This window comes from Eumetopias jubatus, unplaced genomic scaffold (genome assembly GCF_037043125.1).
Source record: "Eumetopias jubatus isolate StellerSeaLion01/CBP00866 unplaced genomic scaffold, mEumJub1_p1.0 scaffold_7, whole genome shotgun sequence".
Classification (NCBI taxonomy): Eukaryota; Metazoa; Chordata; class Mammalia; order Carnivora; family Otariidae; genus Eumetopias; species Eumetopias jubatus.
Window position 1 is genome coordinate 40,660,585 of NW_028274813.1, and position 72,089 is coordinate 40,732,673.

The 72,089-nt window shown below is 39.2% G+C and overlaps 1 pseudogene; it reads right to left on the reverse strand.

Annotated features, from left to right (window-relative positions):
* Positions 1–11,646: 11,646 nt before the first annotated feature.
* Positions 11,647–35,137, reverse strand: LOC148163877 (potassium channel, subfamily K, member 16-like; annotated as a pseudogene).
* Positions 35,138–72,089: the final 36,952 nt, after the last annotated feature.

Below are 72,089 nucleotides of genomic sequence, written 5' to 3' on the forward strand. Positions count from 1 at the left end.
CCCAAGGCAATGAATGAGTGCCTCACTCATATCATCCTAGGCCCAGCCCTCCTCTTGTACCACAGTGTGCACAACTCACTGATTTGTAGAATCATGTGCCCTAACTTGACCCAGATTCATAGATAGACCAGGTTTTCCCCAGCATCCAACTCACCTAAGTTCACTTTTCTTTAAGATAATACTCTATTCAGGTAAACCAGACTGATGAAGAAAAGGGGAGGGAGGCCAACAGCAGACAAGAGATTTCAACAAATTTGGGGAAGACAGAAAGTAAATAGAGGAATGATGTCAGACGGAGGAGCAAGAGAAAACCAAGAGCTAGCACATGTAGACAGTCATGGTGTTAGTCTCAAAGAGGCTCAAGGCTTGGAAACTCCAGGGTAAGAGTTGGTTGTGGAGCTAAAATCATGGGCACTAATTCAAAAGTCTATATGCAGAACTATTAATACCCCCTTGCTTTCTCCAACCCAACACTTCATAGTTGCTATATTTCCCAAGCCCCAAACTGGAGGATATTTCTCTAAAGAAAGTCTGTGCCCCAGAAGCAAAGACCTCTACATTCTGGCATTTAGCAGCCTCTTACTGTATCAACCAACCACCCCCCTGCTGGCCATCTAAAAGCAAATCTCACCAGTTGCTATGGCTTTATGCCTGCGCATTCTCAAATATTTATGACCATCTTAAGACCACTACTTAAACACTACTGAGGTTAGTCTCCAAAATAAGAGACCAAAATAAACAAGCAGGAAATAAATGGGCCTGAAGAAAATAGAGATGGCCCGTGGAACAGAAGAGAGCCTAATGAGTCTCTTTGGGGATCTTATGAAAATATTTTATTCTGACAACAAGAACTGGATAATAGGAAAAACAAACAGCACTTTTTTTTTTCTTAATAAAAAGCGTTTGGACCTGAAAGCCATTATCTCCCAACAAAAAAATTAATAAAGGATTAGAAGATAAAGCCAAGAAAATATTCCATAAAGTAGAGCAAGGAGACAAAGACACATTTTTTTAAAGAAAATATGAGATCCAGGGGAATCTATGTAGGAAGCCAATCAACTCAGTAACGGGAACTCCAGTGTGAAAAATAGTAGAACAGAGTTTCCCAGAGATGAACATAACCACTTTTCATATAGAAAAGATCACCATGGGCCTGCCACAGTGAAAAATCAAAGTCCCATATGTTGGATCATTAGTATGAAATTTCAGGGGGAAAAATCTGGAAAAAAGGGGCATCTGGGCGGCTCGGCAGGTTAAGCATCTTCTTTAGCTCAGGTTATGGTCCCAGGGTCCTGGGATCGAGCCCTGCATCGGGCTCCCTGCCTCACTTCTCCCTCTGCCTCTGCCCTGCTGCTCCCCCTGCTTGTACTCTCTCTCTCAGTCTGTCAAATAAATAAATAAAATCTTTTTAAAAAATGGGAAAATGGAGACAGAGGGAGAGCTAGTTGAGGGTGGATTAAAACAATGAGAATCAAACAGTGAGATGCACACTGGCACTTGATTTCTTATCAAACTAGGTGCTAGAAAAATATGAAATAATATCATCAAAGCTATGAGGAAAAAACCATCTTCAACTTCAACCCCAAGATTTAAGTCCTCACCATTTATAGCCTGCCCAGTAAGAGCACTTGATCCCTGAGTAGATTTATGTGTATTTATAATTTTAAAAGTAGCCACCTTTTGATAACATAAGTAGAAAATGACCGTCGGGGGCACCTGAGTGTCTCAGTGGGTTAAGCATCCAATTCTTGGTTTGGCTCAGGTCATGGTCTCAGGGTCATGAGATCGAGCCCTGCATCAGGCTTGGGATTCTCTCTTCTTCTCCCTCTGCCCCTCCCCCCTGCTCTTTCTCTCTAATAAAAAAAAAAAGAGAGAGAGAGAGAAAGAAGTGACCAACAAACAGTGCCAAATCCACAAATCTAAGCTTAGTGAGTTTAATTTACGTTAAAAGGATGGGCAGTTAGGGAAAATTACTGGAGAGTAACATTAGCAACTGCTATATAAGTATTTATTTTTAAGGCTAGTTCTTCAGGCACAATTCTTTCTTTTTAGATATTACCATTTAAGTAGCTGTTGGTGCTATTCTAAATGTTGGTTTTTTTGTGACTAACCAGCAAGGATTTCACCCAGCATGGGAAAATAAAAGCCCAGATTTACACAATTCAGTTAACTGGAAATTCTTTTAGTAAAATAACAGAATTTTAAAAATTAAAATAGCAAGCACAAAATATACATCTACCCAAACACACCGCTTGAGAAGGAACTGGGCATCCGTTTTGTATATCTTCTGGGATCAAGAAGAAAAGGTGGCTAGAACCACATCCAGAGGTTTCTCTCTGAAGGTTTACAATATGCCCACCTTCATGGCCCCGTGAGCTCTTGCAGTGAGTTTGGGCAAACCGTCCAAACAGGAAGTCTGTGAAGCTTTGGTACCTGACATGCTCAAAGGAACCCATCTGCTCCCAGGTCGGTGGGGGCACAGGAGATAAGTCCCAACATCTGTATTTCAGCTTTATTTTATTGCTTACTAACATCCTCAACCTCTTCTGTGTTTCATACTTTCTATTTCTCTTCTGGTTTTAGTTATCCCCTATTACTTATTATTAACTTTATTGTCATTTTATATGCTTTTTATTATGTTTACTTGGACATTTTCAGTTGAAGTATGTTCTCTTAGCTATTTTAGTCTGTAGTTTTATAACCTGTATGTCCTATTTGCCACCTAAAAGTACAAAGTAATATCTCTTCTGCCAATATTCTTTATTTTTTAAGATTTTATTTATTTATTTGACAGAGAGAGACACAGTGAGAGAGGGAACACAAGCAGGGGGCGTGGGAGAGGGAGAAGCAGGCTTTCCACTGAGCTAAGAGCCCAATGCAGGGCTCGATCCCAGGACCCTAGGATCATGACCTGAGCCGAACGCAGATGCCCAACGACTGAGACACCCAGGCGCACCTCTTCTGCCAATGTTCTGATCAAACTGCTGGATGCCCTGTTTCACTAATGGTTAAAATAGCTTTCTTTCCTCCCAGGGATCCTCCTTCTGCAGATAATCCCCAGAAGTCTTTGTGAAGCATTTCCTGTCCAAAGGACTAACAATGGTTCTTCCTGCTTTGCCCCTAGATCTAGAACTTAGGCACAGCCCCCTAAGGCTATGGAACATCCCTACTAAAAGCTGATTTCTTGAGATTATTCTGAAGCTATGCTCAGAGAGGCTGAGCAGACCTTTTTGGCCACAACAGAAGCACTTGTCCCCAGTTGGTCCAAAGTGACTCCTCAGTTGAGCTTCTGCTTTCTTTACTGCCACAGGCACCTGTGTGAATTCCTGCCTGAGCTGCAGTGGTGGATGAACCTCATGCCCTCTACCTCTACACACTCAGGACTGTGAGGTGGTCCAGGGTGAATCGGGCCTGAGCTCTAATATTGCAGCTCTTCATGTTCACTTATCCTGATTCTTTCTCTCAGGAAGATGGCATCAGGACAAGATCCTCTGTCTATTGCATGTGGTAGAAAAGATAAAAGAGGAAACAGTACGGGTGATATTTGGCCACGCGCACCATGAAGAATTTTGCAAATATACAATGAAGAGCTCTGAACTTGAATTAAAATTTGAATGGCCTCATTTACTTTCCATGATAAGAGTGCATGGTTCATTCAGAAAAAAATTCTGACTAAAGAAAAACAAACATTGGTTAAGACAGAAATATCCATATATATTTTTGTTTTACAGAATCAGAGGGATCCAGGGGTACCTGCGTGGCTCAGTAAGTTAAGCAACCAACTCTTGATTTTGGCTCAGGTCATGAGCTCAGGGTCGTGAGATCAAGTCCCTTTGTCAGGGGACTTAAGATTTTCTCCCTCTTCCTCTGTCCCTCCCCCATCTCTAAAAAAAAATTTTTTTAGCCGATACTACATTGAGAAGTTATCAAGTTGGCATTGTTTATTACCAGGACACCTTTATTTTTTCCTTTTTTAAATTTAAAATCAATTTAATTAACATATGCTGTATTATTAGTTTTAGAGGTAGAATTTAGTGATTCATCAGTTGCATATAATACCTAGTACTCACTACATCAAGAGCCCTCCTTAATGCCCATCACCCTGTTACCCTATTCCCCACCCACCACCCCTCCAGCAACTCTCAGTTTGTTTCCTAGAGTTAAGAGTCTCTTATGGTTTGTCTCCCTCTCTGATTTCATTGTATTTTTCATTTCCTTCTCCTATGTTCATCTGTTTTGTTTCTTAAATTCCACATATGAGTGAAATTATGTGATATTTGTCTTTCTCTGACTGACTCATTTTGCGTAGCATAATACCCTCTAGTTCCATCCACATCATTGCAAATGGTAAGAGTTCATTCTTTTTGATGGCTGAGTAATATTCCATTACACACACACACACACACACACACACACACACACACACACACACACCCCACATCTTCTTTATCCATTCATCTGTCGATGGACACCTGTGCTCTTTCCATAGTTTGGCTATTGTGGACATTACTGCTATAAACATTGGGGTGCATGTGCCCCTTCAAATAATTATATTTGTATCCTTTGGATAAATACCTAGTAGTGCAATTGCTGGGTCATAGGATAGCTCTATTTTTAATTTTTTGAGGAACCTCCATACTGTTTTCCAGAGTGGCTGCACCAGCTTGCATTCCCACCAACAGTGTAAGAGGGTTCCCCTTTCTCCACATCTTCACCAACATTTGTTGTTTTTTCCTGGCTTGTTAATTTTAGCCATTCTGACTGGTGTGAGGTGGTGTCTCATTGTGGTTTTGATTTGTATTTCCCTGATGCCAAGTGATGTGGAACATTTCTTCATGTATCTATTGGCCATTTGTGTGTCTTCTTTGGAGAAATATCTGTTCATGTCTCCTGCCGGTTTCTTGATTGGATTATTTGTTCTTTGGGTGTTGAGTTTGATAAGTTCTTTATAGATTTTGTATACTAGCCCTTTATTTGATAAGACATTAGCAAATATCTTCTCCCATTCCATAGGCTGTCTTTTAGTTTTGTTGACTGTTTCCTTTGCTGTGCAAAAGATTTTATCTTGACGAAGTCGCAATAGTTCAGTTTTGCTTTTGTTTTCCTTGCCTTTGAAGACGTGTCTAGCAAGAAGTTGCTGTGGCCAAGATCAAAGAGGTTCCTGCCTGTGCTCTCCTCCAGCATTTTGATGGATTCCTATCTCACATGTAGGTCTTTCATCCATTTTGAGTTTATTTTTGTGTGTGGTGTAAGAAAATGGTCCAGTTTCATTCTTCTACATGTGGCTGTCCAATTTTCCCAACACCATTTGTTGAAGAGACTGTCTTTTTTCCATCGGACATTCTTTCCTGCTTTGTTGAAGATTAGTTGACCAGATTTGAGGGTCCATTTCTGGTTCTCTATTCTGTTCCATTGATACATGTGTCTGTTTCTGTATCAGTACCATACTTTTGCATCAGTACCATACTTTGTAATACAGCTTTAAGTCCAGAATTGCGATGCCACCAGCTTTGGTTTTCTTTTTCAACATTCCTTTTGCTGTTTGAGGCCTTTTCTGGTTCCATGCAAATTTTAGGAATGTTTGTTCCAGCTCTGTGAAAAATGTTGATAGTATTTTGATAGGGATTGCAATGAATGTGTAGATTGCTTTGGGTAGTACAGATATTTTACCAATATTTATTCTTCCAACCCATGAGCATGGAATGTTTTTCCATTTCTTTGTGTCTTCCTCAATTTCTTGCATAAGTGTTCTATAGTTTTTAGGGTACAGATCATTTATCTCTTTGGTTAGGTTTATTCCTAGGTATCTTATGGTTTTTGGTGCAACTGTAAATGGGATTGATTCTTTGATTTCTCTTTCTTCTGCTTCATTGTTAGTGTATAGAAATGCAACTGACTTCTGTGCATTAATTTAATGTCCTGCCACTTTGCTGAATTTCTGTATGAGTTCTAGAAATTTTGGGGTGGAGTCTTTTGGGTTTTCAACATAGAGTATCATGTCATCTGCGAAGAGTGGAAGTTTGACTTCTTCTTTGCCAATTTGGATGCCTTTTATTTCTTTCTGTTGTCTGATATCTGCGGCTAGGACTACCAGGACTATGTTGAACAACAGTGGTGAGAGTGGACATCCCTGTCGTGTTTCTGACCTTAGGGGAAAAGCTCTGTTTTTCCCCACTGAGGGTGATATTCACTGTACCACCAGGACACCTTTAATGATGTCCTTGAACAGAAGACCCTAACCACTTTGTGAATTGTTTTACTCCACATCAGGCTCCATGCTTAGCAGAGAGTCTGCTTCTCTCTCTCTTCCTCTGCCCCTCTCACCACTTGTGTGCTCTCTCTCAAATAAATAAATAAATAAATAAATAAATAAATATTTAAATATTTAAAAAAAAATCAGAGGGGATCCATTTTAGGTCAACCCACTGACTAACCCTGGACAGAGAGTCTTGGTATTACCAAACACTGAAAGGTTTAAAGCAAAGTAGAAAGTCCTTGAGGCCCAATAGAAGAATGTTTTGGGTTAGCTATATAGTATCAAAGGCTTTGGGAATGAAACTGAACACACAGCTTAACAGGGACTAAGAAATGATCACACAGCAGTTACTTAAAAGTTGCTAGTTGAGGGGCACCTGGGTGGCTCAGTTGTTAAGTGTCTGCCTTCGGCTCAGGTCATGATCCTAGAATCCTGGGATCGAGCCCCACATGGGGCTCCCTGCTCAGCGGGAAGCCTGCTTCTCCCTCTCCCTCTGCCCCTGTTTGTGTTCCCTCTCTTGCTGTGTCTCTCTCTGTCAAATAAATAAATAAAAATAAAATCTTTTTAAGAAATAAAAAATAAATAAAAGCTGCTAATTGATTTTTTCTTTTTCCAATATGGTTCCCTCGATCCTGTTGATTCTAATAATGTCCAGTACTGTTCATAGGTGGAGGTATAACTTCACTTCCTGCAAGACCATTTCCACTTCAGGAAATAAGGCAATTTCTAGCTATATGGCATCACCAGGACAAGTCTTTGCCTTCCATGACAAGAGGGACCATATGCAGACACTAACTACAGACTTATTAATAACACCCAGATCATGTACTCAAGTATTTATGGGTGAAGTCTGGGCCATATGGGATTATAGTCAGAAATGTAAGGGATCAAGTCATTCTATATACACGGCAATGCGAGAAGTACTATCTGTTATGTACAATCCCTAAACTAGCTTCTAGGGGAAGTATGTGTACCCATTATCAAAAAGATCCCTAGAGAATCTTTATCAATATGAGTATAAACTGTTTCCATTAAGGAGGCAAATAGCTCAGTGAGGATTCATTGGTACCTGAGTGAAGAAGGCCTCAAAGAAATTCTTTTTATCCTCCCTGAAGTCTAGAGTAATGCACTTGCATGATATATTTGGATTGTTCAGGGAGGCTGGCTTGGCACCTTAAACCTTTTGTGAGAAGAACCATGAAGCAGAAAAAGAGATCACCTGAACACTCAGCCTAGAGCTGAATAACTTATTCATAACATATATCTTTAAGGGCTCAGCAATTAAAATTTTGGGGAACTCTGATAAAGCTGGAATACGACAGTTTTCATTTAATGTCCTCGTCTATTGCATCCCTGGGAACACTGCTGAGATGGAGGGAGGGTCCCATCGTGCTGCTGTCATGCAAGAATAAAGGTGAATTCCACAACACTGAACAGTATGGGTATATTCCACTTTCTAGCCTAGTTGTTTTTACTTACCATTAAATTATGTATCATTTTCCATGTCACTGAATATTATGCAAGGAAATATTTTTAAGGGTACCTAATATTCCATTGGGTGGATGGACCAAAATTCATTCCCCCATCGTTGTTTAGGTGGTTGCCAATTTTTCTGATTTGTAAGTAAACCTGTAATACAATTCATCAAAAATTTTTTTGTAGCTTTTTCTATCCTTAGGATATATACTTAGAGAAATTGCCTATTATTGTTGAACATTTTATTGTATCTTTATATAGGGATAATAAAGGTAAATTCCATAGCACCCCACAGTGTATGTTGGGATTTGGCACTACTGACATTTGGGCCAGATAATGGCTTATTGTGTGGGACTGTCACATGTGTATTAGAGGATATTTAGCCACATCCCTGGCATCTACCCCTTAGATGCCAGTGGCATACCCCAGTTGTGATAACCAAAAATATCTCCAGACATTGCCAAACATCCCCTGTGGGGATAAAATTACCTCCTGAGTTTAAGAAACACTGGTTAAAGAACAGGCTTTTCTGAGAGAGTTTAGCTCAGGAGAAGGCATACGTCCATCCTTCAGTCTTAGCCTATTCCCAAAAGAAGAGTGCTGGGGCTGGGTACTGCTGAACAGTCATAGATCTCTGAATCTTTGTAGCTCTGGAGACTCCCACCCACCATTGCTCTCCATTCTGAGAGTCTGAATATACAGACAATGGCCAGATCATATATGATAATAGAACCCAGACTCACCACCTCTGCAGCAACCGGTCTGGGAAGCCAAACCACCACATTTGCAGGAATCTGCCCAGAGTGGTCAGGCCTTGCTCAACGACTGCCAGCTTCCCTTTATCACCCCTGCTTCCAACTCAGGACCAATCAGAGTAAGTCAAAGGTGTTCCCCCATGGTAACCACATGAGATACTCTGCTTCTAGTTAGCCCTTTCCAGCTTCCCCGTACCAACTGTCTCTGATGAGAGCACACCTGAAGCTTTCCCTTTTTCTCCCCATAAAGCTTTTCCACTTCCCTTGCCTGACTTTGAGTCTCTGCCAAATGCAAGTCATTGTGGGTGACTCTCTTGCTATAGCCAGCTCTGAATAAACAACCCTTGTTTATTCAGAGCTAGTCTTCATTTATTTCTGCAATTCTTATTGGTTAGGCATGAGATTGACTTCATTAGAAACAAACAAGAATGTTTGGGTGCCAGGCATTCTGGCTTTAGATGCAGCCATTTAGGGATTTGTCCAGGAAACACAGCTGCTCAGCATCTGGAGATGTTGGGACCTGTGGAAAGTTGTAGCCCCTCCTGGGGATGGTGTCGGGGACAGGGGTGGGAAACTCTGGCACAAGGGGAGGTTCCCCTAGTCCCTGCCATCTTAACATCCATGCTACCTGGAATGAGTTCCCAGGGTCACTACTGGACAAATTAACTTGTTGCACCTTAATTACATTCTTGTCACCATGAGGTAGGCAGGGGGAATAACAGGGTTTTATTAAACAATTCTGAGACCAGAAAATGGAGAGAAGCTACTTGTTGCATCTGCTCACCCTATACCTGTAAATACATCCCAAAGCAAAAAAAAAAGGGGGGAGGGCGCTACAGTGTTCTTCCTTGTCCCCTCTCTCCCCCTGATCCTAGGGTCTGCTTGGGCAAACAGGCCATTCAGATCAGATTTGACCCAAGTGTCTCAGTCTATTCAGGCTGTTATAACAAAATACCATAGACTGGCTGGCTTTTAAACAACAGAAATTTATTTCCTTCAGTTCTGGAGGCTGGAAGATCTGAGATCAGAGTGCCAGCATGATTGGGTGAGGCTCTCTTCCTGGTTTATAGTCAGCACCTTCTTGCTATGTCCTCACATGGTGGAAGGGGGGGGGGCGCAGTTAGGGACCTCTGTGGAGTCTCTTTTACAAGCTCTTCCCGAACTAACTAGCTCCTAGTTGGCAACCCAGTCATGAGGATAAACAGTAGATGCATGGACAACCACTCTGTCCTCATACAATCATTCTGTTTTTCGCTTTCAGCACAATATTCAATATATTGCACGAGACATTCAACCTTTCGTTATAAATAGGCTTTGTGTTAGATGATTTTGGCCAAAGTAGGCTAATGCAAGTGTTTGGGGCATATTTAAGGTAGGCTAGGCTAAGCTATGATGTTTGGTAGGTGTACTAAGTGTATTTTCATCTTACGATATTTTCAGTATATGATGGGTTTATCCAGACATAACTCATTTTAAGTCAAGGAGGATCCATATTGTTAAAAGATAAACTGAGATATATTAAAAATTTTAGGAGTTTATTTGAGCAAAAATAAATTTGAGTTGGGCAGTGCCAAAACAGAAGTGGTTAAGCACACTCTACCAACAGGAGCTAGGGGCAAGACTTAGAGAAAAGACCCAGAAGCAAAGCAAGGAAATTATTTGATTGGCTGTATCTTAGGCAGCTGCCTTATTTGGGAAGGTCTCATTAGCTGTTTATAATTGGTTTTCCTCAGGTTTTGATTTCTTAACCTTGAAGCTTAGGTCTTGGTTTGCTTACTTAGGCCGCCAAGGCATTAGACATCACCTCAGTCTAATGGGCTCCCTGTTTAACAATTTTTATATAAAGATTGGTTTTGCTTCTCTGGAAAACCCAGCCTAATACAGGGTTAAATGTCATGAGCAAGTGCCCCTAAACCTATGATTATTGCATGACAAGATTCTTGCATTACATCTTGTACACCTTGGTCATGGAACATTACAAATCAAATCCCAGGTACAGGTCAATGAATTCTTGCAATTCTTTGTTGTATAGTATCTTTCCTTCCTTATCAGACCATAATGTCCCCTGGAAGTTGATGCAGAGATTTAACTCTAGATGTTGACCTGGCAGACAGGAAAGGAGGTGGGGGTTGCTTCTGAGGGGAACATCTGACAGCTTGTCAGGGAGAGGCTCCTGCAGCTTTTTCCAGCACAGCAGGCCTCTCTTATCAAGGAAAGGTGAATCACCTCAGCTAGCACAGGGGGTCCGGGGTAAAGGATGTAGAGTCAGCAGATTTCCCTGTCCCAAGCTTCAGGATGCACACTAGGGCCCTAGCTTTTGCATAATAGATCTGCTTCGACTGAGTATTCAAAGGTCTCTAGAGCACTGTGACTCTAAGAACTAGGTTTTCAGCTTCTTGTTCAGCTATAACCTTCCACTGCAAGAGATAAAGGTCTTTTCGTAAGCTACAGAAAAGCTCTCTGGCTCTCACATTTATCCAGGAACTGCAGACACAAACATGCCTTTGTCTATGTCCATACCCATACCTGTGTCTATAGAGAGAGAATTCACACCTTGGTTTTTAAAAAAGAACACAGTGAACAATATTTCATAGTGTTGAAGACAAAATTTCCTCACTTTCCCAAAAAGGATAATGCTATAATTTATGGATCATACCTTCTGAAATAAATCTCTCAAGCCATACTTTTGGGGTTAATATACTTTTTTGTTTGATAGGGCTTTAAAAAACACAAAAAATTTTAAGAAACAATGGATTGATGACTAGAAATAATGTGTAAAGAAACAGATCCCAATGAAAATAGCTCTATACAGTTTTGTAAGTATTTCTACCTTTATTAAAATACATGATGGGAAAAGAATTGCGAGCACAGCTTTCAGAATGAGCTTCTATCGTATATAAATGCCAGTGTGAGTCCAAATGTAGGGTGAGGCTGATATGGGGAAAGTTGACAAGTAAAGTTGAGATTTGCATTATATTCTTAAAGTATTTTTCTTAATGACAACACAAAATTAAAATAAATGAATAAATTTCAACATGGAAATATAATGCACACAAGAGGTTTAGGAGAAATAGCTGGTTGTTTTTCTTCTCCTCCTTCCTGTTCTGACACTTTCGGACATGCTCTATAGAAACCCTTTGCAGTTTGGGTGGAGGAAACCTACTGAACATTGTTATCTAGCACTGGGTTTCTTTTTTCTTCTCCAACTTCTATTTCAGATGTGTCTTTATGTAGCTTCGATTCCATTTCTTGAAAAAAGTTGGTTATTAAGTTAAATAGATGTGCAATCCAGGCAAGACCATGGAGATTCCAAATTAATAATAAGATTGAATAAGTGAGACGAACCAGGAGAGATGATGGACTCTGAAAAACAAACTGAGGTTTCTAGAGGGGAGGAGGGTAGGGGGATGGGTTAGCCTGGTGATGGGTATTAAAGAGGGCACATTCTGCATGGAGCACTGGGTGTTATGAACAAACAATGAATCATGGAACACTACACCAAAACAAATGATGTAATATATGGTGATTAACATAACAATAAAAAATTAAAAAAAAGATTGAATAAGTGATGTCCTTATTCTCTGTTAGAGGATTTGAAACTAAAGATAAGAGGCAACCCAGATGGTGACTTTTCTCCATAGTATTTTCTTTCTATTCATTACTACCTAGAAAAATGCCTCCTTTTAGGATCTGATCCTGAGAACAAGTTAATATAAAGCATATCTAAAATTATCACTGATTTCAAGGAAAGAATATAAATTACACATATTCAGATTCTATTCATTTTTAGAGTACATCTAGGGGGTAAAAATTCTCTTTCCCTTTGAAAAGTATCCTTCTAAATACCATAATAAGTATAATATTTTACAATGAGTAATTTATTTACCTTTGCTACTGCTAGGAAACCTTTAAAATGAGGGAAAGAAAAGATAAATATATATCAAAATCATTTAAAATGGGATTCAGATTTTGTTAACAAAAATATACTTCATTTCATTGTGCTACTTATCTGTATTTCTGAGTTTAAAATTCTATAAATTCATTGCCTTCATCATTCTTTCAAAGATTTTATTTATTTATTCATGAGAGACAGAGAGAGATTGGCAGAGGGAGAAGCAGGCTATCTGCTCTGTGGGGAGCCTGATGCAGGCCTCAATCCCAGGACCCCAGAATCATGACCTGAGCCAAAGGCAGACACTTAACTGACTGAGCCACCCAGGCACCCCATTGCCTTCATCATTAGAAATCTTGGGGAACTCTTTGAAGAAGGAAAAGAAAATCACTCATAATACAATCATTCTAATACTTCAATATTAGAACTTTTACATTCCCTTCAGGTCTATCATTTATTTTTCACAATTGCAATATACATGTATGAAGAGGTGCAGTTGAAAGAGCATGAGTTATGAAGGCAAAGAGAAGTAACCAGTGACACATAACACAATAAACATTGTGATTTATCACAAGAATACAGTTTAACTGTGCTTATCAGAGCATGACATAACAGGAAATATTTTAAATTATCAGACATTAAGTTATTCAATATTTATCTGTAATTTCATAAATCCACCAGCTAAGATTAATGCAGTGTAATTATCAGAGAGCAAATTGAATAAGTATAATTGGAAGGCTACACACACTTTTGACTTAAAATGATATTTGGTTAACTGTCTCTGATGCGGCTTCTTCCAAATACTGCCTCCCAAATCACATGGGTGGGTGTACATGAGCAGACATATACTAATAAAAGCAAAATATACCTAAAACTGAGAGTCCATAATCTGACATAATCCGAGTGCATATTTTGCTAACTAAAAACCAAGTATAAGGAATTTCTGCCTTAGTACGTAGAAAAAAAAACACAAGAGATTATCATCCCCAGCTAATCTAACAATGACAACAACAACAAAAAACTAGATAAGTTACAAGATTATAGTTTTACTTAAATAAACTCAGATAGCTGAGGACATGGGGGAAAAAAGTCTTAAATGAGCTAAATTTTAGAAAGTGACAAGCCCTTCCTAGGAGGGGAGATATGCATGGTTGCTTGCTTTCCTGTAGAGTGATTTCCACTGTGGGTTTTCCAAGTGCAAGAGAGGTTGTGCACTGAAGCCTGGAAGCAGGGCAGGAGAACGCAGGGAATCTACCTGAAGCAAACCAGATTTCACTGAGTGAAGGCAGGGGCTGGCAAAGAGAAGCTGGCCCCTGGAGAACAACCCAGAACCCAAATGGCTGTAGCCAGGCTGTAAACTAAAAACTAGCAATTATACCTAGCTGTGCTTTCTTAATTTTCTTCAATGAACATGGGAAACTTTCATGTCTTTGCAAATGTCTTCATCTTTTAAATTATCATTCTTTTTACTGATAAGAGAATGTGATTAGAAAAAAAGATGAGTAGTAAGCTATACAATATAAGATGAGAAGTTCTAGAATAAAATTAGGAGAAAATTTCTATCTGAATGCCAAGGAAGTACCAACTATCTCTGCTCTGGGAAAAATGTAACAGAGACTTTTCTGAGTGATAGTTAAAAATAGTTCTTAGAGTTTTAGGTGTGTATTCTCAAAATATGTTTATTTTTATAAAATCATCAATCTAGATGCTAAATATTCATGACTTAATTTTTAGTCTTATATAGATTAAAAAGAAATATTATAGGGACACTTCCATTCTGGGTAGGATGGAGTAGCTAGTGATGGAACAATGCTCCAGCTGAGAACTAGAAAAATCAGATACATTTTTAAAAATCATATCTTTAAAGGCACCTAGAGAGTTGCTAAAGCAATGAAGACTAGAGGATTAAGATACCAGGTAGGGAAAATAAGGCAGAAAATCTGTAACTGCTTTTATCCTTGGCTCTTGTGCAGATTCTGGGCACAAGCAAGAGGCTATGGATGTGGGCTTTATCTGAGTAGAAGAATATTACTGAGGAACAGAGAGATCAGCAGAACTTTTGGTAGTCCTACATGGCTACACTGACAAAGTTGCCGATCTGAAGGGTTTAGAACCTACAGTCTTGTTTTCCCCTCCAATATATTGCCACATTTTGAAGCTGCATGAAGTTGAAGGCTAAAAAGCCAAAATCCTTTAAAAGCAGAACAGAATTTCCAGTATATGCAAGTACCAGGAAACAAAAAATTGGCTTCAAGATCAACCTAAGGGAGTGACCTTGTGAATGTACCAGGCTTTCCTTTGAAGGTCATGAATAACTACAATTTGGGAACAAGGAGAAACCAAAAGGAGACCAAATCTTACCAAACCTGCAATCTGGTCTCAGATCATTCTTTGACTGAATGAAGGTGTTCAGTTATCCTCCCCACACTTCTATAACTCCATATGTCTAACAGAGAAAACAGTAAAACCTCTCTGGAGGAAGATAGCATTACTGAAGCAGCTATAATTTCTAAAATACACAATGCTCAGCATCCAACAAAAATTACTGGGCATGCTAAGAAACAGAACCATATGGCCAAAAATCAGAAGAAAAAAGACCATAAAATAGACCTATAAGTGTTCCAGATATTGAAATCAGTAGATAAGAACTATAGACTATGATTATGTTTTATTAAATATAAGAGAATATGGAAAAATAGATGAAAAGATGAAGAATTTCACCAGAGAATTCAAATCTACCAAAAAGGGTGGGACGATAAAAGGACATTTTAGAACTAAAAAAATATTATGTTAAGAACTCATTAAATGGATTTAAAAGCACATTACATATAGAAGTTAGAATTAGTAAACTAGAAGACAGGTTAACAAAAAATATCCTGAGAAGACAAAGGAAAATACAGAAAATACATTAGAACATGTGAAACCCAGTGAGGAGGTCTTATATTCATGTAATTGGAGTCCCAGAAATAGAAAACAAGGAATACTCGATATTCAAACAGATAGTAGTTGAGAATTTTTCAAAACAGATGAAAAATATCAATTCCTCAATTCAACAATCTTTTTTAAGATTTTATTTATTTGACAGAGAGAGACACAGCGAGAGAGGGAACACAAGCAGGAGGAGTGAGAGAGGGAGAAGCAGGCTTCCCACTGAGCAGGGAGCCCGATGTGGGACTCGATCCCAGGACCCTGGAATCATGACCTGAGCTGAAGGCAGATGCTTAATGACTGAGCCACCCACGCACCCCTGAAACGGCATCTTCAAAGTGCTGAACAAAATAACTGCCCATTATCAGGGAAATACAAATCAAAACCTCAATGAGATACCACCTCACACCAGTCAGAATGGCTAAAATTAACAAGTCAGGAAATGACAGATGTTGGCGAGGATGCGGAGAAAGGGGAACCCTCCTGCACTGTTGGTGGGAATGCAAGCTGGTGCAACCACTCTGGAAAACAGTATGGAGGCTCCTCAGAAAGTTGAAAATAGAGCTACCGTACAACCCAGCAATTGCTCTAGTGGGTATTTACCCCAAAGATACAAATGTAGTGATCCGAAGGGGTACGTGCACCCCGATGTTTATAGCAGCAGTGTCCACAATAGCCAAACTATGGAAAGAGCCCAGATGTCCATCAACAGATGAATGGATAAAGAAGATGTGGTATACATATACAATGGAATATTATACAGCCATCAAAAAAATCTTGCCATTTGCAACGACATGGATGGAACTAGAGGGTATTATGTTAAGTGAAATAAGTCAATCAGAGAAAGACAAGTATCATATGATCTCACTGATATGAGGAATTTGAGAAACAAGACAGAGGATCATAGGGGAAGGGAGGGAAAAATGAAACAAAATGAAACCAGACAGGGAGACAAACCATAAGAATCTCTTAATCTCAGGAAACAAACTGAGGGTTGCTGGGGTGGAGGGGGGTGGGAGGGATGGGGTGGCTGGGTGATGGACACTGGGGAGGGTATGGGCTATGGTGAGCACTGTGAATTGTGTACGACTGATGAATCACAGACCTGTACCCCTGAAACAAATAATACATTATATATTATATGTTAATTTAAAAAAAAAGAAAGAAAATAACTGCCCATTTAGAAATCTAGATCCAAAATGACTAATGGGCTATTTTAATCTGACTCAGATATTTGTGAAAACATTTAGTGTCTGTATGGCTCTAACCTTCTCCTTTTCCCACCTTTATTTTAGGAAGGAATTTGAAATACTTTCTGGAAAAGTTATATAACGTACATGGTATAAGTGTTTTGATTATATGTGCCTTTTGTTCATCGTACGTGATCAAGCAGAGACATTTAGTTTAAGAGGAAGTACTCTGCATCTTCTTCCCACAGTCAGTGATCACTGTGGAGGAGAGAGGGAGGACAGGGTGAGTTTGTTCATACAATGGAGATTTATTTAAAAGGGCTTGACCTTCATCTTATCTCTCAAAGAAATCTGTTAAAATTTCCATTTGATCCTTTATTTTTCAACCTGTTGCTGTGATAGCTAATCTTATTTCAAGATTATTAAGACTCACTATTGTATAGTCTCTGAAACCAGTTGCAGTTATGGTGGTGAATGAAAAATAAATTCCTTCAATGTAAGTCCAAATCTCTAACGCCATGAAAACAAATGGTGGTAATACCAGAAATAAAAGTGATCCAATTACAATGAAAAATAACTTCTTCCAAAGATAAATACTTTTCTAGACTATATTAGAAAAAGAGATAAAATGTTAGCAGGTACATCATAAACCAGCAGCATTAAAAAACTGTTGTTTGCTCCACTAACTTAAGAGTTCTTATTTACTCCTTCATTGCTCAAAGGCTTGGGGCCCTTATTATCCAGGGATCATTCCTTTGAGTAATTCTGCCCCTGGGAGTTTCTCCAGGCTCTACCAGTCTACCTCCCATCATCTTTTGTTCTGTCATCTCATGTCTTCTCTTCTGTTCTTTCCTATTCTCTGCGTCTAGACCATGATTTAAAATTAATTTCCATGTGACACTTTAACATGAACCCCTTCCTTCTAAGACTGTTCTTGCCTAGGTATCTGACTACAGGTCTCCATCGCTCTGGGTTTTGCCCACATACCCCCAACCTAGCCCGGGACACCTGATCTGGACTAAGCCCTCCACCCTCCTGTGTGCTGGCATTATAAGGTAAGTTAGACAACTGTCAGCTAGAAGATCAGGGCACTAATTGGCATCACTGAATATATCATTTACTGTTTGAGAGTCCCACAGAACAAACTATATTACGTTTACAAACAAAATCAAGACATTCATCTTGTAATTTAATTTCTTATTTATCAGTTTCTTTTTAACATGATTCAAGTCTAGACTCATTTATTATAGATTTTTTTTTAATTTATTCATTTCAGACACAGAGATACAGAGAGAGAGAGAGCATGAGCAGGGAGTCATCATTTATCCAGCATCTTTCGCCCTTACTGCCAGCCAGCATTATATGAAATGCAGGGCAAAAAAGGAAAAAAAAGACATATTTTAGGCCTTCACCAAGCTTTGATAAATAAACATTTAGAAAATTTGTTTTTTATTTACATATTTAAATATCATTTGCTTATATTTACATATAATTTGAGTCATAACACCAGGGACTGAATTCTAAGTACCACAATGACAGGACTGATTTTTAAAAAAATACTATTGCATAAGAAGATTTATGTTTTGATTATAATTAGTTATAGTGGTCACATTAGATCCTGATACGTACTGTACTTTCTTTTGTGGCAGTACAATATTCTAATCTACCTGTAGATTATTCTGAACACTAGAAAGGGCGGATACATGAGGAACTTGGTTTTGGAATCAACCACTGTTGGGGGAGTCCTGACTGGGAAGCCCCCCCAAAGCTCTCCTGGATGGAACAGAGAAAAATTAGGAAAAAAGAGCAGCAGACATTTGGAATACATTTTGTGAATTTTATTTCTCTGTGGAATCAAGGAGTGTTGAAGCCTTCATTTCTCTGTGAGCTTAATGAGAATGTTCTTGTTTTACTAAATTAAATCACATTCAGACAGAATGTTGAGCATTTAAAATGGCTGGGAATGTCTTATGTGAATTCTGATAATATCTGGTATAGTTATTATAAGGCTTATAGTTATTATAAGGAATGTGGATGGGTAAGATTGCAGAGCTTTGAGAGTGGGAATAGAATGAGTAGGATTTGGCCCTGTTGTGATATAGTCTTGTCATTGATTATGGGCCATCTTAATCCGTTTTCCAAAGCTTCTGAAGACCACACCAGTGAGGGTTTGAGGTGAGGATCTGACCATTTGTCACTGAGTGGATTTGTGGGAGGAGAGAGAAAGGTTGGTGAAGAGGTCCTTGAAGCCATATGCTGATTTCCCTGAGAGGCACATCAGCAACCGTGGCTGATCACACCTTGTGTCTTCACGTCCGCTGGGTTGACAGAAGAAACAAAAGTGTCTGAGCAAAGCTGGCTTGTAGTGAGGCCAAGGGCTTCCCATTTGACTTCTTCCCTACCATCGAGTCGAGGTAGGGAACATTCCAGGACCAAGGGCTTGCTTGGTATGTATAGTGTTTCTACCTCCTCAAAGTTTTCCTTTCTTTGAACTCTTTTATGGGATCAATTGTATCTTCTCAAAATTCACGTTGAAGCCCTAACCCCTGGTATCTCAGAATGTGATTGAATTTGAAGATAGGGCCTTTAAAGCCAGAACGAAGTTAAAAGGAGGCCAGTAGAGTGAGCCCTAATCTAATCTGAGTGGTTTCCTCATAGCAGCAGGTTAGGAGAGACACCAGGGGCTGACATGCACAGGAGACAACCTTGTGGAGAGGCAACATGAGTTCAGTCATTGGCAAGACAAGGAGAGAGGCCTGACGAGAAACCAAATCTGTCTGCCCCTCACTCTTGGACTTCAAGCCTCCAGAATGTGAGCAGATAAGTTTCTCTTGTTTAAACCACCAAGTCTGGGGTATTGTGTTATGGCGGTCCTAGTTGACTAATACTCTTTTCTCCCACCGGCTGAAAGATCTGTATCAAGTTGGAGGCTACATTGCCTTGAGAAGTCTTAGTCTCCACTTAGTATTGAGGCAAACACTCTTCTTTTGGTGCTTGCACTTTGCTAACAGGCATCTGTCTGAACTTGCTGTTCTTTCCTTCTCCTCAGAGTTATACATGAATGTGGGCCCGGGGGAAAGGACAGCAAAGAAGCCATGTAAGTTTGACTAAAGTTCTTTTTATGATCCATCCTGAGTCACCACAGGACGACATCCATTTGGCCCAAATACTTCAAAGTTATATAAAGCATCATGGAGTGTTGGTTTTAGCAAAAATGAACAAGATCTTGCAGGCCTACTTATTTTATCTAAATTTTTTATTATATATCTTGCCCTAAGCTCAACACAATTCACATAGCACTTTTTCATTCTATTCATTTCATTTCAACTACTGCTGTATCTGAACATCCTGAACAGTCTACTGTACAGAGTAGTAGTATGGAGAGAAACAGGGGAGTTAGATTCAGGTTCTGATGTTAGAAATCTCAACCCTATCATGGTTTGTTTCTATTGTTTTAGACAGGAATAGCTTCCCCACCACAAATGGGGTTGTCTTGAGGACCAAATGTTAATATTGTAAAACTAAACTACATACTATAAATCTACAAATATTTATTCATGTATGTGACTTAAAAAAACTATTCAGATATTATAATATTTTCCCAAAAGAAAATATTTCCTGTAATTATCTGCTGAGGACTAATCACTTGGTCCCAAATATTTAAAATATTGTAGACTTAGTTTCCTGATCTCACTGCCTCCTTGTCTCTCCACTTATGAAACAAGATTACATAAATCATTTTTTACATATTTAACTTTTACAATGAATAAAGTAGTATTCTGTATGCCAGACAATTATTATAACTGGAGATGATGTAGTACACAAAATGTATACAACAAAATTTCTGGCCCCTCATTTAAAAATAAAACTTCTTTGTATAGTAACATATAACCAGCCATGAAAACAATTAACTGTTAAATGTTAAAGATGAAAATTCACATGTACCCATAATAACATTGAAGTTTGGCTAGATGTCTAAAAATGATAAAATGTTTAGAAGTTATCTGGAATATATATAGTTTTTTTCTTTTTAAAATGTTTCATTATCATGATAGCCCATTTTAATCACTATTAAAGTTCTGTTTAAAAGTTTGTGAATAGGGTGCACTTGGATGGCTCAGTCGGTTAAGTGTCTGCCTTCAGCTCAGGTCGTGATCCCAGGGTCCTGGGACGGAGCCCCGAGTTGGCTCCCTGCTCAGCAGGGAGTCCGCTTCTCCCTCTACTTCTGCCCCTCCCCACCGCTCATGCTCTTTCTCTTGCTTGTTGTCTCTCTCTCAAATAAATAAATAAATAAATAAACTAAAAAAAAAAAAGAAAAAAGGTTTGTGAATGCAAAAAAAAATAAAATAAAAATGAATAAAAGTTTGTGAATGGGCAAAATAGATTGAAAAGGTTTGTGAATAGTTTAAATTATTAATATAAGTATAATTTAACATGATATAATTGTGGATACACTTTAATAATTTAAATATAAGTAAATTATGAAAAAATAAAGGAATACAATTAAGTCATTAGACTTAATTAGGTAGCTCTTTAAAATATCATCACAGAGAGGTATCTATAATAATTTTGAAGTTAAAGAGGTAATTTTTTTTAAAAGAAACCTGTGGGGGCGCCTGTGTGGCTCATTCGTTAGGCGGCATCTGCTTTCAGCTCAGGTCATGATCCCAGGGTCCTGGGATCGAGCCCCGCATCGGGCTCCCTGCTCAGCGGGAAGCCTGCTTCTCCCTCTCCCACTCCCCCTGCTTGTGTTCCCTCTCTCGCTGTGTCTCTCTCTGTCAAATAAACAAAATCTTAAAAAAATAAATAAATAAAAGAATCCTGTGTAGGGAGTGACATCAGCATCATGGCAGCATAAGATATCCCTTACTTTTGTTCCTCTTACCCCAAGAACAAAAATTTGGCATCCATCCATGGATAAAAGTGCCCTTGAGGGAGCTGTGGGATCCAGCCCCAGATGCCAAGGGACGCGGGGGGCATCTTGCGCACCTGTGCGTCAGGTAATAGGCAGACAAGCGTTGGTCCCGGCTATGGACCCCACAGTGGCCTATGAACCATCTCCAATCACTCTTGGCTGCTGTGCCCTCTAAAGAACACTGACTTAGACAATCACTCACTGTTGAGAGAAATTTTGTGGACATCTAGGTGTCCAGAGGAAAAGTTCCAGCATTCCACTGGAGAAAAAAACAAAACAAAGCAAATTTGGACACATTTGAGTTGGTAAGAGGAACAATTTGACTTTGCCCGCATCACTCCTACTCCAGGGTGGGCCAGCTCAGGGTCAAAAAAGATCTTTCTCAACCTATGTTTACCTGTGGGAGAAAGAGAAAGCGTGGGAGTGAACACTCAGTCTCTCTAGCTGTGTGGGATGCTGCCAAAGGGGCTCCCTTCTCTCACCTCCTTCGGCGTACTGAATTGTGAGCTACGTGACTGGGGGAGGGTGGGGTGGGAGGAGGCTGGGAGAGCTCTTGGGGGTGACTATGTCATAGAGTCCATCAAGAAGCCCACCCCTGACCAGTGGGAATGCCAACTGGCCCATGGGCATCCCCAGGGCTCTGTGTCTCACCCACACATTCTCCCTCCCCTATGGCCAGCTCCCTGTGTACACTTCTGATGGCAGCATAAGTAGGCTGGCTACTGAACACGAGCAGAAAGTCAGCCAAATATGTGGGCCAGAGAGAGACCACAAATTTGAGCCTTAGTGTCAGCTTTGGAAAAACAGAAGAGAGGCTGTCAGCACTCGGCCTCAGATGTTCTCTGAAGCTCCAGAGAAGGCATACTAGCTTAAGAATTCTGCCACAGAGGGAGCCAAAAGCATGAACAGGTACACATCTACAAGGTCCGAGATAGCCTCAGCATCCCCAGCAGGGCTGACGGAAAGTATTCCTATCCTGAAGGCAGTTAGCAGGAGGAGATAACTGCTATTTTTGCAAAACTTCAAAGAACGTGAAAAATCAAAGGAACATGACACCACTAAAGGACCATAGTAATTTCCTGGGAACCAAACCCAAAGGCATAGAAATCTGCAATTTATAAGATAAGGAATTTAAAAAGTAAAAAAAAGACGAAAGAAAACAAATGCTGGTGAGGATTTGGAAAGAAAAAAGAGCCCTCACACGCTGTTGGTAGGAATGCAAACTGATGCAGCCACTCTGGAAAACAGTATGGAGGTTCCTCACAAAGTCACAAATAGCCACCCCATGATCCAGCAATCCCACTTCTGGGTATATGTCCAAAGGGAATTAAAACCATCTCAAAGAGATAGCTATACTACCATGTTCACTGCAGCATTATTCACAATAGCCAAGACATGGAAACAACCTAAGTGTCCAGTGATAGATGAATGGATAAAGATGCACAAACCCACACCCATACACAGACACACACACAATGAATTATTATTCAGCTGTGAGAAAGAAGTAAATACTAAAATTTGCAAAAACATGGGTGGACTTTGAGGGCATTATGCTAAGTGAAATAAGTCAGACAGAAAAATACAGTTGATCCTTGAATGACATAGGTTTGAACTGCACAGGGTCCACTTATATGTGGATTTTTTACAGTACAGTACCGTAGAGATTGATACTCACCTTAAACTTATATAATGTTATATGTCAATTATATCTCAATAGAGCTTGGAAAAAATCCTGTATACATATGTTTCTGTATACATAGGGAAAATTCTGGAAGGATATATAATGAACTTTTTTAGCTTAGTGATTTATGATAAGGTGTTAATACGAGTCAGAATCCCATTCATGGGCTCCATCCTTCCATTCTCCCAAAAGTAACCACTGTACGGACTTAAAGAGGAATCACTTCCTTGCATTTCTTCATGGCAGTGGTTCTTAAAGTGTGGTCTGCAATTTCCAGGAGCCCCTACACCTTTCTGCACAACTGCAAGATCAAAACCATGTTCAGAATAATCCTAAGACATAATTTGCCTTTTTGCTATGTTGACATTTGCACGGCTAGTGGCAGGTGGTGGGAAACCTGCTGACACCAGCAGCACTAGCAGTCCCGATATTCCTGAACACCAGGCATATGCAGTTTAAAAAAAAAAAAAAGCCAGCTTCACTTAAGAATGTCTTAATGTTAGTTTAAAAATTTTATTAAATTTTGAGCCTTGGGTACATGAATTTTTAATATTCTGTAAAATCAATTATTTTTTTCTGAATATTAATTTAATATTCTGGAGAAAATGAGAAAGTGTGCTTAAAGCACTTCTGAGGCTTACTGAGGTATTATGTTTTTCCCTAAAGAATAGTTCATCAACAAAAGCCCTTTAGGGTTCTTGATAATTTTTAAGAATGGAAAGGGGTCCTGAGACGAAAAAGTCATCATATGTGAATCTCTACACACTTTAATCTAGCTTTCCCATTTTCTAACTTGACGCACATTTTAAGCTTCCCCTCCTCCTTTTAAAAACAGGTATAACTGACAAAATGAACTTTGGATGGTTTCATAAGTTTTGACATATGTATCTACCTGTGAAACCACATTCACAATTAAGATCATGAATTTATCCCACAACACTAAAGTCTCCTCATGCCCCTTGATGGTCCATCCTCCCCAGCTCTCCACAATCCTATCCCTCCCTCTGACCTGAGAGACTCACAGGTCTGCCTTCTGTCACTGTACATTAGTTTACATTTCCTAGAATTTTCTGTAAATCTATCATATGGTATTGTAGTCTTTTTTTTTTTTTTGATCTGGCTTCTTTCAGTAAGAATAAATTTTGAGATTTATCCATGTTGTGAAGTGTTATTAATAGTTCGTCCCTTTTATTGATAAGTAGTATTCCAATGTGTGTGTGTGTGTGTGTGTGTGTGTGTGTGTGTGTATAACAGTTGTTTATTCATTCCCTTGTTAATGGACATTTGGGTTGTTTCCAGTTTTAAGCTATAACAAATAAGGCTTCAATGAATATTTATGTATTAGTCTTTGTAAGGACATACGCTTTCATTTCTTTTAAGTAAATACCTAGTAATGAAATGACTAGAAGACAAAGTAGATGTACATTTAATTTTTTAAGAAATTGCCAAAGTAGATGTACATTTAATTTTTTTAAGAAATTGCCTTGTTTCTCAAGGTGATTGTACCATTTTATGTTCTCACCAACAGTGTATGAGAGTTCCATTTCCTCCATATCCTTGCCAACACTTGGTGTGGTCAATCTTTTTACTTTGAACTGTTAGGTGTGTGTTGGTATCTCAGTGTGGTATTACCTTGCATTTTCCTAATGACTGATACTTAGCATTTTTTTTAATGTGCTTGTTTGTCTTGTATATATTTTTACTGGTAAAATTTGTGCTTAAACCTTTCTCCCCATTTAAAAATACTGAGCTATTTTCTTATTGAGTTTTAAGAGATCTTAAATATTCTAGATGCACGTCCTTCTACTAGGTATATAATTTGCAAATATTTTCTCCTAGTCTGTAGTCTTTCCATTGTTTTAACAGTTTCTTTTGAAAGGCAGACGTTTTTATTTTTTTTTAAGATTTTATTTATTTATTTGAGAGAGAGAGAATGAGAGAGAGAGAAAGTACATGGGGGGGAAAGGTCAGAGGGAGAAGCAGGCTTCCCGCCGAGCAGGGAGCCCGATGCGGGACTCGATCCCAGGACTCCAGGATCATGACCTGAGCTGAAGGCAGCCGCCCAACCAACTGAGCCACCCAGGCACCCAAAAGGCAGATATTTTTAAAGTTTTAATCTTGCTGAAGGATTAATTAGGCTTTAGGTCAGAGTTTCTTAAACTTCTGTGTACATCTTTATCACCTGCAGGGCTTGTTAAAACAGACTGATGGGCCTCATCCCCAGAGTTCCTGATTTTGTACTCTTGGATGGGGGCCAAGTGTCTGTATTCCTAACAATTCCCAGATAACATTGATGCTGCTATTCCTGGGACCATACTATTAGAACGAGTCATCTGGATCAGAGTTTCTCAACCTTGATACTAATGACATTTTGGACCCAATAATTCTTTGTTGTGAGGGCCTGTCTTACGTTTAGGAGCATCCTCAGCCTCTACCCTTTGGTAGAGATAGCACTCTCCTCCTGCCAGTAGCACTCTTCTCCTGAGCTGTGAGAATCTAATATGCTTCCAGACATTGCCAAATGTCCCTTTGGAAGGAAAAAAATCACTCCAGTTGAGAACCACTGGTCTAGATCCATGGTTCTCAACCTTGTTGCACGTTGAAATCACTTGGGGAGCTTTAAAAACCATTGAGGATGCCACCTTCAAAAATTGAAATCAAACTGGCCTGAAGTGGAAGCTAGGCATCAGAATTTCTTTAAAGCTCACAGGTGATTCTATTGTGCAACCAAGCTTGTGACCACTAGTCTAAACTCTAATCCTATAGTAATCATAGACCTTCAAAAAGAAGACAAAGAAGTATCAAAGAAAGTGACACCCCACATTCTGAGGGGCTCCCCCCAGAGTAAGGACTTTGATTACATCAACAATTAACGGGATTCTCACCTTGCCTACCTACTCCCCCTAGGCTCTCTGAAGAGGATCCCTTATGTTCCTTTATAGAAAATAAAAATACAGTTGACCCTTGAACAAGGTGGGGGTTACAGGCGCTGACCACATGCAGTGGGAAATCCATATAACCTTTGACTCCCCCTGCAAACTTAACTACTAATAGCCTACTGTTGAGCAGAGGCCTTACTGATAACAGTCAATTAACACATAATTTGTATGTTATATGCATTATATACTGTACTCTTACAATAAAGTATTTAGAGAAGAGAAACTGTTATGAAGAAAATCATAGGGAAGAGAAAATGCATTTACAGTACTGTACTGAAAACAATCCCCATGTAGGCAGTGCACCCAGGGGTCCCTCAGACTGCCTCTTGCTTCAACGATGTTTGGGCAGAACAGACCCGGGGACGCCCCTCTTCCAGCCTCGCACCACCCCGCAACCGCTTTTCCAGTCACAATCTTCAGAACCATCTTCTCAGCCACCCTGTGCTTACAGGACTAGCAACACCGTTTTCTGGGCTTAGCTTCTTATTGCCGATCAACCATGAGGCCCCAGATTCGTCAGAATTACTCCACCCAGGTGGAGGCCACCACCGCCAGCCGCCTGGTCAACACGCATCTGCCGGCCTCCCACACGTACCTCTCTCTGGGCTCCATTTCCACGGTGACGATGTGACTCTGGAGGGCGTGGGCCGCTTCTTCTGTGAGTTGGCTGAGGAGACACACGAGGGCGCCACGCCTCTCTTGACGCAAAACCAGCGCGGCCGCCACGCCCTGTCCCAGGACCGCAGTAGCTGGCCCAGGACAAGGGGGGCAAAACCCCAGATGCCATGGAAGCCGCCAAGGTCCTGGAGATGAACCTGAACCAGGCCCTTTTGGAGCTTCATGCCCTGGCTTCTGCCCCCGCGGACCCCCATCTCTGTGACTTCCTGGAAACCCACTTCCTGGGTGAGAAGGTGAAACTCATCAAGAAGATGGGCACCACCTGACTCACCTCCGCAGGCTGGCCGGCCCCCAGGCTGGGCTGGGCGAGGATCTCTTGGAAAGGCTCACCCTTCCACATGACTGGGAGCCTCCAGGGCCCAGCAACCCTTCAGGAGACCCTCTGGCATCCTCCTGGCATCGGAACTTCTGTCTGAGTCTCTCCCTGCAGCCACTAGGCAGCTTTTTAACCAACCTGGAGCCCTCTCCTAAGCCGTGGGCCAAATGGAAACAATAAAGCTTTCACAAGCAAGGGAAATAAGACCCTAGGGAATTAAAAAAAAAAAAAAATGTATAGGTGGACCTATGCAGTTCAAACAGGTGTTGTTCAAGGGTTAATTAGCTTCTTGAAGAATGTCTGTAACTTAGCAATTAGATAATAAATTATTCAATTTTCAAATAAACAACTGTATTCTAATTTTTTAGAAAGAGTAAAACTTGTGCTAATTAGTAGACCACAAATGATTCAACTTGGTATGTGGACAAAGCTTTGCATCTCTGGGGTAGGAGTCTGCACTTCCACTAATTCTTTGGGTAATCTTGGGTAAGTCATTAAGCCTTTATGAAATGTTTTCCTCTTCTGTAAAATAAAGGAGTTGACTGAATGACTTTGAGAACATTTAGGTCATACCAATTCACCACTGCTCATCTTTCTTCTTCTTCTTTTTTTTTTTTTTTTTTTGAAGGTGGGGAGGGGCAGAGGGAGAAGGAGAGAAGGAATCTTAAGCAGCTCCATGCCCAGCCCAGAGCCCGACATGGGGCTTGATCTCAAGACACTGAGATCATGACCTGAGTCGAAATCAAGAGTCAGAGACTTAACCATCTGAGCCACCCAGGGGCCCCTCACTACTGCTCATTTTATAAGTTAAATGATTAGAGGAAAATCACTTAAGGGGAAATAGATGGTTTTTTGAATGCTGGATTTTCCCTCTTCCGTTTTATAACACAGGGTGACTTGCTTTTTCTACTTCTACAAATTTCATTCAACATGAATCCAGTAAATATAAAGTGTCATGTGTCTGGTCAATCTAAGGTTATGAATCCACATCATATATATTTTTTAAAAACAAAACTTCTCTACCAGATGTGTGTGTGATTGTGCGGAAGGAGAGAAAACTTACCTCCTTTATTCCCTTTCCACGGTTTTCAAATGGCAGAGAAATTAATTTACCAATACGTTTAAAGTATATGATAGTTAGAGGGATTCCAGTTGCAGCAAAGACAACACAGAACATCTGTCCACCAGCAGTTCTAGGAAAAATTGTCCCATAACCTGATAAAAGAAAAAAAAATAAATGCAATGCCCCTCAAAATATGACAACTTGGTATAATTTGCACATTTGACATTGGGCATTGAGGACAAGTTTTTAGTCATTGGTATTCTAAGAGCCCTAGCATACATAGCACACATTAAAAAACAAGCAAACAAAAAAACCAATAACTCTTATTTCATCCTAAGAAACTAATCAAGAAATGTGAGTGAAAACAAAAAAGATTTTTCACAGTATCAGTATTTCAAATTTAAAAAAATTGGAATCAGTGTAAGTTCAGCAATAAAGGAGACTGATGGTGGGCAATCTGGTATATCAGTGTAATGAAATATTGTGATATCTTTCAGGATAATGAAGTATTTATGACTAGAAAGATACTCAGGAAATATTGCTCCGAGAAAGCAGTCTAAAACTGAATACTGTCATTTATAGATGAAGAACTTTCTATCACAAAAGGTTGATAGTTAATGTGTGTGGAACTGTGAGATTACACTTGTTTAAAATTGTGGTTTTCTATGTAGCACATTCTACTCTTGCAATTAAACAAGAAAGTGAAGAGCATTCACTCTAGGAATCAACTAATTTTTAAAATGCATGCTGCTGTTTATGAGCTTAGGCCTTCACCCAGATTCCTTTGACCCTTCTGGTACACTCATTCCCACGTGCCATAAGTATCAACTGGTAAGGCAGGACTTCCTTCTCTCGAGACTTGCCCTTAGCCCTGTGGAGCCGTGGCACCTGGGAGGTTTGACCACACCCCTTCTTGGGGGGCAGAGAGGTAATCATTTGAGCCACCCAGGGGCCCCTCAGCTGACTGACAGAGGGTTATAAAAAATCATTTGTGGGGGCGCCTGGGTGGTTCAGTCAGTTAAGCGGCTGCCTTCAGCTCAGGTCATGATCCCAGAGTCCTGGGATCGAGCCCCGCATCAGGGCCAAAAAGAAAATAAGGGAAGATATATCTTATTGTATTACTGAAAATATAGCAAAAAAGACAAAATAGTGGAGAATAAAAAAGAGGGGTTAAGAGATGACAGAGGAGAGAAATAATAAGCCAATCATATTCGTCATTTAAAAAAAGTTAATGAGTTTCTCAGAGTTGATAAGAGAAATGGCTATGAAGATTCAGGAGGCAAACCCCAAGCGAAATAAAAACAAAAGTCACATCTAGACTGTTGAATTAAAACAGTGAAATAGCAGAGATCAAGAGAAGTTCACAGAATCAGAGAAAGTCTCTGATGCCAGAGAGAAAAGATAAATTATCTACAAAGTATAGGCAATTAGATTGACAGAAAGCTTCAATTTGGCTACAATTTGTGGGCAGAGTTTCACAGAGGAGGAAGCTACACAGAGAAAGAGTTCTAGAAGTCTGCACTGAATCTTTGGCTGAAAAACACTGTGCACATGAAAAGGACGAAACTTTGTGAGGCTGGTCAAAAGCAATTTCCCAAGTATGGCAGACAGACTCTCAAAGTGGCCCCCATGGTCTGGTGTTCGTGCCCTGAGGGATTCCCCTCCCTTTGACAGTGGGTGGGACCTGCGATTTATTTCTAGTGACACAGAATATATCAAAGTGGCAGGACAGCCATGATTCCACTTATGTGATTAAATCATATGAGACTGTGTGCTGATTTTGCTAGTCTCTCTCTACCTTAATGGCTTTGAGGAAGGAAGCTGCCATGCTGTGAACTGCCTATGAAAGGGCCATGTGGAGGACCTAGTGGTAGCCCTGGCAGACAGCCAATGTGAAACTGGGGTCCTGGGGAGGACTGCCTGAAGGAACTAAATGCAGTTAAGAGCTACATAAGTTTGTAAGCAGGTTTTCCCTCATTTGAGCATCGGATGAGACCACACCCCTGTCTGGCACCTTGACTATAGTCTTGCAGAGGACCCAGCTAAGCTGTGCTCAGACCCCCGACCTACAGAGACAGATAATAAATGTGTTTTAAGCTACTAAGTTTGTCTTAATGTTGTTACTCAGCAACAGCTAACTGATGTATTGGGAAAAAACAATTACTGTGGCCTGTAAACTGGAATATTCCTAGAATTCATACCAGGTTAGGAACTGTTTGAGCTTTCTCAGCTGGGGTGAACAGACCTCACTGTATGTTCAGGACATTCAGGAGAGAACCCCAAAAGGCAGTGACTGAGCAGTGCAGCAAAATTCACTCCAGAAAAAGGGCTACTTTAAGCCTAAAAGAAGCCTAAGATAAATCTTGAAAGGATTAAAGTAATGTTTAAGTAACTTACTTAATTGCCTGTGAGAGAAAGTTAAGGAATTTAAAGGAATATAATAAAACCAAGCACCTCAAAACAATCCACAATGTCTATTATCTAATTTTTAAAAATTAGTAGACATACAAAGAAGCAGGAGAAGGTTACCCATTACCAAAAGAAAAATCACTCAAGAGAAACAAACCCATAAATAATAGTTCCATTAAAATGGTGGAATTAGCAAACAAGGACCTTAAAAGGGCTAAAATAAATATACTCAAAAATAAATCATTAACATAATGAGGAGAGAAATGGAATATTTAAGAAGTAATCAAATAGAAATTCTAGAAATGAAAAATACAATATTCAAAAAGGAATATTTCACTAGATGAGATTATCAGCAAAAGAAAAGATTAATAACATTAAAGGTACAGCAGTGGATTTTATCCAAACTTCTGGAACCCAGGAGACTATGGAACATTTTTAAAGTGCCAGACTAGAACTATATATCCAACGAAAATGTCCTTTTAAAAAAGGCAAAACAAAAACTCTTTCAGACAAAACCTGAGAGGATTTATCACCAGTTTTTGTGGTTCTTCATATGCTCAGTACTTCTGGATTGTATCCTTGACATTTTCAATCCTATGTTATGAGACTGAGTCTAATTCAAGTCCTATGGAGAATGTTGATATTTTCACGTTGGCAGGTAATCTACCTATTTAGATTCAGACTGCAAGTTCCAATTCACATTCTGTGGAATGTGTTCAGCTCTCATGGCCTCTACCATTTGGACCTGTCCCACACGTCCATCACTCTGGTCAGTCTGAGATCTAGATTCAGGCCTACCCACTAGTTCCATCCTCAAAGTCTTTGATGTGTGAATTAGGGTCAGATCCATGCATGTGCAGATCAGGGTGAGTCCAGAAGATCTTAAGCAATCTTAAACACTAATTGGAAAAGATACACGCATCCCTATGTTTCCTGGAGCATCATTTACAATAGCCAAGATATGGAAGTAACCTAAGTGTCCATCAATAGAGAAATGGACAAAGAAGATGTGGTATCTATCTATCTATCTATCTATCTATCTATCTATCTATCTATCTATCTACATAACCGAATATTATGTAGCCATAAAAAGGATGGGATCGTGTCATTTGAGACAACATGGATGGACCTAGAGGGTATCATGCCAAGTGAAATAAGTCAGCCTAAGACAAATACCATATGATTTCACTCATAAGTGAAATATATAAACAAAAACAAAAACAGAAAAAACAAGCAAAAGGCAGTATCAGACCTACGAATGCAGAGAATAAATTGATAGTTGCCAGAGGGGAGAGGAATGGGGTTTTGGGAAAAGTGGGTGAAGGGGAGCAGAAGATACAGGATTCCAGTTACAGAACAAATAAACCACAGGAATAAAAGGCACAACATGAGGAATACAGTCGATGATATTGTGATAGCAATGTATTGGCACAGATGGTAGCTCCTTGTGGTGAACATAATGTATAACTTGTCAAATCACTATGCTACACACGTGAAACTAATGTAATATTATGTGCCAACTACCAAAAAGAACCCCAACCTTCCCTGAAACCAAACCAAAATCATGCTAAGTGGAAGAAGCCAGCCACAAAAGATGACGCATTACATGATTCCTATATACTAAGAGATTCCATTTTGTGTTTAACAATACTCAATATCATCACATAATAATTCTCCCCAAATTCAAAGAAATCTCAATCAAACCCCCTAGCAGAGTACATTATGGAATGTGACAATCTGATCTTGAAATTCATACAAAAGAGTAGGAAAATTTATTCCAGGACTCATTGCAAGGCTATTGTAATTCAAACAGGAGGGAATAGAATTGAAAGCCCAGAAACAAATTTATGTACAAACGAGAACCTGGCATATGACAGAGATAACACTAAAAATTAATGAGAAATAATGAATTAATAAATTGTTCTGGAGCAATGGGATCTTCATATAGAAAAATATGTAAAGCTAGATTCTACTTTACATATACAGATACACACACAATCCAGATTAATAATCTAATTAAAAATTAAAGATTTAAATGTAAAACAAAATTTTAAAAATTTTTAGAAGAAAGTTGAAGAAAGCATCTTTATGACATTAAAGTTGGGAAAGACAAACTATACAAACGCTCAAGGAAAAGAGGAATCAGAATGCCTACATTAAAATTAAATTTACTCTACCACAAAAGGTAGCATAGGGAAAATTTTAAGGACAACGTGTCCAGAATTTAGAGCATGACAATCTCTGCAAAAAGTGGAAGGGAAATAAGCCAGATTTCCTGGCCAAATTCTTATCTCCTTTTCAGAACATCTGTCTGCACTTCATCTGAAATAATGAAAAGGATCATTTCAATCAGAATATTTTTAGTTTTTATCCTCATGTAGTGATTGGGTTGTAATCTGTTCCTTCTCTGACTTTCACCTCCTTCCACCTTCTTATCATCTGCTGCCTTCCTTCTTCTTTCCAGTCTGCATGATTTCTTATTCCCACTCTTCCCTGTCTGGCTTAGAGCTAAAATGAAGTTTCCTGTTCGGGTAAACTATTGGTAGTCTCAGTGAAGGAAGTTATTTCACAGAATTTCCCACTCAAAGCCTTCTCTGAGCATCTGAAAATAACCATATCTTCATCTCTTATCTGCACAAAGAGTTCCACATCTTCTTGAGTCAGATTAGAACAATTTTTCAGAAAAGCAATTTTTGTATTAACTGCCAATTGGCACCACTGTACCTCAAAGTCTTTCTCGAAGGCTTGAAATATCATTGCCCCAAGCACAAGGTACAATAGTAGGCAAGCAAGAGCGTGCCCTTCTGGACTTTGGTGTTTGTCTCCTCTTCATATAGTGGAATGAGGGTCAGAGAATTCACATCACTTCAATGTCCTCTAAAAAGAAACCCAATACAGCAAAGCAAAACAAAATTCTCAGATACAGAATGTGAACTCACTTTTATTTATGAACCTACCTTTAAACAGCTATGCAAAAGAGACCAATCCTAAATAGTCATGACAACAAAAAATAACTCCACTTTGCTCCTGACTTTAACTTCTTTACTTAAAAAAAAAAAAATAATGGGGACACCTGAGTGGCTCAGTCAGTTAAGTGGCTGCCTTCAACTCAGGTCATGATTCCAGGGTCGTGGGACTGAGACCCGCATTGGGCTCCTTGCTCAGTGGGGAGCCTGCTTCTCCCTCTGCCTGCTGCTCTCCCAACTTGTGCTCTCTCTCTGACAAAGAAAGAAAGAAAGAAAGAAAATTTTTTAAAAATTTAAAAAAAATGATGAATTGTGCTATTTGGGGAGATTGGGAAATATTGCAGGGTCAAAGTTCGTCAAATGACTCAGTCAATTTCCTTAGGGGAAATGTCATTATGGAGTTACATTTTGAAGTACATCCCAAGTGTACAATGTTGATGCTTTAATTGTCTGATAAACTGGATTAAGTCAGATCATTCACCCTCTACCCTGTTACTAGTGGTATGAATATAGGCCACTTCCATATCGTTGCTGTGTTTCAGATTCTTCCTCTGTAATTACTTCGGAGGGTTGTTACAGAGATTAAATGAGTTAATATATTTAAATCCTTAGAATGAGGCCTAGCAAATAGGAAATGCTGAAGACATCTTAGCAAGTGGTTGAAGAAGTGGTGGTGTTTGTACTAGCAGTAGTGGTATGAGGAGGAGTATCTACTCTGCATCCCGGTTTCTCTACCCCTTGGCTCTGCAAGCGGGAGGCAGAGAGGAAGAGCATGATTGCTGGCAAGATGAAGGAGACTCTTAACTGAATGAGATCAGATTCTAATATTAAGAAAGGGGAAATCCGTGTGTTTCCTATGACTCTGGGATCTGGCTTGGAGACAGCCTTCTCTACTTGGAAGGAACAGCACTCTCCACTCGAATCTGCCTCTTCACAGAATCTTCCACTTTAAAGAACAGGGAGAACCTTAGTGGCACTGACCCCCACCCCTTGGGTGAACTTTCTCTTCCAGTGGGATTTTTAAATACATTGTGTATTTTGTATGTGATATTCAAAACTATGAGAATTCATTACAATAATAAGCATGGCTAAAGTCCATATGCTTAGAATATCCAATATGTAGCCTAATACAATATTATACAATTAAATATATCATAGTCAGTTATTAATATACATTTCCAATGTCAAATGATAAATTTAATCATACTGCATGTAAATAATTCAGAGTAACAGTGAAACAGTATGGTCTTACCTAAGTAGCTCTTTTCCTTTCCATTTCCACCAGAATAATCATATGCTTTTATGACTTTCTATTTTCATGTTTAAACTAACAGTAAATACTGGGACTAAAACAGAAGACATCTGAGTTGAACCGAGTCTTCCTTAGGTCTCCCTGTCTTCAATAAAATACTGTGAAGGAGCAATCAAATAATTCTGGTGTACACCTAAAACTAAAACAATGTTATATGTCAGTTATATCTCAATTTAAAAAAAGAAAAAGAATACTTTCAGGAACCATTACGTAGGAGAGCATTTACAAATGTGTCTGATTTGGCCATGTTTCCTAAGTGGGCTTTCATTGATCTGTTGGGATAACACGCTGCACTGGAAGATTCTGAACTTTTGAACTTTTCATTAACACCCCAACATTTGGGGGTATCCTCGCCAGTCATACTACCGAGGCAAGGCTGCTCCCCACCATCCCCACCACCCAAGACTAGGCCCCCACTTTAGTGACGCAATTAAAGTAATCGTACCGCTAGATTGAAAGTTTTGCAATGCAAAAGTGTAAGTTAGATGGCTGAGAAGGAACATTTTGAGCCTCTCTAAATGAGCCTGTCACTCTCCAGTTCCATCCGGAACCTTGGGGATGTCTAGTTCTACACACTGTCGCCTACACACGTCCCTCCCATGGGCCGTGCCCAGCTCCTCTACCCTGTGATTCACATTCTACACCCACACTCCCCCCACCTGCTACATCTTTGCTGTGACCTCATTCAGCTCACCCTTCTTGTTCTATCATTCTCCTGCTGATCCCTTTCATGGCAATGACCACCCATCCTGTGGTCAGAGAAACTCTTTATATTCACTCCTTCAGACTGCTTGCTGCTTCAACTCCTGTCCCTTCAGACTCATGCTCAACACTGCCAGACCTCCACACCTTAACTATGCTCTTCCTACCCTTCTCCACTTGCTGAAATGCTCCTCAGCCTTCCAGATTTGGATACCTGACATCATCTGTGATACCCTCTCTGATCCTAAGTAGACAGAAGGTTCTCTGCTGTTATCTCAATTACAGCATTTATTTGTACTGTATTCATGCATAGTCCCCCACAGAAGGTATAGATAGACTTTACCTTATTCAAGTTAGACCTCTTTCAAACACCTAGCAGGGTTTCACATACTTAGAAATGCTTCTTGGACACAACTGAATAATTTCCATATAATGTGTATTACTGACAAACTTCTTATTTCCCCCTCTAGATTATAATATCCAGAGACAATATGAAGTACTGCAAAAATCACAGGCTTTGGAGTTTGGTGGCACTGGGTTTGAGTCCTGGCTCAGTCACTATGTAGTTTGTGACCTTGGATAGCTAACTTCTCTGTTTTCTCATCTGTAAAGTAGATTTCTGTTTTCTCATCTATAATGTAGATAGCATCATCCCCCTGGACTATCATTTTGGATTTGAGTTCCTGTGCAGACTGCCTGACACAAGATAACTTCTCCATAAATAGCTTTTATGACTTTATGACTACTTGTAATAATTGTCTTCAGGCAGAAAGAATCTGCATGGCACATTTTATGGTGACTTCCCTCTAGTGTTTATTTTTTTTAAAAAATGTTTGTTGAGTGAATGGAAAATGTGGTAATGAACAAACTTGGAGATGGAGTCTTGACCAGAAGTTTCTGGGAATTAGTGTGTGAGAAATATGAGTGGATCTTTTCTTCTTCTCTCTCTCTCTTTTTTTTAAGATTTTATTTTATTTATTTGAGACAGAGAGAGAGAGAGAGAGAGCACAAGAGGGGGTAGGGTGAGAGGGAGAAGAAGACTCCCTGATGAGCAGGGAGCCCGATGCGGGACTCAATCCCAGGACTGTGGGATCATGACCTGAGCTGAAGGAAGTCGCTTAACCAACTGAGCCATCCAGGTGCCCCTTTTCTTCTTCTCTTAAATCCCAAAGAACCAAATAGGAATCCTCTACTAATTTATCCCTGGTTGCTATGAACTAGGAATGAGACAGCCCCTTGAGTGTCTGAACCTAGAGTGTGGCTCCCAAACACTCAGGGAAACAGTGGAGGTGTTCAGGTCTTTGTGAACATGAGTGACTTTAAACTTGGACTAACCCAAACAGTGTAGAAGGAGGTCACAGTGTCCCTGTATTTAAATGTCCTAGTGCCAGATCACTGTTGAATTGGCAGTCTTACCTGCATTGTAATGCTAGGATACAATATACATTGTGTATATATATATTTTCATACTCTCTGGCTAAATACCCAATAGTAGAATTACTGTATCATATGGTAATTCTATGTTTAATTTTTTGAGTAATCTCCATACTGTTTTCCACAGTGGCTGTACCAGTTTGCATTCCCACCAACAGTGCAAGAGGGTTCTCTTTTCTCCACAAGAAACTTGTTATTTCTTGTGTTTTTTATTGTAGCCATTCTGACATGTGTGAGGTGATATTTCACTGTGGTTTTGATTTGCTTTTCCCTGATGATGAGTGATGTTGAGCATCTTTCCATGTGTCTCTTGGCCATGTTTATGTCTTCTTTGGAGAAATGTCTGTTTGTGTCTTCTGCCCATTTGTTAAATGGATTTTTTGTGGTTTTTGGTGTTGAGTTGTAGAAGTTCTTTATATATTTTGGATACTAACCCTTTATGGGATATGTCATTTGTAAATATCTTCTCCCATTCAGTGGGTTGTCTTTTTGTTTTGTTGATTGCGTCCTTTGCCGTACTGAAGCTTTTTAATTTTGATGTAGTCCCAATAGTTTATTTTTGCTTTTGTTTCCTTTGCCTCAGGACACGTATCTAGAAAAAATGTTGCTATGGTGGGGGCTACGATTTTAAATGGCACAATTAGGGAATACCTCACTGGCAAGATAGAATTTGGGCAAAGACCTAAAGGATTAAGGAGGAGAGCTGTGGGAATCTAAGGATAATCTTTCTAGGCAGTGGCATTGGCAAATGCAAAGGCCCTGAAACTGGAATATTTTTAATTCATTTTTATGTGTGTGAAGAACAACAAAGAGGCCAGAGCAGCTGAAGCAGATTTAGTGGGGGAAGAGTGGGTATTCCTAAAAATCAGGGTGTAGTTGCAAAAGAGAGAGCATGGATGCTCTATGATCAAAAACATCATTAGCACATACAGGATACGTGGAGGAAATTCATAAGAGAAATAAATGAATAGAGAATGTCTGTGATTTACCTCCAAGGAATTGAGCTGGACGTAGGAAGAAAAGCATAGGATGGAGTTTATACTTTTCATTTAATATGTTTCTGAGCCACCCAGGCATCCCTGCTTCTCTGATAATTTTTATAGCAAGGTTTATTTCAATTTTAAAGTTTAATTAAACAAGGGAATGAGTATTCTTATAAATGTGCTTAAGTGCATGCACGAGAATATTTATTTCTTCACGTTTTGTAATAATAATGAATAGGGAACTGCTTTTAGAAAATGGACTATCCATAGAAGGAAATATAAAGATAATGATAAAATGGATCTACATATTAATTTGGAAAGAGGCCTATAATCTAGAGCCTAAAACACTGGAGTAAGAAATTTATTTTATAGATGTAATTGAATAAGTGTGCCTGTTTATTTGTGTGCCAATGTACAAAATTCCTCCAAAGCGTTGTCCCTACAGCAATAGCAAAAGACAATGGAAACTATCTGTTTGTAATTATGGAATTGGATAAAAAATTTATGGAGCATTCAAATCCTAAACTGTTTTGTTGTTGTTGTTGTTGTTTTTAATTTTATTTTATTATGTTAATCACCATACATTACATCATTAGTTTTTGATGTAGTGTTCCATGATTCATTGTTTGCGTATAGCACCCAGTACTCCATGCAGTACGTGCCCTCTTTAATACCCATCACCAGGCTAACCCATCCCCCCACCCCCCTCCCCTCTTGAACTCTCAGTTTGTTTCTCAGAATCCATAGTCTTTCATGGTTTTTCTCCCCCTCCAGGCAGGATATAAAATCAATGCACAGAAATCAGTGGCATTCCTATACACCAACCACAAGACAGAAGAAAGAGAAATTAAGGAGTCGATCCCATTTACAGCTGCACCCAAAACCATAAGACACCTAGGAATAAATCTAACCAAAGAGGCAAAGAAATTGTACTCAGAAAACTATAGAATACTCATGAAAGAAATTGAGGAAGACACAAAGAAATGGAAAAACATTCCATGCTCATGGATTGGAAGAACAAATATTGTAAAGATGTCAATGCTACCTAGAGCAATTTATACATTTAATGCAATCCCTTCAAAATACCATACACTTTTTTCAAAGAAATGGAACAAATAATCCTAAAATTTGTATGGAACCAGAAAAGACCCCGAATAGCCAGAGGAATGTTGAAAAAGAAAAGCAAAGCTGGTGGCATCACAATTCTGGACGTCCAGCTCTATTACAAAGCTGTCATCATCAAGACAGTATGGTACTGGCACAAAAACAGACACATAGGTCAATGGAATAGAATAGAGAGCCCAGAAATGGACCCTCAACTCTATGGTCAACTAATCTTCATCAAATGCTAAACTGTTAAACAGACATTTAAAATTACTGCATAAAGGGGCGCCCGGGGGGCTCAGTCGGTTGGGTGACTGCCTTCAGTTCAGGTCATGGTCCTGGAGTCCTGGGATCGGGTCCCACGTCGGGCTCCCTGCTCAGCAGGGAGTCTGCTTCTCCCTCTGACCCTTACCCCTCTCATGTGATCTCTCTCTCAAATAAATAAATAAATGAAATCTTTAAAAAAAAATAAAATAAAATTACTGCATAGGGGTGTCTGGGTGGCTCAGTTGGTTAAGTGTCTGACTCTTGATTTCAGATCAGGTCATGACCTCAGCGTTGTGAGATTGAGCCCCACGTCCGGCTCTGCACTGGACAATGGAGCCTGCTTAAGATTTTCTCTTGCCTTCTCCCTCTGCCCCTCCCCACTTCTCTAAAAAAAGAATAATAAAAAAATAAAATTACTGCATAGAGCTCTATTTAGCATGAAATGATGTGCAAAGTATATTTTATTTATATTTTAGATTTTATTTATTTTGAGAGAGAGATTGAGAGAGAACAAGCGGAGACGGGGAGGTGGCAGGGTGGGGGGGAGTGGCAGAGCGTGGAGCCCAATGCAGGGCTTGATCTCACGACCCTGAGATCATGACCTGAGCCAAAATCAAGAGTTAGACACCTAACTGACTGAGCCACCCAGGTGCCCTGCAAAAATATTTTAAATTGATAAAAAGCAAGTTGTAAAATTGTAGAGGTGAAAGAATTCACTTTTTATAAAAGATACTAGAACATAAGCTCCATGAAAGGAAGGACTTTATTTTCAGCACTATATTCTCTATACCTAGTTCCTAGAGCATGGCCTACACACAATAAATACCTGTTGAGTGTTGAAAGAATGAATAAAAATGTGCACCCGCACACAAAAACACAAAACCAAAGGTCCTATCAAAATACGTTAACAGAATTTATCTTAAGGTAATAACATTTAAATGTTTTTTTTATTTTTCTTCATACTTAACTGTATTTTCTAACTTTAAAAATTAACATATATTTTGTAACAAAAATACCAGTTTTACTTAATATTTATTTGGAGGATTAGAAGTCTCAATACATTTCAAGGCTTAGAGTTTAGAAAACATCCAATATTGAGAATAACTATAATTCATCGTTTTCTAGCTCAGGACTCAAACAGAGGGTTGGTTGCAGTCAGCAGGACCATTGGCTTCTATTGGGTTGAAATGGCAGTTTTGCAAGTGGCTGAGAAGGGGAGACTGAACAAATAAAAAGTAAAATCAAAACAGAGTTTCGAAACCAAAAGAATATCATGGTGCTGCTGGATCCTAGAAGGCATGCAGGGTGCAGATAGTCCCAATCATTTGGGAACCTGGCAAGTACTGCTACTCTTGATTTACTTTTAGATGCTGCACTCACAAACATTTTCATTTTCAAGAACAAAATGTGGACTTGCCAGTCTGCCAGAGCAGGGATAAGGCAGAAGCTTTGCCTTTCCACTGGGGCCAGGAAAGAGCAGTTGGAGCTGGGCCAAAGTTAGTTAGCTGTTTCTTTAACAGAAGGTTAAAAAAAAAAAAAAGTCTGGAGATACCTTCAGCATGAGCCTATAGCAACACCTTTTCTTATGTTTCAGAATTCTGTAAGAAATTTAGGATATTTTCCGGTCTTCTATAACTTCCACAGCCTGAAGAGCTGTAAACTAAATCAGAGAAACCCCTGGCTTTCTGGAGACATTTCTTCTATTTTTTTTTTAATCTTGTTTTAAGTATGTGCACTTAATTGAATTTGGTATATACTATATTTGATCTTTTTGTTCTTCTGTTATTTCTCTTTAGTCTTTACCCATGTACCTGCTGGTATTGCTTTAACCTGCTTATTTTCTTCCTCCTTCTTCAAGTTTTTATTACAATATTTACTTATTATATTTATTCTTTATATTATCTTATTTTTAAAAATATTTTATCTTACCACATTATCTTAACAAATCCTTTTAGATAATTCTATCCCTCTACTTTATAAAAAGGTAACCACCATATCCCGTTTCACCAGAATGATGTGTGGTCACATTTATTTTAAATGTTCCCATTAAGCCACCTGAATCCCACCTGGATCTTCTCACCTGTGGTACCCAGAGTGTCAGGAATGCTTCGTCTCACCCAGGAGGTTGGCCCCGACCCTCACTCCGATTCATTGCTATGTTCATCCAGGGTGATTTATGCCACATCTGGTGGGGGCTCCAGATTTACAATGTTATAGTTCTTGGAATACACAGCTGTGTCATCTGAAGGACCAGGCCAAGTTCTACTATTTACTGTATCACCCAAAAGAATTTGTGCAGCAATGTTTGTTGCCTACTCAATGGCCATTTCCCTTTCCCTACGTTCTTGCTGGTATTTTCTTTCTTCCTTTCTTTCTTTCTTTTTTAAGATTTTATTTATTTATTTTAGAGAGTGTGTGTGTGTTCGTGCACGCACAAGCAGGGTGAGGGGCAGAGGGAGAGAGCGACTCTCAAGCTTGGCATGGAGTCCGACAGGGCTGGGGGTGGGGCTCAATCTCACCACCCTGAGATCATGATCTGAGCTGAAATCAAGAGTCTGGCACTTAACCAATTGAGCCACCCAGGCACTGCCCCCCTTCTTCTTTAAGTAGGCTCCACACCCAGTGTGGAGACCAACACGGAGCTTGAACTTACAACCCTGATATCAAGACCTGAGCTGAGATCAAGAGTCAGAGGCTTAACCAACTGAACCACCCACGTGTCCTGCTGGTGTGTTTTCTTGACCAATGGAGACTAATGGGAAGAATGGGGAAAAATAACTTTTCATATATGTCGAATGTGATTATGTCTATATGTGATGCCATAATGAGGCAATGGAGGGATATATTGTCAACAACATGAAGATGGCGAAGGGAAAGATGGAAAAGTACCAGAGTTCATCACTGCATTGCGTTGCTGAAACAAAACTGGAACCACTTTGCCTCTAGGCTTCTTTGAGAGATAATAAATGTCTTTGTAACTTAAGCCGATTGTAGTTAGGTATTGTGCTGCTTGTAGCCCGAAGTCTCCTAACTGGGACATGCTGTTCCCATGTGAAGATGCACAACATCAGGAGTCACCCCACTGACCTCCTCCCTTTTCTACCCTGGTGGTGATTTTTCTTTTACAGACCTCAATTGCATTTTACCACTCATTCTCCCCAACAGATTTCAGTAACTATGAATCACTGATAGAAGGAGTGAGATGTTTGTTCTTCACCTTACATCAAATATTTGGGCTGCATGCACATTTGCCTACAAACTTCTAAGCAACTGCCAAGTTCATCATGTCAAAATTTCTCACAGAATACAAATGTAAAGTTCCTCCTCACTACATACCTGCTACATAATAACTTTCTTCATAATTATAGAGGCAAAGTATATCCATATAAAGAACTGGAAAATGCCAGAAGATAAAAAAGAAGAAAATCTCAGTTTGCCATGCAGAAATCCGTTCAGCTAACATTGCAGTATACTTCTTTTGAATCTTATACCATTGACTTTATACTACATGTATAATTTTGTATCCTGGCTTGTTCATTTAACATATTGTTTTAAATCTTACATTACGATTCCTCAAAAGCATGATGTTTAAAGGCTGGAAACTATCCTATGGTGAGGATGTACCAAAGTGTATTTAATCATTCCATTGCATAAAAAGAAGCTATATAATACATAATAGAATGCTAAAATGATGGGTTCTAGGGTGCCTGGGTGGCTCAGTGGTTAAGCATCTGCCTTCGGCTCAGGTCAAGATCCCAGGGTCCTGGGATTGAGCCCCTCATTGGGCTCCCTGCTCCGCAGGAAGCATGCTTCTCCCTCTCCCACTCCCCCTGCTTGTGTTCTCTCTCTTGCTGTGTGTCTCTCTCTGTCAAATAAATAAATAAGATCTTTAAAAAATAAAAAAATAAAACGATGGGTTCTAGAGTAACAATTCCAACTCCACTTTTTAGATGTGTGGTCTTGGACCTCATGGAGCCTTAATTTCTTCATTTGTAAAATGGGTATAATAATAACACCTACCTCCTAGGTTTGTTGTGAAAAACAAATAACATGGAGGCTTAAAATGGGATCTGGCACAAAGTTAACACCCAACAAAGGCTTATTATAATGAAATTTTTGTGTTGTTTTCCATTTTCTCAAATATAAATAAAATACCCATGTCTTAAAACATCATTAGATATAAATCAGTTTTGGGGGGGCGGAGCAAGGTGGCAGAGGAGTAGGAGACCTGGATTTCATCTGGTCTCAGGAATTCAGCTGGATAGGGATCAAACCATTCTGAACACCTACGAACTCAACAGGAGATGGAAGAAGAGAGTAGCAACAACTCTCTGAACAGAGAAGCGACCACTTACTGGAAGGTAGGACGTACGGAGAAGTGAATCCGAGGCGATATTCGGGAGGATAGATGGCGGGGGAGGGCACCTCTGTCGGCCGCTTCTGGCAAGTGCTAGAGCTGCGGAGCACAAAATCGGAACTTTTAGAAGTCGGCTCCGCTGAGGGACGTCGCTCGCTCCAGTGGCTAAGCGGGGGGTGGAACCCTCGCGGGACAGTGTGGTCTCAGGACGCTCGGGATCACAGAAAGACCGGGGGTGCCTGAGTGCAGCAGAGCTCCCAGGTATCAGAGCAGGGAAGCCGGCTGCAGAGACGGAGCCAAGGCGCGGGCTCTCAGCTCGGGGTTGCCATAAGCTGTGATCCGCGGCCCAGTCAGGGCACTGCACCTCCAGCCGGGACCCAACAAGCGGCAGATCCGGGGAGACTCCCCTTCTTCCCCCTGGAGGAGCGGCGTGGGAGTGCACCGCAGGGATCTGCTGGGTTTGGAGACTCCACACGGGGTCGGGAGCCAGAGATAGAGACGCTCGGTCACAGGCTGGGTGAGCACGGAGTACGGCCGGAGACCGCTCGAGAGAGGGGAGTGACTGCTTTTCTCTGGGGGTGCACTGAGGAGCGGGGCCCCGAGTTCTCAGCTCCTCCGGGCGGAGATTGGGAGGCCACCATTTTCACTCTGGTCCTCCAAAGCTGTACCAAGAGCTTGCAGGGAAAAAAAGCTCTGAGAACAAACCCGAGAAGATTGCTTAGCCCTGACCAACAAGGGCAGGGCAATTCCGCCTCCGGCAAAGACATTTAGGAACCACGGCAACAGCCCCCCCGCCCCCAAAGATCAGCACGAACAGCCAGCAAGCCAAGACCAAGTTTACCGATCAAGGAGAATGGGAGAACTCCAGCGCTAGGGGAATACTGCACATAGAATTCATGGTTTTTTTTACCATGATTCATTAGTTTTTCAAAGTTAATTTTTTTAACTGTTTTTTTTTGAATTTTTCTTTTTCCCTTTTTCAACCAACATCTTGTCAATCCCTTTTTTAAAAAAACATTTTTCATTTTTCATTTTTAGAGTCATATTTTATCCCTTCATAGTAGTTACCCTTATTTTTGGCATATATATATAAGTTGTTCTCTCTTTAAAATTGTGAGATACAGTTTCTTCTAACAGATCAAAATATACACTAAATCACTAGTGTATGGCTTTGTTCTAGTCTCCTGCCTGATCACATTCTTTCCCTTTTTTCTTTTCTTTTTTTTAAAAATCTTCTTCTTTCTTTTTTCAAACAACTTCTTATCTTATCAATTCCTTTATAAAACCTTTTATAATTTTCATCTTTACAGTCATCTTCCATCCCTTCATTGTATCAACCCTTATTTTGTACATATATAAGTCTTTCTTCCTTTAAAATCTTAGGAGGCACTTTCTTCTAACAGACCAAAATACGCCCCAAATCTAGTGTGTGGCACTGATCTCTGCACTAGCCTGATCATATTTGATCATATTCTGTTTTTTTTTGTTTTGTTCTGTTTTTGTTTTTATCTTTTTTATTTTTCTCTTTCTTTTATCTTTCTTTCCCTTTCTTTTCCCCTGGTTTCAGGTCTTTTCCGATTTGTATAGAGTATATTTGCTGGGGATGTTGTTAACCTGTTAGCATTTTGTTCTCTCATTCATCTATTCTCCTCTGGACAAAATGACAAGATGAAAAAAATCACCTCAGCAAAAAGAACAAGAGGTAGTACCGTCTGCCAGGGACCTACTCAATACGGACATTAGTACAATGTCGGACATAGAGTTCAGAATCATGACTTTAAAGATACTAGCTGGGCTTGAAAAAAGCGTGGAAGTTATTAGAGAAACGCTTTCTGGAGAAATAAAAGAACTAAAATCTAACCAAGTCAAAATCAAAAAGGCTATTAATGAGGCACAATCAAAAATGGGGGGCACTAACTGCTAGGATAAATGAGGCAGAAGAGAGAATCAGCGATATAGAAGACCAAATGATGGAAAATAAAGAGGCTGAGAAAAAGAGAGATAAACAACTAGAGGATCACGAGGGCAGAATTCGAGAGATAAGCGATACGATAAGACGAAATTAGAATAATTGGGATCCCAGAAGAAGAAGAAAGAGAGAAAGGGGCAGAAGGTATATTGGAGCAAATTATAGCAGAGAACTTCCCTAATGTGGGGAAGGAAACAGGCATCAAAATCCAGGAGGCACAGAGAACCCCTCTCAAAATCAATAAAAATAGGTCAACTCCCCGACATCTAATAGTAAAACTTACGAGTCTCAGAGACAAAGAGAAAATCCTGAAAGCAGCTCGGGAGAAGAGATATGTAACCTACAATGGTAGAAACATTAGATTGGCAACAGACCTATCTACAGAGACCTGGCAGGCCAGAAAGGACTGGCATGATATCTTCAGAGCAATAAATAAGAAAAATATGCAGCCAAGAATACTATATTCAGCTAGGCTGTCATTGAAAATAGAAGGAGAGATAAAAAGCTTCCAGGACAAACAAAAACTAAAGGAATTTGCAAACACGAAACCAGCCCTACAAGAAATATGGAAAGGGGTCCTCTAAGCAAAGAGAGAGCCTAAAAGCAGCATAGATCAGAAAGGAACACAGACAATACACAGTCACAGTCACAGTACAGGCAATACAATGGCACTAAATTCATACCTTTCAATAGTTGCCCTGAATGTAAATGGGCTAAATGCCCCAATCAAAAGACACAGGCTATCAGATTGGATTAAAAAACAAGACCCATCGATATGCTGTCTGCAAGAGACTCATTTTAGAGCCAAAGACACCCCCACATAGAAAGTGAGGGGGTGGAAAACCATTTACCATGCTAATGGACACCAAAAGAAAGCTGGGGTGGCAATCCTTACATCAGACAAATTAGATTTTAAAACAAAGACTGTAATAAGAGATGAAAAAGGACACTATATCCTCCTTAAAGGGTCTATCCAACAAGAAGATCTAACAATTGTAAATATCTATGCCCCTAACATAGGAGCAGCCAATTATATAAGGCAATTAATAACAAAAGCAAAGAAACACATTGACAATAATACAATAATAGTGGGGGACTTTAACACCCCCCTCACTGAAATGGACAGATCATCAAAGCAAAAGATCAACAAGGAAATAAAGACTTTAAATGAAACACTGGACCAAATGGACTTCACAGACATATTCAGAACATTCCATCCCAAAGCAACGGAATACACATTCTTCTCTAGTGCCCATGGAACATTCTCCAGAATAGATCACATCTTAGGTCACAAATCAGGACTCAACCGGTACCAAAAGGTACCAAAAGATTGGGATTATTCCCTGCATATTTTCAGACCACGGTGCTTTGAAACTAGAACTCAATCACAAGAGGAAAGTTGGAAAGAACTCAAATACATGGAGGCTAAAGAGCATCCTACTAAAGAATGAATGGGTCAACCAGGAAATTAAAGAAGAATTAAAAAAATTCATGGAAACCAATGAAAATGAAAACACAACTGTTCAAAATCTTTGGGATGCAGCAAAGGCAGTCCTGAGAGGAAAGTATATAGCAATACAAACCTTTCTCAAGAAACAAGAAAGGTCTCAAATACACAACCTAACCCTACACCTACAGGAGCTAGAGAAAAAACAGCAAATAAAGCCTAAACCCAGCAGGAGAAGAGAAATAATAAAGATCAGAGCAGAAATCAATGAACTAGAAACCAAAAGAACAGTAGAACAGATCAACGAAACTAGGAGCTGGTTCTTTGAAAGAATTAACAAGATTGATAAACGCCTGGCCAGACTTATCAAAAAGAAAAGAGAAATGACCCAAATCAACAATCATGAATGAAAGAGGAGAGATCACAACCAACACCAAAGAAATACAAACAATTATAAGAACATATTATGAGCAACTCTATGCCAGCAAATTAGATAACCTGGAAGAAATGGTGCATTCCTAGAGATGTATCAACTACCAAAATTGAACCAGGAAGAAATAGAAAACCTGAACAGACCAATAACCACAAAAGAAATTGAAGCAGTCATCAAAAATCTCCCAACAAACAAAAGCCCAGGGCCAGATGGCTTCCCAGGGGAATTCTACCAAACATTTAAAGAATTAATACCTATTCTCCTGAAACTGTTCCAAAAAATAGAAATGGAAGGAAAACTTCCAAACTCATTTTATGAGGCCACCATTACCTTGATCCCAAAACCAGACAAAGACCCCATCAAAAAGGAGAATTACAGACCAATATCCCTGATGAACATGGATGCAAAGATTCTCACCAAAATACTAGCCAATAGGATCCAACAGTACATTAAAAGGATTATTCACCATGACCAAGTAGGATTTATCCCTGGGCTGCAAGGTTGGTTCAACATCTGCAAATCAATCAACGTGATACAATACATTAACAAAAGAAAGAACAAGAATCACATGATCCTCTCAATAGATGCAGAAAAAGCATTTGACAAAGTACAGCATCCTTTCTTCATCAAAACTCTTCAGAGTATAGGGATAGAGGGTACATACCTCAATATCATAAAAGTCATCTATGAAAAACCTACAGCGAATATCATTCTCAATGGGGAAAAGCTGAGAACTTTTCCCCTAAGGTCAGGAACACGGCAGGGATGTCCACTATCACCACTGCTATTCAACATCGTATTAGAAGTCCTAGCCACAGCAATCAGACAACAAAAAGAAATCAAAGGCATCCAAATCGGCAAAGAGGAAGTCAAACTCTCACTCTTTGCAGATGATATGATACTGTATGTGGAAAACCCAAAAGATTCCACCCCAAAACTGGTAGGTCTCCTACAGGAATTCAGTAAAGTAGCAGGATATAAAATCAATGCACAGAAATCAGTGGCATTCCTATACACCAACCACAAGACAGAAGAGAGACAAATCAAGGAGTCGATCCCATTTACAATTGCACCCAAAACCATAAGATACCTAGGAATAAATTTAACCAAAGAGGCAAAGGATCTGTACTCAGAAAACTATAAAATACTCATGAAAGAAATTGAAGAAGGCACAAAGAAATGGAAAAACGTTCCATGCTCATGGATTGGAAGAACAAATATTGTGAAGATGTCAATGCTCCCTAGAGCAATCTACACATTCAAAGCAATCACCATCAAAATACCATCAGCTTTTTTCAAAGAAATGGAACAAATAATCCTAAAATTTGTATGGAACCAGAAGAGACCCCGAATAGCCAGAGGAATATTGGAAAAAGAAAAGCAAAGCTGCCGGCATCACAATTCCGGACTTCCAGCTCTATTACAAAGCTGTCATCATCAAGACAGTATGGTACTGGCACAAAAACAGACACATAGATCAATGGAACAGAAGAGAGAGCCCAGAAATGGACCCTCAACTCTATGGTCAACTAATCTTTGACAAAGCAGGAAAGAATGTCCAATGGAAAAAAAAAATCAGGAAAAAGAATGTCCAATGGACAGTCTCTTCAACAAATGGTGTTGGGAAAATTGGACAGCCACATGCAGAAGAATGAAACTGGACCATTTCCTTACACCACACACAAAAATAGACTCCAAATGGTTGAAAGACCTAAACGTGAGACAGGAGTCCATCCAAATCCTAAAGGAAAACACAGGTAGCAACCTCTTCGACCTCAGCTGCAGCAACTTCTTCCTAGAAACATCACCAAAGGCAAGGGAAGCAAGGGCAAAAATGAACTATTGGGATTTCATCAAGATAAAAAGCTTTTGCAGAGCAAAAGAAACAGTCCACAAAACCAAAAGACAACTGACAGAATGGGAGAAAATATTTGCAAATGACACATCAGATAAAGGGCTAGTATCCAAAATCTATAAAGAACTTATCAAACTCAACACCAAAAGAACAAATAATCCAATCAAGAAATAGGCAGAAGACATGAACAGACATTTTTCCAAAGAAGACATCCAAATGGCCAATAGACACACGAAAAAGTGCTCAACATCACTCGGCATCAGGGAAATCCAAATCAAAACCTCAATGAGATACCACCTCACACCAGTCAGAATGGCTAAAATTAACAAGTCAGGAAACAACAGATGTTGGCGGGGATGTGGAGAAAGGGGAACCCTCTTACACTGTTGGTGGGAATGCAAGCTGGTGCAGCCACTCTGGAAAACAGTATGGAGGTTCCTCAAACAGTTGAAAATAGAGCTACCATATGACCCAGCAATTGCACTACTGGGTATTTACCCCAAAGATACAAATGTAGGGATCCGAAGGGGTACATGCACCCCGATGTTTATAGCACAATGTCCACAATAGCCAAACTGTGGAAAGAGCCAAGATGTCCATCGACAGATGAATGGATAAAGAAGAGGTGGTATATATACACAATGGAATATTATGCAGCCATCAAAAGGAATGAGATCTTGCCATTTGCAACGGCATGGTTGGAACTGGAGGGTGTTATGCTGAGTGAAACAAGTCAATCAGAGAAAGACATGTATCATATAACCTCACTGTTATGAGGAATTCTTAATCCCAGGAAACAAACTGAGGGTTGCTGGAGTGGTAGGGGGTGGGAGGGATGGGGTGCCTGGGTGATAGACACTGGGGAGGGTGTGTGCTATGGTGAGTGCTGTGAATTGTGCAAGACTGTTGAATCACAGATCTGTACTTCTGAAACAAATAATGCAATATATGTGAAGAAAAAAAAAGAAGAAGATAGCAGGAGGGGAAGAATGAAGGGGAGTAAGTTGGAGGGGGAGACGAACCATGAGAGACGATGGACTCTGAAAAACAAACTGAGGGTTCTAGAGGGGAGGGGGGTGGGGGAATGGGTTAGCCTGGTGATGGGTATTAAAGAAGGCACATTCTGCGTGGAGCACTGGGTGTTATGCACAAACAATGAATCATGGAACACTACATCAAAAACTAATGATTTAATGTATGGTGATTAACATAACAATAAAAAATTAAAAAATATATTTAAATCAGTTTTTGCATCTCTGATCATTTTTGGGAATCCTTTCCTAGGAAGGGAATTCCTAGTTAATGTCTATTTATTTTTGATACCTTATCAGAGTTTTATAAAAATGAAAAAGCAGGGAATTCAGGTCTCAAGAGGAATACATTTTCCATTTTAGTTGCTCTTTTGGTCCCAGCATTATAAAGTAGATTCACCCATGTCCTCTAAAGCTGAACTTCCTACCCTTAAATTGAAGTAATCCAGTCCATTCACAGGTCAAAATTAGCTAATAACAAAACAACATGTCTATTCTGGGGGCCACTCGGATGACCTACTAGAATGGTATCTTCTTTCTCAGTTATGGACTCTCATCTTCCTTTTTGAAGAGAAATGTGATTTACACAAAAATCTAGGCTTTTCCCTCCATATAATTTTTTTTTAAATTTATTTATTTATTTTAGAGAGAGAGAGAAAGGGAGAGCAGGGGGAGGGGCAGAGGGAGAAAGAGTTCCCAAGCCAACTCTTCACTGAGCTCAGAGTCCAACGCAGGGCTCAACTCAGGGCTTGATCTCATGACCCTCAGGGCCCTGAGATCATGACCTGAGCTGAAACCAAGAGTCGGTCGCTTAACCAACTGAGCCACCTAGGCGCCCCACCCTCCATATAATTTTTGAAAACTCATAGGAGCACAAAGAGTGGGTAAGGGAGTCCTTTCTGGAAGGAGCCTTATTGTAGCCCCCAGGTATAATTTTAATTAAATAGTTTAATTAACTACTTAATTAGGCAATTAAGTAGTTTCATCAACCAATTGTCAACTTCCTTGAAAGTTATGCTTTTTATTCATCCTATGTTTTGATTGAAAATGTTAGTATATCTTTAGCTGCCTGCTTGCCACCACGTCAAAGAAAGGCCACAGTATTTGTCCTGAATTCTTAATTACTAATCCTAGAATTCTCTAACCCTCAGAGCAGACAAAGAAAATAATGGAAGGAAGAAAGCGTCTTCTGTTTTGTCCCTACTCAGAAAATCCTTTCACAAGACCCACTTCTCCTCCTTAACTCTTTGAATCTTTAAACTAAATATAAAAGTTATTTTGGATCAAATTATATTAAACTCATGAAAAAATATTTCACTGACTCCCAGCAGTTTTAAATCTGGATTCTGTGATAGATTTGTCTTTCAAAAGCTTATGCTTCCTTAAAGGACGCTCAGGAACTTCCGTCCGTGATGCTTCTGCTGCCCTCCTGTGGCTACCCTGGATCCTAACAACCTGAAAAGCCTTTTTTGTCCAGCTGCCTGGTCTCACCCTTTGTCATCTGCTTTCTCTGCCAATGAGCCTCCTCCTCACTCTCAGCTACAGTATCTGAAGGAATTCAGCCCTTCAATGACTCATCCATATTCATGGCTCCATTTTGACCCAAGACTGTAATGTTATCCTCTGCTAGACTCTATCTCCCTTCCGGCATTGGTTCTCCGATGTGTGACTAAATGCTTGCTTCCTCTTTGATGGAGAGTGTACGTTCTTAGTAATGGTGCATTCGGTTAAGTGATCATTTATTTAAAAATGATACTCTCAGTCCGTGCTTATCATAAGGCCCTTCATCGACCAGATTATCAGGCTGGACGCATTTGTTAGCAAATCTTGGCTTCTTCACTGAACATTTTATAGGCATTTCTGGGTCTCCTTTTTCTAGGGGGGCCTTTTCCCAGAAGCCTTTTTCCTGAGTTTTTTGTCTCTCCTCACCTCAGTATGCCTTTTCCTGGTTCAGACAGCCTCACAAAGATTTTATCTCCAATCTAAGGAAGGTTTCTAATTCAGAATCATCTGCCAAAATGAAATGCCTGATGCACTTTATGGGAAATTAATCATTTAGCTTTTCCTGGCACTTTTTCAAGTTTTTGGAAACGATTTCTTCTCCTACCCTGATGGAAATAGCTTTTAAAAATTAAAATTTAAAAATATTTACGAGTGAAGATGCCAATTTCATTAAAAGATAAAGCCAGCACTAAAAATGGGCTAACAAATGGGGTGACACAAAGATTTCAGGATAAGAACAGTTACCTACTCATCATCTCTTAGCTAAACACATCAGTACTAAAAATGCAGGTAAACAATAGTAGGTACTGGATATATGACACTATACTAGTGATTTAGCAGTTAAAATGGGTATTGAATTCTAGTATTATTCTAGTATTCTCTACTTCTGTGAGCAGGTCACTTAACCAGTGCCTCGGTTCAGGCATCTTTAAAATGGAGACAAGGCAGGGCATCTGGGTGGCTCAGTCATGACCCTCAGGTCCCTGCTGAGCAGGGAGCCTGCTTCTCCCTCTCCCTCTGCTGCTCCCCCTGCTTCTGCCCCCTCGCTCTCTCTCTCTGTCAAGTAAATAAATAAAATCTTTAAAAAAAATAATAAAATGGAGACAAGGCTACATACTTTTCAGGGTTGTTATAACAAACGTGATACTTTTACAAACTGTAAATCAAGATACAAATATAAATAGTATTGTTTACACTCTATCTTTTGGGTGATAAAATTAAAAGGAAAACAACATCAAAACAGCCAACCAACAAAGATCCTTCTCTAGTGGGTCCTTTATAAAAACTCAGCAACTCAGAGCGGATAATTCATATAAAAACATTTTATTCTAAAGACAGTTTCCCATATTTTCCTGTCATAAATCTGAGAACATTTGTAGTGTACACAACTGATGGTTTCTTACATTAAAGCAAAACTTCTAAGCACTAGTAGACATCAGGTTGAAATTCATAAAGCAATGAAGTTGGATTTTAGGGAGAAAAATGGGTGATGCCTAGTTAGATACTGCCTGTTAGATATTGGCCGGTCTGAGTCCGGTTGATTTTAAGCAAAAGATTGACCTGAAATGGTTGAAGTGGTCCTCTGACTAGAGAAAACGTGGTCTACAGTGCAAGAGGATCATCTTGGAATTAATCAACTCCTCTACAAGACCTGGAGAAAACACTCAGGACAGGCCAACCCCCACTTAGGAGTCGCTTTCCCACCTCCTATGCTGCTAGCTTCCAAGTGGGACCCCCTTGTCTGGTCAGCCTTCATTCTGCACAGCTGCTAGCCTTTGCTCACTCACTTGGGTCTTAGGAAATCTTAACTGTCGTTTTAAGAGTTAGATATTCTAATGGCTTAATTTAAACACTGCAATCATTTTTGGCACAATAGCCTATGCCAGATAATATTTTAAAAGAAGCAGAACCCCTTTTAAAACCAATCCCACATGGAATTCCAATTTATAAAAGAGTTCAAAGGGAAGCTGGTCCAGTTGAAATAGGAGTTGGGGGATTGTCTAGATTTCTCTGAGATTCTCCTTCAGCTCTCTCTCCAATCTCACAGCGGCTCCCAGACAATTTTCAAGGATTTTTAAGACTCTAGGAAACCCAGGTTGGAAACATTGGTCTGTGCTAATGTGACAAGTGGTTTTCTAAATAAGAAATTAGGATAAACTTTAAAATAATGGAAGGCATCATGAGAGAAACCAAATCACTCTCTAGAGAGGAGAATACCTGAGAAGAGCAAGGGAACTTTCTAGAGCGATAGCAGTGCTTTGTATCTTGACAGGGTATACGTAGGTGTAAGTATTTCTCAAAACTGAACTGCAGTCTTAGAATCTCACAATATGCCTCAATAAAAGAACAAGGCCAGAGACAGGCTCAATCTAGTTAGTTCCTGGATAAACACTGACTCATGTTCACTTAACTAAAAAGATGCTCTGTAACTTCAATGGGTTTCATCTATGAAGGTCAAGCTCATGTTTATGGAGCAGCCACTATGGGCTAGTTAATACTATAATTCCAAATCAAGTAACAGTCCAATGCATCAGCTCAATGGTTATAATATGTACCATCGTTTAATCACTAGTCTTGATTTATCTTAGATTGAGATAAAGGAGGATGTTACAGTCCTTATTAAATTAATACTTTGCATCACAATTATGGCGAGAGTTACCCATGTAGCACCCTAGAGACCATTCCCAGAAAAATGATTCCATAAACACAGCCTTGTTTCAGGTCAAAGTGAAGTGTTAATTCTCAAGTGGCATTAGGAGTTAGGAGCTCCACTCCAAAACAGTGGTTCATATACATTTTGGCTCTTTTACACATTTGTGAATCTGATGAAATATAGACATTTCCCCTCAGATATGTGCATGCATATGCACACACACACACACACACACACACACACATACACATACGCACAGTCTAAATGCTGGATACATTTCAGAAACTTACATTACCTGAAGCCTATTCATGAATTCATGGTAAAGAAACCCTTCTCTGGGGGTGCCTGGGTGGCCCAGTCAGTTAAGCATCTGCCTTTGGCTCAGGTCATGATCAAGTGGGATCGAGCCCCATCCTAGGCTGGAGCCCAGAGTCAGGCTCCCTGCTGAACAGGGAGCCTACTTCTCCCTCTCCCTCTGCTTGCTGCTCCTCCTGCTGTGCTCACACACACACTCTCTCTCTGTCAAATAAATTAATAAAATCTTTTTTTTAAAAGAAGAATCCCTTCTCTGAATATTTTCTCAGCTTCAGAAAGTCTCATTTGAGACTAATCACTATAGTGTGGTAGAATGATAAAAAAGTTGTCCAGGGGGCAATGATTTGTGCTCTGTTCCTGAGTGGGGTTGTCGTTGTTGCTGAGAAATTTATTTTCTACAAATTGGCTCATGTCTATTAAAGGAATATCTAAGAAGTATGCAGCATTGTTTGATTTTCAGACACTGGCATAAATACCACATGAGTTACCTTGGAGCTTTTACATAACGGACATCTACTGAATTAAATTTTAAACTCATGATTTTCCCAACAATTCTAGAAGGTTTCAATCTCATTCATGGATAGGAAACCTCAGATATAGAGATATCCAAGGTGAATTGGTGGGTCGGTGCAAAGTTCAACAAAAAAGACTCCGAATCCTTGCTCTGGTACTAGCCCCTTTTCTTTCGGCTATATTGCCAACCAAATGTTTTAAATAAACAGCAACAACAATAATAGAATAGTTATCGTTTGTTGGGCAGTTCCAAGCATGAAGCTAAGAAATGCTCAAAAAAATCCACTCTGAACAATAAATTTGAAATCAGAATTTTAAACGTATCCGGATTCACACTGAATGATGATCTTTAAAAAATAATGTGAACATATTCTTCATCATCTGGTGATTGTTTTAACACTAAGTGTCGCTACTTCATTTTAGCATCTGAGCTTGCACATATGCCTGCCATTGTGCTCATGCCATGTGAGAGCTAAATAATTTCATGGCATCCTACACAAAGAAAGGTTTCTGGCAGTTCCACTGGAGAAATGTAATGACAGATCTGTGTTCACAGAGCAGAAAGTAGTTTGAGAAATGTGCTCAAAAAAAAAAAAACAACAAAGCCCTGTTGTTGATTGAATACTTAGTCTTCAAAATAATATTTAACTTTTCTTCCACAATACCAGTTTAGCAGTAAGTGTTATAATAAAGAAATTCTGTTCCCACTTCCAGAAATAAATGGATTAAGCTCCCATTTAATATAGATTTCAATTCCCTAAAAATATTAACCTTAATGCTAATCTTTAGTAATTAATAAAATTGGCACGTAGGAATTTCTGGCTTAGAGAATTTTGACAAATTATAGCATCTGACTAACCTGAACTATCAAACAAAATCCTTGGAGTTTTAAATTTAATTTTGTACAGCATATTTATGCAAGTAAGCCTTTTCTGCATTGGAAACGGTGAAGCCAGGATGCTGAGAGTTATAGAACTTGACATGAAGCCTCATCACTTTAATATTAAATTCAACATCAGTGTCAGTAAACAACGTTATCTGTCATGTCATATGAATATTATTAACTTAGACTGTGTTTTCATTCGATTCATGTGTTTGTGATCATTTTAAAATATTTATTCTTGAATAGGGCCTGGAAGTGTAAGTTACTTATTTCTAGTTTTAGGTTTTTATGCTTGACTAATACTACAATAAAAATTTTAAATCAATATCGGGGAGGTCTATGAATATATATATATTTTTAAAGGGGATCTACATATATTACTCAAGTCTGAGATACACTGGTCCGGAATAGCAGTGGTTAATTTATCAGTATTCTTGAGACATGTTTTTATCACTCAGTGATCCAATTTCTCAGGCAGATACATTGAGGATACCATAACAAAGTTTGTCAAGTACTTTGATGAAATCAGTACATTTTTGGTGCCCTTTTAAACATTCCTGGTATGTTTTTTAGCAATCTGGTGATCTTTTCATTTAGTGATGCAATTAAAAAAATAAATTTTGGAATAAAATTTAGAGGGTAACTTTGTCTCTCTGGAGACTCAGGAAAAGCCATACTTGTTTCCTCTGATTCACTCTGGAACCCATTCTTCACTGCAGAGAAGACAGAAGCCAAAATGACACTTTGGGAGCTTTGGTATCATGTGGCAAAGTTGGGAACCGAGTGCTTCACTGTGCTTCAGATAGGAAAGGGTGACAAGGGAGAGACGGTTCCAACACAGGGGGATAGTGGCCACTCTCTCCTTCTCTTTTTCGGTAGAAAGGGTGATGGTGCCTCTAGTGGGGGCCAAGATCTGCCTGTATCTCAATCCTCAACAACAAGTGGCTGTGGTGTTCTGCCTCATTCTGGAAAGTGGTCACATCTACCCATCCTAGGTGCTGAGATGGGGATTCTACTACAGCTTCAGACTCTAGTCCCTGCTGGTCTCTGGACACAGGCCACATGGACATGAAATTTCACCTCTGTTTTCTGGTCTTCTTTGAGGCTCTGGGTCCCCGTGGAAACTGTCATCCATGGCTGCATATTCTAACTGACCCATTGACCCTAATTCTGCCCAGCTCCTATTCCAGCCCGTGATGTACCATGGCCATTCTAAACCTTAGAACTAACAGAATTCCCAGACAATTTTATCTCTGCTAGCTGTAAGGCCTGTGAGGGCAAGAACCTAGTTTCTTTTGCTCATCTTCTTATTTTGAGCATCGAGCTTGGTACCTAGCAGATAATTGGCTTTCAATAAATATTTATTAAATGAATGAATGAGTAAATGGATGCAAGCCTTGAAACATATCCAACCCTACCAATTAAACAGAGACCTGAAGCATTTTCTCCCACTTCAGAAATACATATGATTTTTTTTAATCCCAGGTTATTTCATTGTGTGGTCTCCAAATCCAGCAACTCTTTCCTTGTGGTCATCCTAGCTTTTAAAGGACTGAAACGAAGGCTTTCCTCACACCTTTCTCAATCATGGAGCAGGAGGAAATGCAATATTCCCAGGACCTGGAAGTCGGCACCCCTTCTCTTCCAGGAGGTTAAGGAGAGAGTCCCAGCTGTCCTAACAGTGGAGGCAGAGACCTCTCTTTTACCTCAAGACTGGAGGGAATTTTACTTTATTCTGCTCAGAAGTCCAGAAGTCCAATGTGAACACAAAATAGAATTTAAAAATCTATTTCCAGAAAAACTTCTGTGGTTACAGGAACCATACTTCTTGCTCTCATTCTCTGCTTCAATAGAAACACTCCCCTCTTCCCAACCGCTTGCCCTTTGTCACACATGAGGAAAATGTATCCATCTACTCAAGTAATCTTATTTTTACCTTTGCTTGAAAATGCACCAATAATGTTTGCTCATTTTAATTCTCATTTCAAATAAATTTTCCAGAATGAAAGGGCATGATTATGATCTAACTCTCGAATTTCAACTAGAAATTCAGATTACTCTCCAGAAATCCAGGACCTTTTCACACCAGAAAAAAACTAATTTCTTGCTATAAAAGGTCACACTGACATTAAATAATGACATATTTGAGGAGAGGTAGCCTAACCAGAAACAGAATGATTAATAACACCTAGCCAACACCTCATCTTAAAATAAAAATTATGTCAAATTTTCAGTATCCCGTTATTTGCCAGTATGGTAAATAGTATTTTCAAAAAAAGTCCACAGCCATATTCCTGGTCCTGCACACCACTTTTCATCAAGGAGTAGAGTCTATTTTCCTTCCCCCTGAAGTTGAGTTGACCTTTGTGAACGAACGTCTGCCTAAATGATTAGAACATGGTGGAGGCAACACTGCAAACTTCCAAGGCAAGATCATAAGAGTCCAACTGGCTCTCCATCGTGGGATGTCCACTCTTGGAACCCAAGGATGACATTGTGAGAAAGGTCAGGTTACAAGGGAAGGCCACGTGTAAGCGTTCTGTCTGGCTGCCCCCGCTAGTCTCAACTGACAGCAGCATCACTCCCAGACCTGTGAGTGAGCTGGCCTTCAGGTGATTCCAGGCCTTGATTTCAAACTACCCCAGGTGAAGCTGAATGGAGCAGGAACTGTGCTCCTGCCTCACTGTGCCCTGCCTAAACAGCAGCTCTCTGAGCAAAATATTTATTGTGGTTACATGAGGCCACTAGGTTCTGGGTTGTTTGTTATGCAACAGTAAACAACCAGACTAATCAAATGCTATATTATCTCAATCCTGTGCTCATTTAATCCTCATAAGAACTGAAAGGTAGGTATGATTTGCATAAACAGGCACTGTGCTGAGCCTTGGAAATACGTTAGTGAACACAGCAACATATTTCCTGCCTTCACAAGCTTACAGGGCACGGTGACTGTGTTCCTTTCCTTTAGAACCATAAGCCATTGGGGGCGCTGCTGACCCTTCACTATACATATGAGAACAAAGATCATGCGTTTCCCTAAACACTGTCTTAATCGTAATATTCTCCAGCAGGGATAAATTAAATCATGTGTTTCCCTTGGCTTCAGATGCAGTGTGTGTGTGTGTGTGTGTGTGTCTGTGGTGTTCTTACATTAGAATTTTATAGACTGAGTCTTAAAACTATGATGGTTGGCTTTCTATTTTTCACTTGATCCTTTTAAATATGTTTTAAACTTTCTTATTATTCAATCAGAATGAAGATATAGGTAAAAATATATTTATAAAACCTAAAATGTAAAACATAAATATATGTTCACTGAAGGGAAATTGGAAAATATAATTAATGAAAAACAAAAAATATACAAAAGTGACAATATAGACATATAACTGAAATATTTTAATAAATAGGCTTCCAGGAATTTGCTATTCCTCTGTATGTATATTTCTGTCAAATGATAGAATATTACTGAGGACACACCAGACTTAAAATTTCTTGCCTTTTAACCTCATTCACATTGGTAGAATGAAATGATAGATGCTTAAAATCAATGCAAAAAAAAAAATCAACGCAAGTAAAATCAGCTTGGCTTTGAAAAGTGTGATGAATCTAGAGAGCACTCCCTTCAAATAATTTTTATATTCTCTCACTTTAGGAAAGTAAGATAATTCCACTAAAATAGAGTACCTTTAAATATTTTAGGATTTAGGTCTCCTCGACCTCTTGGCTTATGCATGTTACTATATATTTACAATTATCTCAAATCTCCAGGGTCATTAACACATTGGCTGTGACTTTGATGCCTTGGCTATGGAAAATGTACTTCACCCATTAGCAACATCCCACATTCTCAAATGGCAACCTCTGAAGTTTGGTTTTAGCTGATTGTGGCAATCTGGGTTTCATTATTTAAGAGAGATAAGATGACAGATTGGGCTGGTTCCCACTATCTCAGAATAGCAGCCTTAAATATTTGGAAAATGTGAACACAAAAATATTTAGGGATTTGAAGAGTGTATGCTATTTGCTGTCTGAAAGAGAAAAAGCAGATTATCACCCAAACGGTTTTGATATGGGGTTTTATCTTCCTGAAACAAGCACACTATGGTTGAAAGAGTCTGTTGCCATTTACCATGAGACTGTGGACTTACTCATATCTATAGCATCTCTCATTTGTTTTTAGCTTCATGTTTAGTTAGTAACAGTGGAATGTGGGTGCCAACATGTTTTTAGCAAATACTGTCCAGATCTGCCAGCGATTTCAGCTGCTTGTGCCATGTAGAAATACAAAGCAGGAAACGTAATGAAGAGGAACAGAGCTTTCAATGAGGGAGTGTTCAGAAAGTTTTCATAGGTTAGAGTTCAGCTTCAACTGTGAATTTCAATTTACTGCACCTTTTCTTTTCTCTCTTACAGTATTCACGCCTGAAGAAATGATCCTGGAAAAGAAATCATTTTGGATTATCTTTTTCATCACATGGAGGGATATTTTTAATAGCCGATGGCTCATATCTTGGGATCTTGACTTTTCAAAAGAATTCTATTTTCTACTACTAAATACGGCTCTACAGTTAAGAGACCACCTTCCCTCAGCAGTGAAGGGAGGCCATGCACATCAGGCCTTAGCTATGGCAAAGATCAGTTACCAGGAAGCCTGTATTCTTGCCATCCCTCATATGAACATTCTGCATTTAAATTAGACCACCCAAATGGAATAGAAATGTGACCAGCAGTCATTAGTGTAGTTGAAAATATAAAGCCAAAATTGAATGGCCCATGAGATATTTGCTGTTTATATTATCTGCTTCCTCACAGTGTTACACAAGCATAAATAAAAGTACCAAAGAAAGGAACAGGAGGCCAGACTGAACAGCTGGAAAATGTATGATGTATCTACAGTCCACTCACCTTCTGATTTCATTCCAGTTCTTTGCACCAAACGGTTTCAGTTCTATAGCAATTCATAAGCTTATGGGAGAGTCATTATCTTGCTCTGCAATGCTAACTCATTTGGGGGTGAAAGAGGCAGTGAGATTGCAGGAGGTTACAAGAGTTGAACAAAGGAAAGCCAATTCAATATTATTTTTATCTGACTGGGCATTTTAATGTTACTGAGAACAAAAGAGTTCTCCTCTTCCCTTTTCTTAACTCTGACCATCAAAGAAGACTTAGAAATGTTCTTATAATTATGGCTTACATTTCATAATTTCTTGATTCCCCGGAGTATATAGAAAATGAAAAGATAATGTTTTACCTTGAAAGACTGAAATGGAAAAACCTTCTGTTCATGGACTCTCTCTGGAATGTAGTGATTTGTGTGATTGCAATCACAGAGCCAGCTAAAATAGCATATGAACTCTCCAAAGTCTTCCTTCTGTCAAAAAGAACATTTCATTGAAACTACCTTTATAGCCTAGGATGACTGTCTGCTTTCCAAAAAGAGTTCTAAATGGCTATTAAGCAACCAGTAACTCTGCCTAAATGTAGAGCAATTAGAACCATTTTCAAAGTTTTGAAAGATTGTTCTAACCTCGCCCCTTCCTTTGCCAAGACTTAGATGGAATCAAGAAAATAAGCAGCCTGGAGATGAAGACTGAAAACGTAAGAGAGTCAGCACTATGTTTGAAAGTGAAGTGTGTCTGCACCTTTGGAACAATTTTTGAATTTTTAATTATTATGATTAACTCTGGAAAATGGGATGCCATAATCACAGAACACCTCCTCCATTAAAAAAACAAAAAAACAAAAAAACAAACCTAAAACCCTCATCACATCAACCCCGACCCACATCATTACACATCTGTGCAAGGCCCATCCTTTCAAAATTATTTTTCTCTACTCAATTCCTTATCCCCACTTTCATTCTCTGCACCATAGTCATCTTTTCCAATGTGCTCAACATGTGTCCATAGTATGAACAGATAATTATAAATATACATTGTGTGTCTGTGTGTTGACTTACATAATGGCATTGTGGCATAGATACTGTTTTGTTTCTTACTTTTGGAAAACTTTGTTTTTCTTTAAATATTTAATTAATTTATTTATTTGAGAGCGAGAATGAGAGAGAGAGAGAGAGCATGAGAGGGGGGGAGGGTCAGAGGGAGAAGCAGACTCCCTGCTGAGCAGGGAGCCCGACGTGGGACTTGATCCCGGGACTCCAGGATCATGACCTGAGCCAAAGGCAGTCGCTTTACCAACTGAGCCACCCAGGCGCCCTGGAACACTTTGTTTTTAAGATCTATCTCTGTTGCTCTATATGCATCAGATGCATTGTTCCTGATACTGCATAGCTGTCCATGGTGTGCATTCACTACTTTCTCTTTATCATTCCGCACTATGGACAGTTAGGTGGCCTCAATCTCCACACAATAAGCAACACTTGATGAAGATCCTTGTACAGTCTTTCATAGATCTGTAAGAGAATTTTTCTAAGGTATGGATCCTGGAGTAGGATTTCGTGGTCATATATGCATAGCTGATTCTACTGAGGATTCTAGGATCTATCTACTCTTGCTCTCTAGGACAGCCAGGCCAGTTTGCTCTTCCACCAACAGTATACAGTTTGTCTCCTCACATTCTCATTAATATTTGATAATGTCTTTCTAATTTTTGATCATTTAATGGGAATAATGTAGTATCTTGTTGTTTCAACCATGTTGAATTTTGCAGGGAGGTTGAGTATATTTTGTTTGTATGAGGACAGTTACATCAAGTAGGAGCATGGTGTCATTTCAAAGTTTGAGACTGGGAAAGAGAGTCTGTATGGATGCTGATCTGAAGGACATGTTATAGACCAATGTGGATGTTCAGCTTAGTTTGTTCCGTCAGCCCTCCCAATGATTCTGTGAACTACACATACCATTTAATAAACCCCTTTCTACTTAAAATAGTTAGAAGGGATTTTCTTGTTGGCAGCTAAGAAGGCTGGTTTATATAGTAAATGGTACCATAAGTGGTTGCAAACCCTCAAGGAATAAAGTGGGAATCTAGGATAGGTTATTCAGATAGTTTAAGTTTGAAAGCTGAGTATCTGGTTCCCATTATAATACAGGTCACCACAGGATTTTATCTGTGGACTTTTATTTTTCCATATACGTTTTGGAATTGATTTGATGAGTCTCAAAAATACTCTTGGATTTTTATTAAAATCCTATTGAATTTATAGAATAATTTGAGGATAATTGACATTATTAAAATATTTTTGTCCATCAATGAACATGGTGTGGTTCTCTATTTGGGCTTTCTTTTATGTCCTATAATAATATTTTTTAAATTTATCCATAAAAGTTTTGTGGATCTTTGTTAGATTATTTCCATTTCTGGGTGATGTCCATTTCTCCTTTAGTCCAAAAACAATCCTGCTCGATATACAGGAAATTATGAACTACATTTTGTTAACCATTATAACTACATCATATGATGACTATAAAATAGAAAGGGAATGGCAGAGGGAAAAAAATTTAAAAAAATTTATTATGTATAAGTATCTACTTTACAGGTTTTTTAATACTCTTGTGGATGATGCCTGGATTTCTAATGCATTTTCTAGTAGGTTATTGCTGGTGTAAAACGGTATGGGTTAAGGATACTTTCTACACCCTCTTATTCATTCTATCAGTTTCCCAGTTGATTCAGCTTTTTTAACATAGATTGATCTTATCATTTTCAAGTAATGACTTTCTTTTCTTCCCTTCTAATCTTTAAACTCATTTATTTCATTGCCCTATTTCACTGACTAGGACTGTAACACTATGTTGAATAGAATCAATGACAGAGAAAGTCAAGTCTTATGTCCAATCTTAAAGGGAATGCATGATAAAAGAAAGATGACAACTTTGCAATTTGGCTTCCCCTGCCAAATTTGCCACCACCTTTTCTAAGAACTGTCTCCCTTAGTTGTAACTACTTGTTGTTGGGGTGTACCATGGGAGAGAAGGAGGGAAGATTGGGGAAACCCAGGCTCTGCTCAATTGTTTGCACTCCTCCCCAACTCTACTGGGCTCAAAGACCACTTTGTGTTAATCTCACTGATCTGGGCTTCTCATTTTCCGCCTCAAGTTTAGACAGAGAAAGCAAGAGCTGTTCAGGGCTCTCTTTCTATACCCATGTTACCTTCCAACTGTGGCTACTCACCCCTTCCTAGGCTCTTACTTCATCTGGAACTCACTCCAGGGACTTTTCAGTTTTTCCAATATTTTCTTAGATCCATCTATTTTCTTTCTCCCTTCTGCGGCATCTTCAGGATTGGGTTTAGAGGAGGGATCCAGAAATTCCTTCAAGTAATACTTAAATTTTTGCTATCTGGGATTGTTGTCTAAAAATGAAAAGGACAGAGATGAAACTTGGTTGACAATGTAATGAGGAGGTAGCACAACCCGCACACCTACCATGCAGCTAGTATCTATGAAATACTGTGAAAGTTGGCCTAAGACTTAGAAGGAGACTAGAGCTGACCAGACCTTTGCATACCTCAAACTGAAAACAGATTTCCCTAAAATCTTGAAGGTTTTAATAAAATCTAGAATCACAATCCTGAAAGGCATGTCTTGATCCTTTACACAGAGGGAGAATAACAGGGCAGGTGGTTGCAGCTGAAGAAGAAGATGTACTCATATTCTATTTACACATGTCTAAAATCCAACTTTTAGTCTATGGGGCTAGATTTTGAAATTGGGTAAGAGAAGGAGGGAAGGTAGCAATGGGCAGATCATACACACACAAAAACTGTGGCCAGAGATCTTTGCCCTTGAACACCAAAAACTAAGAGGAGATATCTCCCAGGGCAAAGGAAACAAACAGATGAGGCGGCATTTAAGATAAACCTAAAACAAAGCTTTGGACTGCCCATCTTGGGCCTCCTCTTTCTTCCCCACAATATTCTCTAATACAAAATGAGTACTTCTCCAAGATGAGCAATCATCAGAACAGTACTGACACTGGACCTGTGCACAGATATTAAATCTAAGTGGAGAGGAGGAAAGGAACATAAAGAAAAGACAAATAAAAAACTTGTATCATAAAGAAGCTTTTATAATGAAGACATAATTGAAGAAAGAGTTCAAATCTCAAAGCAGTTACAAATCACATTCCATTCCTTACAGAGACTGTTCCAACAGAGACTGTTGCTGTTGGAGTCCCTCGCTTTAGGTGATTCCAGGTCTGCTCACTTTCTTGATCCACACCTAGTCCAGGGGAAATACCTTCCTTGCCTAGCTCTTGGTGAGAGTCTCATAACCTCCCAGTGTCAGCCTTTCTGCTCTTTCCCAGGCTGTTCTGTTTTTCCCATGCATGAGCCAGCCACCAGACACTTGAAAGGTCCAAATGATGCTTACATCCTATGTCCTCCATTAAATTTTCTTTTGGAAGTGGAAAAATTACCAAATATGTTGTATAAAAAATACAAATTTTGTGAAATTTAATTTTATGTAGGCAAAATATAACCATAATTGCATGTATTAAAAAACCAGAAGGATGTTTATATATCTATAGACAAATAGGTACTGTTTCAGTACCATTTAGTTTTCTTTTTTAAAAACTGGTAAAAAATGGTAAATTTTAACCATTTTAAACATACAGTTCAGTGGCATTAGGCACATTCCCATTTTTGTGAATCATCATCACTATCTGTCTCCAGAACTTTTTCTTCTTTCCAAACAAGAATCTCTACCCATTAAACAATAACTCTTAATTTCCTCTTCCCCTCAACTCCGAATAATCACCATTCTACTTTTTGTCTCAGTGAATTTGACTACGTTAGGCCCCTCATGTAAGTAGAACATTTAACATCCTTAAAATTGAATAAATCATTCTATTTGTCCATTACCTCTACTTTGCGCATTCAACATTCTTGTTACTTGTTATTCTCCAAACTGATTAGAAACAGGTTTAAATTCTAACTGATTGAATGTAACCATGTTAACAGGGGGTTTTTCTTGGTACCAATAGGCAAGTCTCTCTAAGCTTTGAAGGTGCAATACTAGAGCAAATTTATTCTGATGGAGAAATAAAACTGAAGGAGAAAGTTGAGAGAGCTGAGTTATACACCGAGGAAAGAATCACAGAAAAGACCCAAATGACAGAATTCAGCGTCTCTTTCAGTGGGTTGTGTGGGTTTTAATTTAGTCAGTAGGTAAGTGTACCAGCTGGCTTGAGACCACAGGGCTGGACATATTGGTCCTGGACTGGAATAGAAGGCAAGGTATCTGGCTTTGGTTCATCATATGAGCTCATTCATAATTCAGAAAAAGAAAACATAGGTGTTTGTTCTGATTCTCGGTTAGGAAACTTTCAAATGCTGCAATTGTTAAGAATTAATAAGATGATATTTCTGACTTTTAAAATTGATTCACTGGCTTTTCATAATAGATAAAGACTTCACATTTAAATAGTTATTCCAGAATGGCCTTTTATAATTGAGCTTTGTTTAGGTAACATTCTAAAAGGCATCACTCACTAATCATCAATCATTTAAAGAGTCTCTGTGGTGTTTCAGGCATAGTGCTACGCGTTGGGGTAAAAAGATACTACGTTCAAATGATTCACGATAAAATAGTCCTAGGTGGGAAGGCAGGTAGGTAAGTAGCTAGCTACATAGATAAATAGAGAGAAGGTTGTAGAAAAGTGAGAAAGGAAGAGAGAGAGAGACACAGGGAATAAAAAGCGATGTGGCAAACTAAGAATCGGGTAAAGGGTAAATAAAAGTTCTTTGTATTCTTACAACTTCAAGTTCAAAATTACTTTTTAAAGGTGCTACAAAAAGTAAGAAGATAGAATATAAAAGTGATAACTAGTTCATTTAGAAGGTCACGTTGTAAAAGGGTCTTCCAACCGTATTTTTTTTTTTTAAGGAATGATTCCTCATCACACTAATAGAGATTTAGAGGAAAATGTAGTTCCACAGGAACAAGCTTGCAAAATACTATGCTCCTCTCCCAGACAGTCTAGTGTACATTTTAGCATATTCAAAGATCAGAGAAGTCCCCTAGGAAATAAAGCCAACTACTTTATTCTGTTTAATACAGAATATCCCAGTGTATTTGACCATAGTACTCCTTTTTTCTTAGTAACATCTACTAAAATAGAGATTTCAGAAATGCCACTGTAAGATAAGGAACATTATCTCAATTTGTGTACAAATTCAATTAGAAGAAGGAGTCTACATGTAAAGCATTGTATGCTCCTGAGTTTACACAGATACAGTTCCAACTGGTTCTCAGATACCTTTGTGTGAGGTATAGACTTGTGGCCCTCCTTTAATTAGAAACTCTTATCCTTAATGTGGTATTTATTGAATTTCACACTGAGATAAATAGTTTTTGTTTATGCAATTTCCCAGGACTAATTGCTGAGTTTTTAGAACAGTCTTTCACTAAGCTTTAATGACTACAATTAAATGAACCACTAAGATAAAACAAATTATCAATTCAGCCACCTATTGTGAATTGGTTGATCTTGAAGTACCTGACGAAAACATGTAAGATTGTTGGCCTTTTGCCTAAGATTGCTAGAGACGAGATTATTCAGGTAATTTCTCCTTGTTCCCTTGAGTCTTTTCTCAATATTTCCCAAGAGTAGAAGGTGACTTCAGAAATATAACATCTGATTTTTCTCTATATCAGTAAAGAAATCCCTGTTAACATGAACTCTCACTGTAGGCTTCGTTAGTAGACAAGTTTGCAAATGAATACTTAGAGAAATTCTAAGGAGTAGTTGAGAACAATTTTTCTTTTTTAAAAAAAGATTTATTTATTATTTTAGAGAGAGAGAGAGAGAGAGAGAGAGAGACAGAGCACCAGTGGGAAGGACAGAGGGAGAGGGAGAGGAAATCTCAAGCAGAGTCCCTGCTGAGCATGGAGCCTGCCATGGGGCTTGATCTCATGACCCCAAGATCACGGCCTGGGCCAAAACCAAGAACCAGTAGCTCAAACAAGTGAGCCATCCAGGCACCCCAACAATTTTTCTTCATAAAAAAAATTCCCAATAAAAAACTTGAATGAGCTGTCTCATGTCTTAAGTGATAAAAACACATCTTGGAAGTGATTTCAGAGAATGCTAATTTTTATTTTTTATTTTTTAAAAGCTTTACTTTTTTATTTTAAAGATTTTTATTTATTTATTTGTCAGAGAGAGAGAGTGAGCACAAGCAGGGGGAGCGACAGGCAGAGGGAGAAGCAGACTCCCCACCGAGCAAGGAGCCTGATGCGGGACTCGATCCCAGGATCCTGGGATCATGACCTGAGCTGAAGACAGATGCTTAAACGACTGAGCCACCTAGGCATCCCAGAGAATGCTAATTTTTAAAGTTTACAAACTAAATGTGTATTCAGTTGCTACTGATTAACTCTAGTATTCTGTTCCTTTCTATATATATATTTAGGGCAAATGCCCAATACATGAACAAAAACAGAAATACTAATCTAGTTTTATAAGAAATATAATGAATTATCTCCACAATAATAAGGTATACTGCTAGTAATAATGTTATATTATTAATATTATAGCTAGTAATAACAATGTAATTGCTAATATTTATAAAGATATTTTTTAACTGAAGTAGGTTTTATTCATAATTATACATGTAAAGTCACAGAACAGAATGCAGTGATTCTTTTTTTTAAGATTTATTTATTTATCATTTGAGAGAGAGAAAGCAGGGGGAGGGGCAGAGGGAGAGAAACAATCTCAGGCAGACCCCCCACTGAGCGTGGAGCCCATTGAGGGGCTTGATCACATGACCTGAGCTGAAATCAAGAGTCAGATGCTCAACCAACTGAGCCACCCAGGCACTTCCAGAATACAATGATTCTTAAAGAGCAAGTATCGATCTAATAATACACCAATTCTCATTTAATTAATGGACTACATTGCTAAAAAAGTAAGTGTATTAGTGTAAAACCTGGTATTACTAAGTAGATAAAAGGAAGAAAAAGGATATAATGCCAAATAGATGGAACTTCAAAACATCAATTTATCATTTTTCCAATGATATTCCTAATTCGCATATTTCTTTACAATTCTTTATAACTATGCTCAGCACACTGTGTAAACTGTCATTTACCATGTTAATTATCTTGATTTCTTTCTTTAAACTTGTGCCTTGGGTTATGTGAAATAATGAAAAATAAAAGAAGAAAGAAAGATTAAATGAAGAGAGACAAAGAAGAACCCAATATTCCCTGTGACCGTTTCTGTATTAAAATATAAAAGGCCATAATTTTATTTCTAATGGTGGATTATTATGTGGAAAAAGCTAATTTTTTTTTTTTTTGGTTAGACCAAAGGTAGAGAGAATGGGTTTTAATTATTTACAAAAGTACTAAAGTTAGAGATCCATTAGTTCGTTGAAACACTTCATAACCACCTACCATTCATCCAATTCAGAGATTTGTGAACCACAGCCCATGGGCCAGCCACCAGGTTTTACAAAGTTTTACTGGAACAAATCTATGCCCATTCACTATATTTTCTATGACTGCTAAAACAGCTCAGTGGAGCAGTTCCAACAGAGACTTACTGGTCCACAAAGCCTAAAATATTTATGAATGGGCCCTTTACAAAAAGATTTTGTAGACTCCTGATTTAAGCAGGACTCCTCATTTGTTATCATTTAACAAGTGTTTTTTCAGAGGCATTGGTCTCAGGGCTAAGACTCCAGCAATGAACATACAGCTATCAGCTCTGCCCCATGGAGTTTATACTCTAGTGGAAGAGACCATTAAACTGCAGCATAATCAAGTCTAGAATAAGGGAAATGTTGCCAGTGATGGGAACACAGATCAAAGGCACCAAACATGGAATGGAGAAGGGTGTATGCAGTAAGGGTAACCCTGGAAGGAAATGATATCTAAACTGAAATCTGAAGGGCAACAGTCAGTCAGGAAAGTAAAACCTGGGGCTGGGAGAGATGGGGGAGAAGGAGGGAGCTGGAGGTAGGTTGTGAGTGTTGCAAGGAGAAAGACATATGCTGAGTCCCATGGATAAAAGAAAGTGTGGCATGAGTGATGTCTAGTCCAATCAGAGCAAAGGCTTCTAGGGAGAAGTAGTAAAAAGAAAGCTAGAAAAGCAAGCAGAATCCAGATTATGAGTCTTATAAGGATCTCATGCCAAGGAAAATAGAAAGCCATTGAAGGATTTAAATTATGAGATACAATCATATTTATATTTTAGAATGATCACTTAGACTTCAGTCTGGAGCTTGGAGGGGAGAAAGGCTAGAGTCAGAAATAACAATTAAGAAGCTGTTGTAGGCATTTGGGCTCTTTCCATAATTTGGCTATTGTTGATAATGCTGTTATAAACATTGGGGTGCATGTATCCCTTCAAATTAGTAAAAGTACTAATTTGTAAAAACACTATTTCCAGGGGATACCTGCACCCCAATGTTTACACACACACACACACACAGGGAGAGAAAGAATACTGTTTACACACACACACACACACACCATACACACACACAATGGAATATTACTCAGCCATAAAAAAGAATGAAATCTTGGCATTTGCACCAACGTGGATGGAGCTTGAGAGTATTATGCTAAGTAAAGTAAGTCAGTCAGAGAAAGACAAATACCATACAATTTCACTCATATGTGGAATTTAAGAAACAAAACAAATAATCATAGGGGGGAAAAAAGAGAAGCAAATAAAAAAACAGACTTAACTATAGAGAATAAACTGACGGTGACCAGAGGGGAGGTGGGTGGGGTGATGGGGGAAACAGGTGATGGGGATTAAGGAGCGCACGTGTTGTGATGAGCATGAGGTGACGTATGGGAGTGTTAAATCACTATACTGTACACCTGAAACTAATATTACACTATATGTTAACTGGAATTTAAATAAACACACACACACAAAAAGAAGCTATTGTAGAGATGGGATTCCTGGTTACAGCCAAGTGAGGAGATTGGCAAATCCTCTACCTGAAAAGCAACTATAAAGCTGGAAAAAAATGGCAAACAAATCATCCTTCAACATTCTGAAAATTAATAAAAGCATGCAACAGTCTGAGAAGCATTTATATTTGAAAAGCTGCTTAACTTCCCAAGTGGGAACATGGGTATCTGTAGTGCTCTGGACTTGGGCCACCCTCTTCCTCCCCCAGCTCAGTGGACAAGGAAATTTTTCAAGGCAGGGCAGGTCACAAGGACCAGTAGCACTTTCTCCCTAACTGGTGAAGGGGCTTGCTCAGTGCAGTGTGGTGGGAAAAGACTGCATCCAACAGTGTTATTGGTAAAAGTGACAATCACAACAGTAGTTGAATAGGAAAGGCTCACAGCTCTGCTAGGCTGAGATTGTAGCCATTGTTGGAGAAGGCATATTTCTTGCTTGTCTGTGTGTATATGCCACTTATACTGGAGAAAACCCAAAGCAGTTAACAATGCCCTGCTGACCCTGAAGCTGAGCGCATGTGCGTAGGAGACATAAAAGGGCCCAGAGTAGAAGCCTGGGCATACTTGAAAATGGCATGAACTCTGAATGTCGCCCACTTTACCCTTGTACATATTTATCCAGCAGAGAACAGAAGCCTTACTGGCTTGACGTGGTTGAGTCCTACCTCTACCCAACCTCTGTGTAAATGAAGCAGTGCAGACACAGTGGTGACTTTAAAGAAGCAAGGTTAAAAATAAAAACAAGACTATTTAAAAAACCAAAAAACATGAAGCAGAGACATCAGTAGGCACAAACCACAGAGAAGATAGATTTCACAAATCTTGCCAGGTAAATCACTTGACAAAGAAATAAACAAAACTGCAACAAAAACAATCTTCAGTGGGTAGAAAAATTAGAATCCAGAGTTGCTTTAAATGCATTACCTAAAATGTCCAGATTTCAACAAAAACTGCTAGACACTCAAGGAAA